We start from the raw sequence: 66881 nt of genomic DNA, 5'->3' as shown, positions 1-66881 counted from the left end.
GATAAGTTCGAATATAGTTAGTCTATCCTATGTATCACTGTGGTTTACCACAAAGCCTTGTCATGTCCATTGTGAGGCAGCAGGTGGGTATGTATTGGCCTTCTTGCCATGAGTTTTATCAATGGATCGAATTACCATTCATTCAAAAAAAATAAGAGAGTTGCAACTTTAGAATAGAGAATTGACGGGTGTAAACTTAAAATTGATTTGTAATAAATTAATAATGTAAGGATTTATTGATTAATCTTACCTTTTATAAATAAAAAAATGAGGAGAAGAAAAAATGATATTTCTTAGATTCAACTCCTTACAATTAAAGCATGTTTGTAAAAATTTTCAATTCAACTGTTCATGTCTTAAAACATAATGTAGAGAAAATTGGCATGGGTATCTTTATTTTTTCTTGAAATAATCAAAATGGGTATCGATCTTTCCGTTCATCATAATTGTAGTAATTTTTGTCAGAATTGTTCATTTCTTTGATGTAATTAGATTGTTAAACAATCTCTTATTAGATTGATTTTTTAAATAGGTAATCTTTAATGAGTAATATACTCTCTTTTTTTTCTGAAAAGGTATTGATTTCATTAGATTCAATAGCCATAAGTAAGGGCTAGAGTCTAACATGCACTTGAGTAGGAAACGGACAAATCTTGAACTCTATCAAGCAAATGCAAATCTCATTACAGATATGTTTTGAGATCGCTATAGCAGCGAGCTTATAGTACAAAGAACAACTCCGTATCTTCTAAGGCAAAATCATCTTCTAGCCTCCCATTAGCCAATCACGCCATTGTGGTATCAACAGAATGTCACTTCCTAGCAAATAAATAGGAGGAACTCTTTGCCTCAAGCCGCTTGAAATCAATCTTATTCCAAACAATTACCAACTCCCGTATCAGTCATGATCTGGAAACAATTGGTCGTGGACCATATATCGACCCAAATACCCAAGAAGGTCCACCTCTCAGACCAAGCTCGCCTTGATCACTAAGTGATCAATAAGGGTGTCAAAACACCCTCCCAACAGGCCCACATGCTAGAGCCAAGAAACCCACATCCAAGCTCAGGCCCAAGCTCAGAACCGGTCAAACTTAACAGAAGCCCTAGGCCACTGCAGCCTTTCCATCACTGTCGCCATCACACTTTCCAATGGCCGACCCTTCCTGAACGGCATCAATCTGTCAACAAAACTGTTGCTCCTCAACCTCGATCTTAATTTGTCCAACTCACCTATCAACTCCGATCAACTCACGCTTGTCGATCGAAACCAAATTTTGGCAGCAAAATTCGCTGCTGCAAAGCAAATCACTGGCCGATCTGCAAGAATTGAAATCCACCAATGCGCTCCAAACGAGGACCTTTCTGCAGTCGACAACAACTAATGGAGGCCGCCTCCACACAGCTAGATCCACAGACTGTCAACGTCACCATCGACACTAAACTAGGCGTGCACTTCCGCCGTCACAACTAGGGTTTGCTCTCACTCTCCCTCTAGGTCTCTATTTAAGAGTACTATACATTATGAACAGTTCAGTTACAAATAATAACGTAAAAATATGAAGAGTATGCTATTGGAACAAACCATTTTTTCGTAAACATGGGTTTGTAACAAGTCAAAATTCTCTCTGCAGTTGAAACCCTAGTCTAGGGTTTCGTGCAAATCGGCAGCGTTTGACCGTGGTCCGTCACTAGTCTAGACCGGACAAGGCTGTTCCTAGGCGCCCCCATCGATGCGTGGAGTGAGATCTAGTTTTTCTAGGTTTATTTGGCTGTCTTCGCCGGCGAAGATAGCGAGTTTGTTTTGGCTGTTGTTCATCGACGACTGTCCTTTGTTCGCTAGCGAGGGTAGAGCACGGCGGTGTGATTGTTTCAGTGGCTGGGCCGTCACTGCAACAACGGGCTGTGCGGCGGCGGAAACTAGCAATAGAGTCATGATCGCTTCTTTGGGTTATGGTCTTGCAGATGGGTTTTGGCTGGTGTTCCTAGTCAGTGATTGGCTACAGAGAGGCGGCATCGACGATTTGATGTGCGGCTGGATGGGTTGGCCGCCGGAAAGCTGGCCGGCGGCGGCTATGGCATGGCAAAGGACAATTAGGGCTTATGGCCAATTTGCTTGGGTTTGGGCCTGGGCTCCAACTTGGGCTACTCGGCTCTATTTCCTGGGCCTTCAAGGAGGGTGTCTTGCCACCCTCATTTATCACTTAATGATGAGGGTAGGCCTAGCCTAAGATGTGACCTACTTGGGGTATATTGAGCTTTTTTACGGTATTTAAAGTTGCAGTCATAATTTAGATCATGGTTCTACAAAATTGGTAATTATCTTGAGTTGGACTGGAGAAAGCAGCTTATAGATGAGGATTTGACTCCTATTTGTTTGCTAGGAAGTAGCTTTCCTTTCGTACCACAATTGCGTGCCTGGCGGATGGAGGGCTAGAAGATGATTATTCCTCAGAAGACACAAAGTTGTTCTTTGTTTATGGGTTTGCTTTAATAGCGGGCTCAAATTGATTTGTAATGAGTTTGCAGTGCTTAGATAGAAGCTTGTCTTTCTGTCTTTTAAGTGTCTATAGATTCTAGCGTTTTAGTTGGTAATCTAATGAAATGAACCTTTACTTTAAAAAAAAAACAAAAAAAAGGTGAAAATATGATAAACACACTAAGAAGTGAATGAGCTCATTCACCCCAAAAGCGACACTATTTATACGTGATGATCGACAGAAAGGATCGATCTTTAAAGACGTTTATGATATATCAAAACTTCGTAAGAGTTATTTCCTTAAACTGTTAAACTAAAGTACTAAACCAAGGAACAAAGGAAGAAGTAAAATATTGCTTCCATATTGTACGTACGAACACTGAATTCCCTGGAAACTTCTCTTACTCTTCCTCATTATTTCATGTGCCTTTAGTGCTCACCTAGCTACGTATGACTTGAATCTAACACAAGTAGACTGAAGGGTAAGCCGCCGCACTGGGATGTTTGGCCGCGCACTTTGCATTGCAATCTTGGTCGCACGCACCCAAATCAGTATCGTCGTTGTTCAAGTGCATACAATGACATGAAAAAATTATCTAATGCACAAATCATGATAATAGATTATTTGAAATGTAAATATTGCACGATAAGCTTGCTGCTATAGACCAAATAATTGAGAGTGATCGACCTGCGTTCAAGATGAGGGCAGCAAGGAGGAATCGCAGAGTGGCAAAATGATCACCCATCTTCTTCATACATAAGATATCAAAATCTTCAATTAACTTAATTATATATCGAGGTCCAGACGTTGGTCCATTGACTTGGTTCATAATTAAGTTAATTAGTTAACTTTGCATGCAGGTATATATGCATGTGTTGGTGAAATGAAGGGTCCGGACTGAATTATCGTTGCTAATTTGCTATATACCATTATTAATTTATTGTGAAAATACAATGACAGAATGTGTTTTCTGGAAAATGGGGATTGCAAGCCACGTATCAATCCTTATTGGGCAGCAGAAACCAAAATTAACAAATAGAACACCAGATTTTGGTTATGCAGTGAAAACCTCAAATATGAGATCAAAAACACTGCGGGACTCTTACTCTTAAGAACCCAAAAATAAGAATTAACTTATGATGAAGGATATGTTTTTTACAAACTTGAATAGCACTAGCACGGCTACAATGATTAGACAAAATCTAATACGAAGTTTGTCTTCCGTCTTGAACTCCTTCTTCTCTTGAACGATCGCCAAATATCACTCTTCTTTCTTCACAGCTTCTCTACTGATCTCAAGAGAATTTATGCATATGAAAAACAAGACCAAGACACTTAAGCATGGAACAAGTGCCTTTGACTCTTATGACAAAATCAATCTCAAGCATGCAAGACCTCCAAACTGATTCTTGCTTTTTGTCCACCTATCACCGTCCCTCTTTTTCAATATATATCAATATATATGAGTAGGTGCCGTCCCCCAACACAAACAAACATATTTCTACCCTAATACCCCTTCTACAAGGAAACTATCTTTTGTTTCAAAGATGACCAATCAAAGACACCAACCCTAAAATATTTAGGAAATCAATTATCCACTTTCACACACAGAAAAATATCTTCAAATAAATAAAAGATATTAAACGCATTAACCCAACGATACCTTCCTAGATTAACACCAAATCTAAGATGTATGCATAGAAATACCTAAGATTCTCTTGGATCAGCTTGTACGATACTTCCCGTTTTGTATGGGAATGTCAATACTTGTACCTACATATTGATTCTTCTTCTTAAAGCCATATAATTGGAACTGAAAGTCGGAACCGGAATAAGTCGCATGATTAGCCCTTTCCTTGATCGAGTCCATTTGACTTGTAAATTCCAACTTTGAACGTGCAAATGATAATTTCCTCCATATTTAGCTGGACCAGCGTAGCGGCTAATATTTATTGCTATGGGGCACATGGTTTAGCATGCAATCCCATGTTTTGCTGACAAGTTCCATTTTGTAGCATGAGAAACAAACCATCCCAATTCAACTGCTACGATCATTGAATTGTAACTTGTTATTAGTTGACTTTGGGTGTAGGAATTTGGTGGATCATATAGCTTGGCATGGTCTTGCTGCGATGATTTAAGAAATAATATTGAAATTGATGTTTCTAAAATTATAATTAAGTTCTATAGCTTTTTACTTTTAAAGGACATATAGAATTGACCAGAGGAAATGATATAAAGAATTCAAAATAAATCTATCAACTTTAAATACGTGAAAAATTCACTATTTCTTACATGATAAAATTTACACGTATATGTAACTAACATTTTTTTTTTTTGACTTTGTTAAGGGGAACCCAAAGGCTTTCTGGGTCCAAGATAAAACTCCTTCGGCGTATGTGAAATGCTCCAACTGTGCATTGCAGCACAGTGTCTAGCCACTTTGACAACTTCGGGATTCAAACCTAGTTGGGGAGTACACCCCACTAAACAATAACAATTAGGCCACTTGCAGTGGTTGTACATGTAACTAACATAGAGTTTCTCTAATTTGCAATTTAATTTCTTGATAATGATTTATGATATGTCTTAACGTCTTGACTCTTCACTCGCTTTCCATGGCAAGCAAGCTGTTGTCAATTTCAGTGCTCAAGGGAGCCCAACAAGATGTCGTGAACCAAAGTTATGTTGCATGCCCGGCCCGCAAATTTCTTACTCATAAATTCATATTAACTTGTCAACTAAGTCAATACATACTCATCAAAACAATAAATCGAAAAAAGGAGAGGTTGGAAGCACCTCTTACCACTGTAGCATTCCTCTTCTTCACACAACATAATAGGGTTGGAGCAAACTTCTCTTGTGTCTGCGACCTCTCCCTCTTGATTTTTTTTTTTTGAAGAGGGGTAGACCATCAAATGTTATTAATGTTGGAATTATTATACTGCGAGAAACACTTAGCGTGTAGACCTTGAGTATAATTACAAACATCTTTAAAGAGAACATAATCAATAATAGAGAGAGTCTCTTTAATCCAAACATCATCAAAATAAGACAGACTAACAAAGTGTGCCAAACGGTTAGCAACACTATTTGTTTCACAATAAATATGTCGAACCTGAATTAAATGCCCTTTTGACTAATCAACTTAATTGAGAAGAAAATATGAATTTACTTAGGTAAATACCTTTTTCTGCTTCCCCTCATTGTGGATTGCTGAAAGCCTGAAACCATGAAGACTTTTCTCTTGAAAATTAAAATGCAGATGTCTTTAAGGTTAAAAAATTGACCAAAAAGACAAGCTATATATTAATTTGTTCTTGATATTGTTACCCAAGATCTTGGTCAATTACCACGAAGAAACTTGAAAGAGCTGGCGAACAAGTTTCGTCTCGTGCCAAAAGGAACGTCAACGTTCTAATCTGAAGCTCTGACTGAAAGCACCGGCAGCAATAGGCAGCTGCATGCCTTTGAATAAATCAGAACAGTCCGGCAGCTGCAGCAGCCATGGGCCAAGACTAAGGTCATGAGTTCTCATGATCAGACTCAATCATAATTCCCAGAAGGAAACTTCGTGGGTTCAGGTCGCAGTTGCTGATCAACAGCTCACCTCTCACGTGAACCAACGTGCCTTTTGGGCTTTGTACAGAACATGGGATCCAATCAAAACCCATTTATCTCTTGCAAATCGCCAAATGACAATAGCTACTATTCAATTAGCTACCTAGTTCCATTTTTAAATTTCATTACTGTGCAAACCAACCCCCTTGACTTTTCGTACTAGAAAATTCTTTCTTTCTTTTTTAAACTCCTGCATTTGTAAACAAGCAAGTAAAAACATGTTTTAAACTCATCCAAGGGTGTTTGCTCTCTCAAAAAAAAAAAAATCCAAGGGTGTTTGTACTATATTTTTTATTGCCACTTAGGTAATTATCAGAAAAAGACAAAATATGAGGCTCATAAAGAAAAGCCAAAATAATTTTCTCAACATAAAAAAAAATTGTCTTAATATCTTGGTAAAAACGTACGATCAACTGCAATGTTACACTCATTCCTATAAATCGTTTAATTAATTTGGTAGTCGATACTTGTTGACACATAAATTTATGATGAATGATATGGTTACTTATTTCTTGTTTGCATGATCAATTCTCTATTAATTTGAAGTCCAGTATGAGAAGTCCAATATAAGTTCTCATGAATTTTTCATTTAATATTATTACCTGCATAGGTACCTTTACAAACTAAAACAAAATTGATCACACTTTTGGCGTATTGACATTTGTATTTGAGTAGCTTTAATTCTGGTCAACAGTCTTCTAATTAAATGAACCTTTTTAATAATTTGTTATTCCCAATATTATTTATCATATCAATATTTTTGTTTGGAAATATTAGAGGAATTTAAAAATAAAAAAATTGGTGGTTTGAGTGTTTGACGAACCAAAAGAGAAGCAGGAAAAAAAAAACAGAGAGAGAGAGACCCAATAAGCTCCTGCCATGTCACGTTTGATTTTTCTTTACGAGTTTCTTGGTAACCTGCTTTTTTTTTTTTGGAAATTTCTTGGTAACCCTGCTTTGCACAACGAATTGACAAGTTGACCACTGCTTGACCTGTACCTCCATACATCTCAAACAAGGGTATTTTGGTAACTTAACAGCCAATGTTCCTCTGAAACCGTATGTATACCGTTTGAAATACAAGCAGGCCCGACACTCATTAGGGCAAACGTTACGCGCCTGCACCGCGTGCCCTCACGCTTTGGGTTTTGTTAATTTCGTGTAGTTTGGCTAATCTTCATTTTCAATTACAGAAGGCAAAACCATATAAAGTAAAAAAGATGAACCGATCTTACATCCTATACCTCTTTTAGTATACCTAACAAAGAAAACCTGATGATGTATTACCTCGAAAAGAAAGTGATGCTTCTATGATGAACTTAACTTATTGCACTTAGAATGTAGACTTTGTCCCATTTGCTCATTGCAATTGCGATTACAATGGCAATATATCTAAAGATTTTCTTTTGTCAAATTAAGGTTAATTCTTGACTCCTTGTTTTCCTGGTACGGAACAAATTGGAGCCTCCCAACTCTAATCACTAAATCTGAAACCCCAACCATCAAAAATCTAGTTCTTCTCTTTTTGTGTGGGTCGGTGTCAAAGTGGACGTAGGGGTCACTATTTGGTCGTTGGCTGGCTTTGGTAGATAATGGGTTTCAACTTTTTTCTCCTTTTCTATGATGTTTGCAAAACTTTTCGGATATGTATTTTTTATTTTTTTAAATAAAAGGCAGATGCGGCTGCCTCAAGTCTCTAATAATGAAACTGTCGAATACAAGGCGGGATATTAAGCCTAAATCCTTGATTACAATAAGTATTAGAGTACGTCCCGAAATAATATCAGGAGTCTCTACCAAATACATGTATTCAAACAAATACCAATTAGCAAAGAGTGCTCTATTGGTTACTCTATTTGCTTTGACATAGCGGTGACATACCGGAAAAATAACTCGATTACCAAAAGCATAGCTTTCCTACTATGTTGCCGCTGGAGACCAAATTAGAATACACTCAGTTTCATCCTACCACTAAGAGGATGCGACCATTTAATAATAGGTCGCCGCCTCGCTAGGCTAGATAAGACACTTAGAGTGCACACACAAGCATTCAGCCCGACTAGCCCTACTAAAACTATGCAGAGACCTATTACACGCCAAAGACGCCACAAAACTGAACAACTAAAGTAAATACAACTAGAAGCATAAATAAAACAGCTAGCCCATGCCAAGCCCAAAAAGAGGGCCCAAACCCAAGCTTCAATCCAAGAGAGAGGAAGCCCACAAGCTGCCAACCACGCACCGCTCCACCATCTTAGCTGGAACGCCTTCATTGACTCACCATAGTCGTCACTATCCCAGATTGCATTCAAGCCATAGAGCAGCACAACCCAACCTAGATCGAAAATGTCCAACCCAACCCAGATCGAGACATTTCGATCATACCCATGTCACGCCGCCCCCAACACGCCACTGCCAGGCCACCTCCTAACTCGCACTGCAAACCGCCAGCCAGGCCATCGAGGAGAGAACAAATTGTAGCCAACCGCTGTGATCTCCCTATCCCTCACCTCCCAGACATCCACCACAATCTCCCCGACCAGAACTTTGATCAAGGAATGGCCTCGTACCAGCCTAACAACGGATACCACAAAAGGCCCATTCGACGACTGCGTAAGGGCATGCCACCAGACAGGAAGGAAAACCTAGTTTTTTTCTCTCTTATGCTCTCGCCCGACGATGAATTAGATTCTTCGGATATGTATTTCATGGACAAGCTATTGGAGAGGTTCTTTGATAGGAGCATTTTAATGCGATGTTTTATAGTTATTTCCTCATATTTTACTTAGTTATTTCCTCAAATAAATCAATTTTAATTTAGTTTCTATTTTCTAGGTACATCGGAGAAAATGACAAGGAAATGAGCTTAAAGACACATGAGAAGGATGCGAGACGTTGGAGATGACAAAGGCAAGGCACAAGGATGCAGAAATGAGCTAAAATGAAGAAATGAAGTTTTCCTGGTCCAACCAGGAAAGTCTGACAAGAAATCCCAGTTGAATTAGGAAAGCAAAAGAAGATTCTGGAAGGTTCAAGAACATTTCATATGAAGAATCCTTGTTTGACTAGGAGTCCTGAAGACATGAGAAGTCCTGATGGGGCTAGGAAACCTAAGAGCACTAGAAGACCATGTGACTTCAAGATGACTCAAAACTCAAGACTATTCTAGAATACTTGGGAATTTTCGGCAAAATGAAGAACCCTAGATATTATAGGGGTCTTGGAGGTAAAAGGAGTAATTTTTAGTGATAAATACATGATTTTCCGTGAAAATAAAAGAAGATTCAAGAAGGTGACGTTTTAAACTTATCCTGGAGAAATTCAAGGGATTACAACAAAGAAAAAGATTGAAAACAGGTCCAGATACATTCCTTGAGCTCTACACTCCATCCTTGGCCAAAATTGAGGAGATAAATCAGAAAATAATCATCTAATTAATTCAAAAATAATCTCCCTAGAATCAAGGTGATAATTTGAAGACTTCTTCTTGGTTGGATGACACATGAAGGATGATGTGGAATTATCTGATTGGCTACTAATGTGTGGATTAATCAGATAAATCCTAGAAAATAAAAAGAAGAATTTTGAAGGCTTGGAGACCAAGTTTCCATTCTCGTATAAATAGGAGCATCATTGGGACGACTTACCATACCACTTCACTGACCACTACACACACCACTTCACCAACCACTTCTCCCATAATTCTAAACACAAAAAATTCTCTCCATTCTCTAGTCTTCAGAAGCTCTGCGTCTCAACCAAGGAAGAGAAGAAGTCATGCAATACATCAAGATCCTAGCCGCCATCCACCCTTGTGTCGTCCTTAGAAGATTGCTTGCTTTCAAGGATCTTCAAGTTCTTCGTCTCAAGGCTTTATCATTCATTTTTCATGGTGTATTTCATACTTTCTTTTGTTTTCCTTTGTTTGATTCGTAGAGTTATGAATTCTAGTTAACATGATGTTAAGGGAAAAGTTTAAAGCCAGCTTATATGTTTTGAAATAAAATTGTGATTTCTATATGTTGATTTGGTGGCCAACTTAGGATATATGCATGTAATTGAAGCTAGATTTCGGTTAACAATTTACCTAATAGTTTTGTAACCCTAAATCATAAGTAGTAAAGGTTTTGGACAAAAGTCGAAATCAATTAAGGAGGATTGCAAATAGATGAACTTTTTCATACTAGGTTGTGCACTTTGGTTGACATCTTTTATTTATTCTTGATGCATTGAATGTGTTCTTGAGTAGCTAGCTTTCTAGACTATGATTGCATGTTTAATATGATTAATTTAGGTGCTTTCACTTAGATTAATTATTCAAGGAAAGTAAAATATGGGAAATCGTTTGTTTTTAACATTTCACATGGTCAACTTCTTTCTCATGACATAGAAAATCAACTATAGAAATTGTAATTGAATTTCATTCATATGATTGTGGTTTTGATCTTTATTCCTTGTGTTTCACCCTATGTATTTTACATTTTAATTTTTGTTTCTTTTAATTTTTTTAATTTAAAAATCCTAAAACCCCATTTTTACATTAACTTGTATATTTCTATTCTTTGTTTTATTTTTGTAAATAATACTTTTTACTTTTATTAATTATTTACTTGTTTATGCAATTACAGGTGTACCCTCAATCCCAGGCTAGAACGATCCCTACTTATTCTATACTGACAACTACATTTTGCAGGGTTAAATTGTGCGCTACTTTTAGCGTGTCATTCTTTAACATTCTTAGATGAACAAAATAGGTTAGGAACATGGTAAAAAAATTTAAGTTCGGCATTAGTATTTTAATTTAATTTGTTTAGTTTTAAGTTTTGAAATGTTGAATTGTTTTCATCTTTGTTAATAATACATTCAAAAATCATGTGATCATAAAAATTATTTTCACAATACTCACGGAATCTCGTGCTTGAAAAAAAAAGGGCTAAATACTGGTTACTATCCTGTGGTTTAGGTCCAAAATCAATTCAGTCTCTGGACTTCTAATTTCATCAAAAACACCTCTGTACTTTCAATTTTGATCTAATAGGTCCAATTCGTTAATATTTTGTTATGGGTTCAAGTTATACTTGGATTATTTGTTGAAAAACTATTTAGGATTAATTTCAGTTTACCTACGTGAACTTTCACTCATTCTTCATATTAGTCCTTGAACTTCCAATTTGATCAAGACTACCCCCGAACTCTCAATTTCCATCACCCGTGTCCAACTCTCCTAAAGCCATCCAAAAATTCGGTTTACTGCTAACGTGGGACGAGTCAGCAAGAAAATTTTAAAGCCGTCAGGCCCACAGAGAGGGCTAAAATAGACAATTTGCATTTTTTTTTAATAACAAATCAACTGCGTCTTTGTTGATCACATTAACCCCAGATCCCTGAGCCTCGATCATTTTGGGAAACAATTTCAAACCTCTCACAGATAGGGATATCGAGAAATCTTTTAACTCCAACAAACAACACAGCTCAATCAATTCATGAGCTTATGACTCGAAACAACAATTCATTCAACTCAGCCATGAGTCCAACTCAGACTCCTGAATCACCTGCAATGCACAAGAACCTGCACATTGTCGCCCTTCTGTTTCCCATGCCTGTTCATCGAAATCTCTCATAGATGAAGGAGCACCACCATGACGCCCTTCTCTTTCCCATGCCTGTTCATCGAATTTGAATCCGCCGATCACAAAATCTCTCTCCAACTTATCGCTTAACCTGGGTGTCTGCGACGGCGATAGCGACACCAATCTTCCTCTTCTCTACTGTGACTATACTGAATCCATACCTCCAGGAATCCTGACCTTCAGTCAATCAAAATGGCTTTGATTGAAACAGTCAACGCAACACTAATACAAGGCAAAGCAAACATCACAAAAACCTCTACCAAAACGGAGACACAGATCCACAGAGAGCACAGATCGAAACCGAAATGTAAAGAATCGAACTTATTTTAATCAGAGGAGAAGGAGCTCAGAGCACCAGACCTCAAAAGCTCCCGAAATTCTGTTCTTCCTCTTCATCTTCGTCGCTGTCTTGTTCCTCCTCTTTGGACTCGAACACCGGACCTCGAGAGCTCGAAGAGGACCAAGCTAAGTTTCTGGTTTCAACTTCAATCTTAGGTTAGGTGGCTCCCCAACTGGGTTGTTCTTTCTCGGGATAAGGAAAAAGTATATCGAGGTGGTTGAAGGGTGCAAAACGGTGAAAGTAGATCAAGTCGTTCGCAGAGGCATATGCGGGGCAGAAGCTGGTGAAATTCTCCTCCGGGTGGCGGTCGTAGAAGGTAGAGGGATGGTGGCGCTACGGTGGGTTTGGCGGTGGTGGGGTCCATGCTGGGATTCATAACCAGCAGTGGGTCTTGTCCTCCTCAGCCACCTGAAGCCTCGAACTCCCGGTTGTCATCGCTGTCGTGAAATCATAAGAATGAGCAGAGCCCAGATGAGATACATATGAGGTAGAATTTGATAACCAAATCAAATTTGAGGCTTTTGTGAAGAAATTAGAAGAACCCAGATGAAATAATTTTGTGCTTGGAGTTTTTGTGTTTTCTTCTTATTGAAATTGCATCGTCTGAGTCTGGGATCGGAGGAGCAACAGAGATAGACAGAGGACCTCTCTAATGCAAACAGAGGCCTTTTTTTTTTTTTTGCGAGGATGTAAACAAAGTGGAAAATTTTGACGAGGGTATTATAGGAATTTAACCATTTGTCTCTTGCCACGTCATCAATTGACGGATAATTTGGATGGAGTGTGAAAGATTGGGCACAGTTGATTAAAATTGAGAGTTTGGGGGTAGTCTTGATCAAATTGGAAGTTCAGGGACTAACAAGAAGAATGGGTGAAAGTTCAGGTAGGTAAACTGAAATTAATCCAACTATTTATTTGGTAAATTTCTAATAGTTGGACTCACTCCTAAATTGACTATGCAGACCATCTAAACACTACATCATAAAACATAGGCCATTTATGAGCAACATCAACAAGTTAAATGACTCAATTGTTGGAAGACTAACAAATTGGACCTATTAAATCAAAATTGAAAGTGCAGAGGTGTTGTTGATGAAATTAGAAGTTCAGGGACTAAATTGATTTTGGACCCAAACTACAAGGTAGTAATCAGTATTTAGCCCCAAAAAAATTATGAAGTAAAAAATCTTAGCACCTCTCTCTCCTCTAGGGTTAATATTTTCTTACTGACACATTTACATACCTAGTATGTATTCTATGGATCTGATGACAACTTTAGCCTCCAAGCTTGCTTTGGGACATTGTGATGTAGTCGATCCCTCTTATTTCAGCGGGATTGACTCCCTAAATATTCGATATGGTATGTCGAGTTCTTCTATTTGAAGGCTTCCAAAAGTCAACGTTTATGGGGAAATATAGGTTGTATTTAGGGTTCTAAGGGTGTAATGATGCAGATTTGGAGGATGAGCGATTTTTTATCTATCATTTTCATGGCTACTTATTATGAGTTTTTGAATCTCTCTTCAATACTCTTATCTTTTTAGGTTTTGGGTGTAGTTGCACAAACTACCTCCTCACTTATGTCTTGAGAAGGAGGGCGAGCATATTGGCGACAATTGGGTAATTTTTCATGTGGACAGAGCAGGTGTACTTTCTATGTCAGATTTTGTTCGTGGTCTGTGTCGATATTGATACAGGTTCCAAGCTATGAAAGAAGCGTACCTTTTAGCTCTCATCAACAATGGCAAAGGAGGTGGTTTTTATTTATGAGAATGTTGTAGGCATCCATGCGCTACTTGTGATTGTTTAGATTTAGAACATGGTATCAAGAGCTTTCTTGAAACTCAACGGGTGAAACCCTAGATCCTATGTGAGTGGACTTTGTTCTTTTGATTTCTTTTCTTTGGGTGGGACTTAATATAGCACAAACTCTTTTGCGGGTTTCTAGGTGTGATTTCTTCTCCTGTTATGTTCAAGAAGCGTCTTGGGGGTAAACCTAGAAGAAAACATAAGCCTAAAGATTTCATACATTTCTGACTCAAGTTTGTATCAAGTGTCAACCTAAGTTTAAAAAAATTAGTTGGAAAGGTTGTTCCTCCCTCATCCGCCCAGTCTAAGATGTAAGAAGCCCAAACATGTACTGCTTCTGAGTTCCTTAATTTAATTGCTAATTGCTTATGATGACTTCTTTCCGGCATACCCTTTGGGGTGGGTCATTATTGTAACTTCATTTAAATCAATATATTTGATGTATTTCGCTAAAAAAATTGAAAAATCTTTGTTTAATAACATGTGTATTAGCAAAAAAAAAAATTGTAAAAATTGATGTCTGATATTTTTGGATTCAAAAGTATGAGAATTTTTTTTGGGGGGGGAACTTTTGTCTCAAAACCCTAAGAGACATAACTAGTCTTCCAACAAGAGTATATGCCCGATCTGACGACATGCTCTTAAGGTGGTAGCGTCAGACAAATTAGGAGGGACCTTGTGTCCGGTGATGATTGATCCAGTCGAATAGCATGTTGCAGGGTGATGGCATTGTTGTCCCGGGCGTTTGGAGGATTTCACGATGATGGGTAGCAGCAGGTTGATGGCCGGGAAGAGGGGTCGGGGGGAAGAGCGGGTGTTTCGAGGTGGTGACCTCGGATTAGAGATCACCTGATAGTGATGGTGGGGCTATGGCATTGCTGAGAACCACTGGTTTCAGATCGGATTGGGTGGACCCGATCTGGTTTGGGTAGTTTGGTTCCGATCTGAGTATGGGCGGCCCAGCTAGTTGGGGAGGTAGGCTACGATGGCACTATTGTCGATGAAGGGACGACATGGGAAATGTTGGTGGGAGGAGGGCGTCATGGCTTTTGCGACCTATTTCTCAGGCTTGGGCTTGATGGGTGTTTAGTCTGGGCATCGGCTCTAAACCCATTTTACTCATAGTTAATCAAACGTGGCTATATGTTGATAATAATTTCCTGGGTAATTATCACAAATGATACCTGAACTTATCATCTATCTTATCGATGGTATCTGAACTTCAATTTTGATCACAACCAGTACCTGAACTTTTCAATTTTATTTCAAATGGTATCTATCACTAACTTCCGTTAATATTCTGTTAAAAACTGACATGTGCCAAACATGTGACTCATTTTTCAAGGATAAATTTGTAGAATTACCCTTTTTTTGTTTTTTTTGGTAATATCACTTATTTTCACTTATATTGTGGCAATATGACTATAAAAAATGAGACAATCAAAAGGAAAAACTTTCAAATTCAATTAAAAATATATATGAATGACAGGAAAAAAAAATTACGAAAGTTTTGATAAGCTTTGGTTTTAAATATTTTATAGTTTGTCAAAAAAAAAAGTTTTATAGTTTTATTTGAAATGTTTTGTCTGTATCTATAAAACAATTAATTTTTGTTGAGATATTGTTTTTAAATTTTACTTTCATAAGAGGGTAGAGATGCATTTTTAATTTTATTTTTAATTGAACTTATATTTTTATAAACATATTAATTGATCAAAATATCTAGTAAACAAAATTATTTTAATGGGTATTTTAGTCAAACTACTCTTGAATATAGGTCATGTGTTTTGCACATGTTAGTTGTTAACGGAATATTAACGGAAGTTAATGATAAGTACCAGTTGAAATGAAGTCGAAAAGTTCTGGTACTGGTTGTGATCAAAATTGAAGTTCAGGTACCATCGATAAGATAGATGATAAGTTCAGGTACCATTTGTGATGATAACCCTAATTTCCTACTGCTGTTTGATAGAGCGACGTGGGCTTGGTTATGGTATGCACACTTAGTGTGCCTTGTCTAGCCTTGTAAGGGGGCAAGTTATTTGTTGTTCAAATAGACGCCTAGTGGCAGGATGAAACAGAGTGTCGCCGGATTTGTTTCTGTGCGACAACACAATGGGAAATCTGTGCTATTTGTAATGATGATTCTTTGGGATAGAGTTATCTTTCCAGTATGTCACTACTTTATCTAAGCAAATGGAGTAGTCCGTTAAACACTCTTTGCTAATTGGTGCTTGTTAGAATTCATAGATTTAGTGGAGACTCCTGATAGTATTTCTGGATATTCTCTTTATGCTGATTGTAATATAAGGTTTAGGCTCTACGTCATCCCTCTTATATTTTGCAGTTTCATTAATCAAGACTTGAGGGCAGCCGTATGCCCCTTTAAAAAAAAAGTATGAGAATTTTAACAATCTTTTGAAACTTATATAATATTAACATAGTTTTGAAAAATACTACAATTTGTGTATTATTTGACTACTTGAGTATTATATATACAATTACTAATGGGCATCTTCAAAAAATAAGTACTAACGGAAGTTGTGGGATGGTCAATTATTGTAGACCCATAATTAGAATAACTAACTCATTCATTAATACGGCGGTAAATGTTGGCCATGAAAGTGACAATGACTACGGTCATAAGTACAGTAGTAACTGTGTGCAATGATTATAAAGTGCGCAATGATTAACCGTCCTAAGTGCGCAATGCAATGATTAACCGTTATAAGAGCAACTCCAACAGCTTCCCTATAATTTTTGTATTATAGAGAAGCAAAAGTCAAACCTTTATCCTATTTTTCTTCTCCAACTCCAACAGATTCCTTAGTTTACAGTAATCTATAAAATCTCCATATTTTTCTTTAAAATTTTGGAGTTTGCTATAAATATAGGGAATTTGGTTTTCTCTCTCCTCACTTTCCCTAAAATAGAGATAGTTATAAAGAATCTGTTGGAGCAAAAGAGGCTCATTTTTCCCTAAAGTAGAGAAAAATCAAAATATAGGGAATCTGTTGGAGTTGCTCTAAGTGCATACAACCATAAAAGCCGTGGTAATGATGACTTGTCGCCCAAGTATGTTATAGCCTATAAAAAGGAGGCTCAACATCCAGGTAATACATCTCATTCCAATTGATTCTATTACACTCAACTAAGAAAGTTACTGAATTAGGCATCAGAGAGTTTTCTGCAGGTACCCCCTTCATCTTCGAGCAGAAGATCAAACTCCAAGTCAACACTTAAATGAAGTTTCTCAATTGTTCCTAGTCAGCTCCCGCTACACCGAATTCATTGGCGAGTCAAAATCCCCTTCGGAATTTTTCATCACCAACAAAAGTTGAATGCGCATAGTACAACATATTTTGGTGAAGAAAATTTTGAGGATAAGATCACTTCTTCTATTATTTGGTCTCCTAAGAAGTGTCTTCTCTTTCATATTAAGACATAGTTGCGAGGTTTAAGTGTGAAGTATGAATTACTTGTTAGTAAACATGTAGTGACAAACACAGACTTAATATTTAGGACAATGATTCCATATGAGTTGAGATCAAGCTAAGGCTGTCTATTGATGTCGCATCGGATTCTGGTCATATCAAATTTCTTTTTCTTCTTGACTAAATTAATCAACGTGTTAGAAAGTCCAAACCTAAACCCAAACCTGTTTGCTAAGTAACAAACCTGACCATGACAAACCTAGTTAATAAAAATTTTCAGTTTAGATGAATCTCATTTGACCCATCTTATAGGAAATAGAGGAGTTGAGTCAACTAATTTAACACATTTTAAGCTTTATGAATGCACCGCATATGATTCCAAAAGAATTATCATTATAGTGTTTTGTGTATGACTTACACACAAAATAGAAAAATACTTGGAATATTGGGTTAAATGAGGTTTTTTGCAAGTCAAAAACTAGATTTTAAACCTCACAAGTTTATCAGTTATGTCTTATCAGGTTGATCTGCGAATAACTCATTTCTTTATCAATTAATCGCACGAGATCAATCCTTCTCATTTCATACGAGCTTCTCCCTATGTTATTAGGCCTTTGTCCGAATTGACAATCCTACGTCACAATATAAGATAAAGAAAGAAAAAGAAAAAAAGAAGGAAAAATTTATTCAAGAAAATGTGAAACATAGACACTCGGTGATTTTGGGTAGGGTTTGGAAAGGCCCACGCGCCAAGAGTGCGGAGAAGGGTAGCACACAACCAACCCCCCCCCCCACGCAAGTTGAAATAAAAAAAAAGTGGTATTTAAAAAAAAATAAAAAAAAGGAGAATAAATCGCCGGCTGTGTTTGTGTTTTGGAAGAAAGGCAAACGACTGTTTTCGACTCTTGGGTGCGTGTGGGAGAGAGAGAGAGAGAGAAGCAGAGAATTTTGGAACCGAGAAAACACTGGGAAAAAGAATCGTCTTAACGAATCACAACAAAAAATAAACACATCCCTATAATCTCTCTTCCTTCCTAATTTCATTTTCCCTCTAATTCAATTCTCTTCTGCTTCTTCTGTTTTGAGTGGTGCTGTTTTTCTTCTTTCCTGCCCTAGATCTTACACAGTGAACCAGAATTCAAAAAACCTTCAGATTTCCGGATCTTCGACTGTGTTTCTCGATTCTCAGATCCTTCAGGTAACTCTTTCACGCGAATGCCGACTCTGTGAACTGAGATTTTAGTTTGGACTTTTAACTGTTTTACTGTTTGCGTTTGAGATTGGGCGGTGTGGAGTTGACTGAAGAGGAAGGGAGTTTGCGTCTCGGTTTTTGATTTTGATTTTTTTTTTTTTTTTTTACCGGGGTAGGATTGAAATCTGGGGGTTGGTTTGACTTTTCTTTACTGTGATTGTTGCTTTCAAATTGAAGAGGGTTTGGTTTTAGTTGTTGGGGCCTTCAAGTCTGAAAATTGAGTCTTGCTTGTCAAATTTCAATTCTTTGTCTAGTTTTCGGGTTTTTCTTGTAGAATGGATTGATTTGTTGCTTTTCTTTTTCTGCGGATTTCTCTTTGTGAGTTGCAAATACACATCTTTACGGCTCTGAGGTTGCCGGAAACAAGTGAGATTTGAACTTGACTTTGCACCATCTGAGCATTGATTTCGTGGAAGGCTAGCATTGATTTCATCGTATGTTGTTTGACTATTATGAATTTGATTTGGTTTTCGGTTTTGCATACTTTTGAATGGTCAGTACAATTTTCTGATGACTTTGCTGGCGGAAATTATTGCCATTCTTGAATCTAATATTCTTCCCAATGACTTCGGACTTTCTATCCTCTTGTAAGCCTTATGCTGTAATTGTACTTGCAGATTAAGGAATATTTGCAACGAGCGATTGAAGGCTCTCTGCTACACTATTGCTAAGTCTGTGTCGAATTGTACAATGGTGGATGGGGACAAGAGACAAGAAATACATCAGTAGGCGATGAAGTTGTGGTGCAGTTATTCTAGATGAAGACGGGTCAGCCGTGGCGAATAGGCATGGGTGACATTCCTATATTTTCTGGGGCTCGCCATCGCTCACCTTTGAAGAGGCCGTTGTGGATCATTGTCTTGGTGTCTTTGGTTAGCATCTTTGTGATCTGTGCTTTTCTCTATCAACCGCAAAGCAACGCCGCTTGTTACATATTTTCTTCAAGAGGTTGTAAGGCTATTTCCGATTGGCTTCCACCTGCTCCAGCAAGGGAATATAATGATGATGAGATTGCAGCCCGGGTAGTGATAAAAGAAATTTTGAGTGCACCTCCTGTTCAATCAAAAAACCCGAAAATAGCATTCATGTTCCTTACACCAAGTGCAGTGCCTTTTGAGAAGCTGTGGGATAAATTTTTCATGTAAGGTTTGATTATTATTGAGTTATGACCAGACAAAGAATGTTTGCTCTTTTTCCTTCCCTTCATATGAACTTTTGCTGCTATTCATGTCCTTTTAAGCATATTCAATCAGTTTCTGATCTCTGTCTGATATGTTTTCTAAACTAGAATGCTATGAATATGTAAAAGTAACCGACTCATGTTCTGGTTATCATATATGCTATGACATGATAGAATCGCTTGGATGCAGTTGGTCCAAGTATCCTGGTACTTGGTATGTTTCTTAGGGCTCTTAAGAGTTGTTAGTCTTCTTGAAAATGCTACTTTACATATTGGGTTCGCTGTTGCTTTTGATATGATTTGTTTCTTTTAAATCTAAGCCGTGTGTTGGCTTGTGGTGCCCTGGTTTTGTGCTGTAAATTGTTTGCATGTAAGAGAAGTTCTACCACCTGTTAGGCTCAACCTGTTTCTGATATATTTTTATATCCATCTGTTCATGTAAAATCAGGGCTTTGCCCATGGTAATTTATGGTAATAAATTCTCCATTATACAATTTATGATCTCTCTTGAATCAGTATCTCAATTTTGATCAAGCCCTTTTAAGTAATTATCTTCCCAGATTCTATGCTTGAGCTTATCCATTTTATTTTGGCAGGGTCATGAGGGAAAGTTCTCTGTTTATGTGCATGCATCTAAAGAAAAGGCAGTTCATTTGAGCCGTTACTTTGCTAATAGAGAGATACGCAGTGATCAGGTAACCGCTTTATTTTCTTACCATTAGTACCATCCTTTACAAAATATTTTGCATACTTGCAATGGCAACTGAACACCAAAAGCCACTCAAGAAATATGTTTAAACAACCAACCCCACCCCTTACATTACAAGAGCACTCCTAATTTCTTAATTGAGGCAGCACATTATGTTATTTAGGTTAGGTGTGAATTATTCTCTGTACATGCAAGGTTTGTGTTTGGTTTATTAGATTAAAGCAAGTGCATCAGACACTCTTTAAGTATCTGACCTATGTGAATCTTGATAAATTTTAAACTGGATACGTGCAATTTTATCATTATTTATCATGCAAAGGGTTAGAGTTATGTTGATTTTAATCCATGCATATACTAAGGCTACAGTGGCAGGTAGAAGAAAAGAAGGATTGCATACTACATTACATATCTTTTAGATCCGTTTCTTTCTGAAAGTCAGATCAAATTTGATACCAACAGAACTATAACTTTAAGTATTAGAAGAATACATATTCCTTGTTGGTCAGGTTAATATAATGTTATTGCTACTCATATCTGCATTTTCTGCTGCATAATTGTAGTCATTGTACAAGTAGTGATGGTGGTTTAGTCATCAATGTCTCGTTTAATTAGTCATCCAGTTAATTAGATTTATGATTGATCATGTTTGCAGGTGATTTGGGGAAAAATTTCCATGGTAGATGCTGAGAGACGATTATTGGCAAATGCTCTTCAAGATCCTGATAACCAGCACTTTGTGCTACTTTCTGAAAGGTGATCAAATTCTAGGTAGCTTTAGTTAATCCTTTTTTCTGTTTAGCTCTTATGGTTCTCCTATTATTAATTTCTTATTAATTCTTTCTGTAATGCAGTTGTGTACCATTGTATACGTTTGACTATATCTATGACTATCTGATGAATACAAATATAAGCTATGTTGACTGGTACGTGAACTCTTCTTGGATGAGCTAATGTTTTTAGTCTAGCTGTGTGGTTAGGTCTCTGTATGAATCCATTTTTATTTGAAATAGAAATTATTTTGAAGAATTAGTACAGTTATGACGGTTGCTCTGTCACAGTATAGTTTAAAATTTGAATAATTCTTGCTAGTTGATTTTGAGACAACTTGTTGCTCGTAGTTAAATTAATTTAGTCTTACCTGTATACTTTGTCATTTGCTTTTCAGCTTTGAGGATCCTGGCCCACATGGAAATGGCAGGTACTCAGAACACATGTTACCTGAAATTGAGAAGAAAGACTTTAGAAAGGGTGCACAGGTATATTTCCATTATGTTGAGGCTACAAATATAGTTCCTAATCTGTAGAAAATTAAGTGTAGTTCTCCATCTCTTGATGACATTGTTTTATTGGTCTATGGTCGTATTAGGACATGTCGACTGTAGTGCAATAGGGCCTTTCTGAAAAATAATTTTGATTCTGTGGTATTCCAAAATGAAGGATATTGGTGTTGGCTAATTAGAAATAGATTGCCTGTGAGGTTGTAGTGTGGTACATAGATCAAAGGTACAATAGGGCCTTTCTGAAAAATAATTTTGATTCTGTGGTATTCCAAAATGAAGGATATTGGTGTTGGCTAATTAGAAATAGATTGCCTGTGAGGTTGTAGTGTGGTACATAGATCAAAGGTACTGTTATCCAGATGTAAGAATTTTGTTTGCCTACTTTTTAGCTAGGTTTGGTGGTGACAAGGGGATCTCTCTCTCTCTCTCTCTTATTATATTAATTTTCTGTATTCTCAATAATTTGCAGTGGTTCTCTGTTAAGCGTCAGCATGCTGTTATAATAATGGCTGATAGTCTTTACTACTCAAAATTCCGGGATTACTGCAAGGTGATGACTAATTTCTTGACCAAATATTAGACCTACTTTACTTCTAGCTTTTGATATTTTTATATTTTCATATTGCCTCTAATATTTAGTTGTATACGTGTAGCATACCTGCATGCATGAGTCTTCCACCAATACTTTTTCTTACTGCGAGAATTGTTAATGATGTCGAGTTGCCCTTTCTTGCAGTATTATACATTTGTTTAATCTTGTGGATATTTAGGGTCCATGTAATCACATTTAAATGTTTTCAGTTATTATCTTTGTCATTTAAAATTGAACACAAGGACCAGGGGATTGGATTATTTATTTTGTTTTTGGCTGAATTTAGCTGCTGCAAAGTTGTTTGTACCCAATTTTGTCAAAACTTTAATATTATGTGCAAGACATATGCCAGTTTCAACACATGGCTTTATTCATCTTCTCATGCTTTGGTCACTAAACAGCTGACATGCAAGTATCTTATAGGCTTGGTTGGTTCTTAAAATAAAAGATTCTATGGTCTCAGGCCATAATAACTGATGTTGATTGTTCTTCGTTACAGCCAGGTTTGGAGGGGCGCAATTGCATTGCTGATGAACATTACTTGCCAACTTTTTTCAATGTGAGGATCTTTGCTCCAACCTTTCATCTTCAATGTTGCCTTGTTTTAGTGTATCTTTCTGATTGAAACTTCTTTGCACCTTTAGATAGTCGATCCTGGTGGAATTGCAAACTGGTCTGTAACACATGTTGATTGGTCTGAAAGAAAGTGGCACCCAAAGTTATACAAGGCTCAGGATATTAGTTACGAACTCCTGAGAAATATTACGGTACAATTCTTCCGTGTGTGTGTAGTTAGTTTGCTTATGTAATGCTAAGCTATATGCACATTGATTGCCAGTTTGTTACAGTTTATCCTTGGTTCTTCCGGTCACCTACTAGACCTACCATGTTGCATGGCACTGCAGCCAATAGTGTCATCTGTTCAATTTCATGCACTCCCAAAGCAAAAAAGAAAAGAAAAAAGAAAGTTATAGAATATCCTAGTGGTGCATGTTTTATGTTTTTAAAATTTAGTTTCCCTTTAGATGATGATGTCACCTGATCTCATTGGTGGCTTGCTATGACTGAGTGGATATGTCAAATAAATTCTCTCTTGTAGTTACTTTGGTTGCTTGCATCCCAATCTCTAGTCTATCGCTACTTCTGCTTATATATTATAAAGAAATACCTCCGGGTACCCTTTTTTCTGTAATTTTTCTTGTTTTCTGATGAAGAGTTTGGTTGTCTGCAGTCGATTGATGTGAGTGTCCATGTAACCAGTGATGAAAAGGTATGGATCTAGAAGATTCCAAATGCATCTGTGTGGAAGTGGATAGCTTGGTATAACTGGTATAACTTAATCTCATTTTATTTTGTTCTGCAGAGGGTAGTGCAAAGATGGCCTTGCTTATGGAATGGTATACAACGACCGTGTTACTTGTTCGCAAGGAAATTCCATCCAGAGAGTCTCAATAACTTGTTGCACCTTTTTGCCAATTATACAACAATTTGAGCCAGATTTTTTGACTCCCTATTCTTTGGTTGGATGGTTTCGACCCTTTCACTTCATCTTGTTCCAGTATAGCTGACGAAGTTGTAAATTGCCAATTATTGAGGCTCGATTGTTCCCCATCCACAGTTCTTGAGTGCAAGGGAGGCTGGCAGAGCAGTTGGGGTGACCAGAGTTGAGCTGGAAGCTAAAAAGATAGTGTTGCTTCCACAGGGATGATATGGGTATATGGTTTCTCTTTGAACCCTTCATTTTGTCCTGTCAGTGTTATATTTCTAGTACAGAAATTCTTTGGGGAACCCTTTTGCTGCACTTTGTGGTTTATCCTGTACAAGATGAAGTCTGAACTTTGAAGTGGCAAATACAAAATACAATAGTGATGTGAATTTCAAGCTTTAACAAATATTTTGTGCTTTTTTTTCTGTGCCTATATAGAATTTTGGAGCAATATAGTGATCGAGGTGGTTAATGCTTATTATTTAGAATAAATATGCTCTAAAAGCTCTTGCCAATATCTCCTAGATTTGACATCAACTTTGCCTGAATATAATTACCTGGATTAAAGGAATACAACTGATTTGCCTTGTCATATGAATGGCCTCCTGGAATACCTTTGTTTATGACCTTACTGCCCTTTCCCTTTTAATTACTATGACTCAAAATGTCATTTTCCCATGGTTTGTTTCTGAAGTATTTGGTTGGGGAGCTTGACAGTTTATTGGAGTTGAAAAAACAAAAAGAAATGGTCCAAATTTTTTGTAACCAAAAGAAAAAACAAAGCAAACTGCAATTTTGGAAGCCAATGGAGACGAAGAAGGTTTTGGGTCAGGATCCAATATTCCAAGGGGAGCTTGGTGCCTTGTGCATGGAAATATGAGGAATGGGATACTGAGAAGTCGACTCTTATTTCAATTTAATTTCAAGGTAGAAATATCACTTTGGTCATCGAACTATGTTTCGTTTGATACTTTGGTCATCCAACTTTCAAAAACTTCACTTTGGTCACTCAACTATATCACCATATATCACTTTGGTAACTTCCGTCTGTTTTCTCCGTTTTCTCTGTTAACTTAAAGGGTATTTAGGAGATGAAAAATTTTGCCTGCCATTTTTATAACTTGATCCAATTTTTCCCGTCTAAACATAAAACTTCATCTATGTCAGTAAAACGAGATGCATCATTTGCGTTGGCCCGGCCAGTTCGATAATCATTTGCTTGTATGAGAATGCAAATCTTGGTGATGACATTGAAGAGGATAAAATGATGCTCACAAATAGGATAAGAAGTTGGTGTTGAGAGGAATTGCTGATTTCACTTTCAGTTGAGTCTCAACTTGAAATCAAATGATTTGTTTTTGCTGGAAGAAGTAAAGAGTGCCATATACATGAATTCAATTAGATGAGATTCTTCATCACATGACTGAGATCTGCAAAGTCCCCCAAGTTTAGTAACTCTTCTCTTCGTCTCCCTTCCAATTTTTTGCTTCCATAGAGTGTTCTTCCCGAATCCAAGTCCAAAATGAGCCTTCAAAATTCTAAATAGATTCAAAAGGTGAAGAACCCATATTATGGGTAAAAAATTCGACAAACTCAAAATCACACTACCACCAAACCCATATCCGTCATCAATATTCAATCCCCATCACCAACCACCAAATAAGTAACCCAACATTCCAGTCAAACTCCCCAAATTTCAATGTCCAAATGCTCCAGACCTTTTAATCATGAACAAAGAACCCATAAACCATGAAGGAAACAAGAAACCATGGACCTTCTCTCTACTAGTTCTTCCTCGTCTCTGCTTCTTTCTCTTTGTGGCTTGAAATCTGATAAACATGGAGACCGAGAGAGAGAGTCTCTGAGACGGGGAGAGAGAGAGAGAGAGAGAGAGAGAGAGAGAGTAAAGTAAAGTATACGTTTGACCTGCAATCTCTAACTCTCAATTCTTTTTTAACTGGATTGACAAATATAGCCTTGTTTATTAAGCGTATGAGGTTCAATTGTCATATTTAAAAAGAGAAAACAGACGGAAGTGACCAAAGTGATATAGGGTGATATAGTTGAGTGACCAAAGTGAAGTTTTTGAAAGTTGGATGACCAAAGTGTTGAACGAAACATAATTCGATGACCAAAGTGATATTTCTGCCTAATTTCAAAGTCGTAGATGGGTTCATTTTTATAATTTTTTTATTATCTTTGATCAAAGGATGATACGCATAAAAACCTTATTAGCGCTGCTGCCCTCCACCCAAAACCAAATCTCCCTCAATTCTATCTTGCTAGTCTGGCAGCCCTCCGCACCGACGCGGATGTTGAACCTTGTTTGTGGAGATGTATCCATCGAGATTCATCGAAGCGATGAAGGTTTTGAGTCTTGTAGGTGTGATGTAGGTGCTGTTGGACAGGCTGTCTAAATGGGTTTGAGTGGTGGAGGTGAGATGTTGGGACCAATATTTCTTGTCAAGGATCTTTGGTTGTTTGCGGCAATTCCGGCTGGGTTCGTGGTGGATGGCCCGAGTGGTGCTGGTAGTTCTGGAATCCCAATATGCTCGTGTCGTCATCTGGATTTCAAGGTGTTTCTACCTTGCGTCAATTGTGGGCAAGCTAGCGATGGCGGGTCGGGTGGAAGATGGTGGCTGTTGGTGGTGGCAACAATAATGGTTCATGCTCTTTGCTGTCCTCACTTTGGGCTTGGTGAAATTAAGCCTCTCTTTGGGCTTGAGCAAATTGGGTATGTTTTTTTATTTTAGGCTTGCATTATTGTAATACCCTGTAAATTTGTTATTAATTTCTAATAGTTTTCGGGAATTAATAAAGTGTTCGTTAGTATGACTTCGTGGTTTGAGGGTGGAGTAAAATTATTTTCAGGCGAATAATTATTCGAAAGGCACATTTTAGGGGGGTTACGAAGTTGACTTTTTATACGTAAGCATTTTGTGGAAACTTCCTTCACCAAAGTTGTAGAGCACGTCGATACGAGTTCGTAGACATGTGGAACGCTAAAATCGGAGTTTGTATGAAGAAGTTATGAAGGATTGAAAACTTGGGAATTTTCTATAAATATGAGAAAAATCCGGATTATTTCATAAATCCCAAATTTTCCCTTTTTTATGTTTTCCTCCCCAGAACTCTCTCTGTTCTCTCTCCTCCGCACGACCCGACCGGAGGCGATACCCGGTTCCCGACCCGACTCGATCTTCTCCGTCAAACGCTCACCGGCGACTCCACCACAGGTGTTGGACTCAGACTAGCGTCGCCGTTCACTGTATGTGCTCGCCGTTGACAACAATAGCCGGAAGTAGTGGATCGGAGCGCCCAAAATTGGAGCTTTCAGGATCCGACCGGTTCTTCCATATTCTGGCGTCATCTGGGCCGATCTATCTCGGCTTTGGAATCTACTCTTCCTCCTGATCATCCTCATATAAGCCTTGCATCACCATTTGGGGTGTAGAGAGCTAGATCAAGGTTTGACTTTTTTTAACTATCCATAACGAGTCTTGAATCTGATCAGAGGGCCGAGATTAATCCAACTTCCAAGTTTGATCTAGGACGATCTATACCGAATCTTGCTTAGCTCCAGGTATGAAAGTTGATCACCTCTTTATTTTGAACAAGTTTGTGGCTGATGACGTTTGCATCGGAGGTGGTTGACCCATCGTTGACCGCCGCCGTTAGCATCCGCTGACCCGCCGCTTGTGGCAGCTCGTCTGGCCTTATTTTTGTATTCCATTTTCATATTATTCATGTACGCATCGATATGGTCGTTTTGTTATATTATAAGGTCATTTTGGAGAAAGTCTATGCATGCTATGGTTTCGGTTTTATGCGTTATCTTCGGTTTGCAATCCGCGAGGATCCTAATGTAGGATCTTTGTATAATTTTGATAGGATGATCCCAAGGGCGATCCGTGAGAATCTGACAGTTGGATCGTCGTTTAAGTGTGTTATGAATCAATTGCTAAGTTAGGATCGTATTTGATTAGGTGATTGACGGTTTTGTTTGGGCGGACGGTTGCGATTGTGATTTTGAGCTTTATAGACGCAGCTGGATTAGAGATGAGTAAATCTCACGTGGTTCATTTACGAACCGAGTTATTTAATTGTCGGAATTGATTGATAATTGTGAAATCGTTTTTCATAAATAAATATTTGTTTTAAAATTATATGAACTTGATCGTCAACGGTTCATAGGTAAGTAAAATGAGTTTTAATTATAAAAAAAAGAAGTGAATTTCTTGGTTTTTAGTGCGTGCGAACTATAGTTGGTATTAGTAGGCATTCCTGAGTGGATTACTACGTATATATATTTACGTGAAATATATATATCCGGATGGTGTGACATTGTGATATGTAGACTTTTGATGATTTCATTTATGTTATTGAATTGAACATTTACTTGTTAATTGTGTTGGTGTTTTGTGGTGTGAAAACAATATTTCGAAATTGATTTCTTATTGTTTTGAAATGGGAGTTGAGCTTTGAAAACAATAATTATTGCAGTCAATTATATTGTTTTGGAAAATGTTGAGGTGGTGTAACATTTTGAGTCTTGTGTGACTTTTTAAATGCTTTGGTCTTTGTACCGAGGGTCATAGTAGTGACTGAGGGTGGTTATCGGAATCACGCCCTTGGCCAGGGTATGGTTACGACTCAATTGGAGCTCTAGTCTATCCACCATTGTATGTCATGATGGGTAACAAGCAGGTTACTTGCAACTCATGAGTACGTGTTTTTAAAAGAGAATTTGGGGTGTATTCTTCTTTTAATTGACCAAGGAGGGATTTGAATTTCATATTAAAATGGGGAGTTGAAAATAATATGATGTTGTCACTTTAGTGATGTATGTTACCATTATGAGGTAAGGTTGTCGAGTTTTGAAAACGAGTTATTGTGGGATTCATTTATTTGGAATTGAAGGGTAATTTCTTGGTTTTGGCGGAAGTTGTTTGATTTCTTTAATTATTTTCCTTTTTCATTCTATTATTGATTTTTAAGTAATCTCCTGAACTAAACCATATGTAGGGATTACTAAGGTTTCTTTGTTTGTTTTTATGTAATCTCCTGAACTAAACTACATGCAGGGATTACTATGGTTTGAATTGTTTGTTTTAATGTAATTTCCTGAACTAAGTGATATGAACTATATGTAGGAGTTACTATGATTTTTAGTGATTGTTTTAAGGTGATCCACTGAACTAAGTTTTTACGCATGGATTACTTATCTTGCTTAATTTTTACTGTGAGTACAGTTGTGGGTTGTGATCTGTAGTGAGTGGGATATGAGTTGTGAGGTCATGATTTTGGAAAATGCTTTATGTTGAGAGGAAATGAGTCTGATCTCGTTGAGACAAATGAAGGATGATCTGGTAGATTGTTGTGTTTAAAATGTTCTTGGAGTTTAATTGAAAAATTGATGTGGTGCGAAATTAGATGCATGAGTCGAGAGTCAAAGCATGTGAGTTTTAGTTTTGAGTTATCTTACGTGAGCATGATATTGTAGGATATGAACTTGATGTTTTTGTTGTGATAATTGCATGGCGATTTTGTTAGGTTGAGATCTCCTAAACTAAACTATATGCAGGGATTACTAATGTTTACCTAATATGATTGTGTTTTTGGTTGTGTTTTGTGGAGTTAAATGTTGTTGCTTTAATTTATCTCACGAGTTGAGAAATTATAAGCATGAGTGATGTGAGTCATTTTAATTGAGTTTACTCATACGAGCTTAAAAAGCTTACCGGGTTTGTTGTTTGCAATCCCGCTGCACTATTCCATGGTGTAGCGGTTATTCCTGCAGGTGAGGACCACCAGGGCTGAGTACGAGGGCGTGGTTGCAGCAGTGTAGGTTCAGAACCTATTTTTGTTAGTGTACTGCTGTTTTTGGTATGCTCCTAGCGAGCGTTTACATTTGTATATCAGTTCTCTCGAGTTTTGTAAACACTTGTTGATGTGATATTCAACTTAAATGATCGAGTCTTTATTGACGTTTTGATGTTGCTTAGATTAAATGGAAAAAAAAATTTCTTTGCAATTTCGAGAAGTTAGTCAAGTTATCGCGTTTCGAATTCGAATATCTTTATTTGAATTTCGGGGCGTGACAATTATGTTTGTAACTTAGTTTACTCTCAATAAATTCTCTAAGTTTTTAGGGAGTTGAGCACCTTTTGGTGTTTTTAGCGAATCCTCTAGAGCAGTACTGAAGAAGGAGACCCGCTATTTCAATGTATTTGATGTCTAATGAGTGGCCTACTTCTATGTACCACTGTGGGTACTGATATATCTTCTTGTCCTTGTTTGTCTCGAAGACAGTGAAAATGTGTGTAATGGTTATTCTGGTTTGAGATGAATATATTGCCGCCCGTTGTGGGTTTGATTAAAAAAGAAGAAGGATGATACGCATAATGAAAAATAAAGATGAAACAAGCAAATATTTGTTTTAAGCACTTAATGAAAGATGATACCTTGTCAAGGTACCCTCCTCTAGCAAACAGATTACTCTTGGATATTTATTCTTGAACATGGTAGCCGAGAAGTTCTTGTAGTCTCCTTGTATTTCCTGTACGTGGTCTCTTGTCAAGGTACCACATAGGCTTTGAAGTTCTCATCTTTGAGGTTCCAACACCACCAGGATCACACTTCAACTCGTTCAGACGCTGCCGCAATAAAATCCAAAATTTTCGAGAGCTTTTCCTGACAGGGATTTTTGGAAGGGAAGAATAAAATTATATTAAATGAGTTCGTATAATTATTCGAATTTCACAGTTTAGGGGGTTGTGTGATGTTTGAATTTTTATACGTTGGGATTCTCGGAAAACTTCCTTCACTAAAGTTGTAGAGCGCGTCGATACGAGTTCGTGGACATGCGGAACGCGTCAATCAGAGTTCGTATGAGAAAGTTATGGCTAGCGGAAGAAGTTTCCGTTTTAGTATAAATAGAGAAAAATCAGAAATTTTTTCATAATTCCATATTTCCTTTTCCGGAAACCCTCTCCTCTCTCTGTTTTCTCTCTCGGTCAATACCTTCAGTATCAAAGATTTCATACTGACCCGACCCGGACCAGGCCAACCCGACCCGGCTTTTCCGGCGATCTCCGGCGACCTCAAGCGGTGAAACCTGCACAGAACGACTCGTCTCCTCCTTCTGGTCGTCTCTGTGGCATCCTCTTGTGGCGATAACCACCGTGCACGGCGCAGCAAGGCGGTGCAGCTTGGTGTTTTCGGACCCGATTGGAAAACACAGTTCCGGCGACGTCAAGGCTTCAGGCTTCCATCTTTGGGTTCGTGGGAGGCTCCTTGATCGATCTATGGTGTTTGTTTCGATCGATTTACGTGGAAAACGGTTCAACTCGGATTAAGCAAAAATCCAAAGCTTGTGAGGTAGTTTTCGACCCTTTATGCTTGTTTTCTGACTTCGAGCTAGTTATGAGAATTCACAAGCATGCTTAGATGAAGCTTTTTGATGTTGGGAGTTTTGTGAAATATTGAGTTTTGGCCGGCGGCAGTGCACCACCGTCTGTGGCGGCTTTCTGGTGGCTTTCCGGTCATGTATGGAACTGTTTTTGATATTATATATGTTCTACTCGTTGATACGAGCGTTTCGATATATAATATGCGAATTTTGGAGTTCGAATGGATTTGTTATGATTTTTGCAGTTTCGTACCGATCGATTTATTTGATCCGTGAGGATTCAAGCGTCCGATCGACTTGTGGTTTAGTCACATCGATCGTGGACGTATTCCGGAGACTTTGGGAGGTCTCAGATGTGGTTTTACCTCGATTGGCGCCACTTTGGGGATTTTAGTTCAAAACAGGGGTTTCGGACTTAAATCAAATGTGAATCATTACGAAGTGGAAACCGTATGTGATTAGGTACTTGATGAAATATTTGGACGGTTATTTTGTGGTTTGACTACTTATTCTGCATTGAAGTCGCAACAGGAGTTTTGAGGTGAGTAATCTCACAAGGTTCTTTATGAACAGAATTACCATTATCGTTTTGGCGTTAATTAATTAACTGCAAACTATAGTTGGTATTAGTAGGCATTCCTGAGCGAATGACTACGTATATATATATTTACATGAAATATATATATATATCCTTGTGGATGATTGTGATGAATAATAATATGCATGATGGTGTTCATATTATTGTTGAATGTGACTTTTCAGGAAACAATATTGTGGAAAAAGATGTTTTCTATTGTTTGAAAAGTATTGAGCTTGATGTTACATTTTTGAGTCAAGCGTGACTCATTTTAAAAGTATTGGTCTTTGTACCAAGAGTCACAGATGGTGAGCAGAGATTAGGAAAGCCGAGGCTAGATGTTTGTAACGTTTTTAGGTCGGGGGCGACTTACTTAACGTTTGACTTTAAGACCAAATAGGGTCTAAGAAGATTACATGTCACAGATGGTGACAGGCTGCAGACGGTGACCTTGATGTTTGATTTCATGACCAGATGGGGTATGAAGATCATGTGCCACAGATGGTGACAGGTTGCAGATGGCGACCTTGATGTTGATTTCATGATCAGACGGGGTCTGAAATCATATGTCACAGATGGTGACCAAGGCAGGAAATAGGTAATCACGTCCTTGGTAGGACGAGTGATTTCGATTTCAATAGAGCTCTAGTCTGTCTGCCACGATAGCTTATGGGAGTAACGGTCGAGGTTGCTGGAGACTCATAGGTATGTAGTTTAGATGAGAGTTCCGATGGTATTCTTCTTTAATCACTACAACAAATTTGGGTATTAGTGACCACTACATTGGTCATTAAAACTAGCAAATTTGGTCACTGTGGGTCCCTCACTGATTCTATTTAGTGACCAACAATTGTAAGTTGGTCACTAATTCGAAATGTTTTCAATGACCACAATTTTTGGTCACTAATTCAAAATGTCTTTAGTGAACATGATCATATGGTCACAAATGATAATGACATTAGTGACCTACAAGTTCATCACTAAATTGTGATACCAATGGTCACTAAATTGAATAATTTTAGTAACCATATTACTGATAATTTGGTAACTAAATTGGCAATTATTCTAGGTTGTTAAGTTTGATGTTAATAGCTAACAAACTTGATCACTAAGTGTGTCGCTACATTTTCAAAATGAAGACAATGTACATTTTTTCATGCAACAACCCGCTAAAAGTAGCATTCAATATGTAGTCCAACACTAGAAAGTGAAATGTAATCTAAAACCAGTTATCAATATCTCCATCTTGAAATACTACATTCGCAAATCTAAAATATAGAGATGTTAATATCCATTCTTGATAACAATTTCAAAATAGACAGAAATACATTCAAGTCTTTCTAGAAGTTCAATGAGCCTTCAATGAGGGTTTGCAAGATGTACGTACTTTTTGAAGCTTAGACCAAATCTGCAATATAACAAAACATTTATAGCAAGTTACAACCTTCATCCTAATGTAGTAAGAGTTGCATCTAAAAAGGTCTAGTATTCACTACATACACTATAATAATGTTTCCATAATATAATATAATTCCAAAAGCCCAATGAGTCGTGTATGCATACCTTCATGTATACAACGATAACCAGTAGCTGAAGCCTATGATAAAGTACTGATGTATGTCCATCTACCAAATCAACTAAGTTACCATACTGGAAACTACAATCCCGCCTGCAATGGAAAGACACAATCATAAATCATATTCAACAAAAACAGTATGGCATTAGATAAACAGAGAACACACAACTCAATTGAGTAATTGAAAGACTATACAAAAAGATTTTGGGACTAAAGGAAGACAGGGAAGACGGTGTCTTCGTGTTGTACAAAAACCACATACTTGGGCAATATCCTGGGAGGTGGATCAGAAACTCAGTGAGAATAATCTTCTGGTATCTCTATTCAACACAAACAGTATGGCATTAGATAAACAGAGAAAACTCAATTGAGGAATTGAAAGACTGTACAAAAAGATTTTGGGACACAGGGAAGACGGTGGATCAGAAACACATAGTGAGAATAATCTTCCAGTATCTATATTCAACACAAACACCTGCATTACCACAGAAAATATCAGATTTGAGGATCAGTATGACTCACAACCTATAGGTGATATACAAGGACAGATAATATCAAATCAAGGATGCAAGCAGAAGATGACTGACAAATTAAAATATCTAAAATTACATATAACAGATCACCTGCCACCTTCAAAAGAGGTACTACTACATTAGTAATATAATAACACTTGCACATTGCCCATAGGAATGTATATTGCAAAACACTAGCTTTTCCAACAAAACAAAAAATGAAACAGTAAAAGAAAAATACCAGCAAATGTTGTAGGTCGTCTGTGACATCCAAAGCTCCAGCACAATCTGCAGAGGCAATAAGCTGTATGACAGAAAAAAGTATATCAATTTATATCAACAAAGTGGTTGCCTATAGTCATAAGATGTAACTGTACAAATTACAATGCAGCCAGGTTAATCAAAAACATTTTTTATATAATCATATTTCTAGTTCTATTAAGAATATTACAACAGAAGATAGAGAATGGGATACAACTTTACGTACTTGTACAAAAACAAGAAAAGAGAAGACATGCCAGGAAAAAAAAAAAATCTTAACATTAATAAATCTTACAGACTTTCCTAGATTGAGTCCTAGTAAGATTTATTCAAAATACCAGTAATCACATATCATTGTGTCAATCGGCTATTACTGATATGTGCCAACTAGCAAGAAGTCTTATACTAGGAGCTAATTTTGCATGAAGTGAGTGACCGAGACCAAAGCTACAGAAGTTGAACTATGAGGTTGCATGAAGTCTTATATACCTAAACATTACCAACTGCAAATTGCCATTTTATAGTGCAACTGCCATCTATATATCTGAAGCATCAGGTTCTACCTGTTCTGGCCCTAGAATCGTAAACAGCTACTACAACTCTAGAATTCTACACTACACAGCTAACAATTGTCGTAAACATACAAGAATCGATATGCATTACTAAATCGAAGAGATAAAGTTCTACACTAAACAGCTAACAATTGTCATAAAGTCGTAAACATACAAGAATCGATATGCATTACTAAACTGAAGAGATAAAGTGCAATGGAATACCAGTTTGAGAACCGAAAGAGCTTGATTGACATAGAGAATCAGCCTCAGCTTCTGTTGAAGAGCCAACAAATTACTCCTGGTAACATTGAGCTCCTGAATCTGCCTCGCAGAGTCCACCAAATCCACATCCAACAGAAAAATGGTCTCCTTAAGCTCCTGAATCCGATTGCATACCTCAACGATCTTCACATTCAAACCCTCCAACTGGCTCTGAGCCTCAAAGGAGGAGTTTGATCAGACCGAAACCTCCTTCACCAGGTGAAGCTCCACCTGTGAGAGTACAAGAAATTGAAGTACTCAGTCTTTATAGTATCAGGCTAAAACACAGCTAGCACAATTTAATTAATTCAAAAAGGTAAATAAAAATTCCAGTCAACTATTTTCATAACATGTTGCAGTATACATGTCACAGAACTTATTCAGAAGCTCTATGAATAAAGTCACAGTTTCAGGTAATGAGAATGCTTGCAAATAACATGGAAAAAAAAAAACCAACTTAGATTACCATATGGTCTTTGCAAGCACACTAGACAAATGAACTAACAGTTGTTTCTGGAAGATTCCATTAATCTGTTTTCAAGAGCCAAAAGCAGTTTGCTTGTTCGGTTGAGATCCCTCAGATAGTTTGTTGAGTTATATGTTTGTGCATCCAACATTCTTCTTAGTATGTTCTCTGTCGGGACCTCCTTTTCATTTCTTTGGCACACAACCTGACTCATGAGAGGAAGTAGAATAGCAGACTATTCTATGCATAAAGATGAGGTCAACACCATATGATCCAGCTCTATGCTGTCATAGTTGTCACCAATACCAATAAGTATCAAAAAGCTCCTTGAGGTCATTTGCATTAAGCAAGGGCCTTGCCCAAATAACAAGGCTTTGTTGAGGATAATTCAAAGATGGACGACCAGTTATAAGCTCCAAAAGTAGGGCCCCAAAAGAATACACATCAAATTTTTCCATGTATAAAATATTCAGGAGTAAACTAACCAAATGTACCCTAAAATTAAAAACATTGTGATGAATCATTGTTTCGGTAGCCACTTTTGCTAAAATCACATATATGAGGCACAAAATCCTGTGTCAGTAGAATATTATCAGCCTTGACATCTCTATGGATGATCCCCTCTGACAACTATCATGAAGATACAGCAAACCATCTACCGCCCCAAAAACAATTTTACACCTTTTATTCCAATTAAGAATATCATTATTTGGACCATGCAGGAGAGAACCTAAACTCCCAAGTTGAGGTAACTGAAAACAAGGTGCATTCCTTATTCAACACAACAGCCAATTAACTTGGCAGTATTAGGATGGTCTACATGAGCTATAATGCCAAGTTCAGATAGAAAGCCTGCAGTTTTCTCATCTCTTGTCTTGAAGTCAACAGCTTTACTGCTACTAGTTGCCTATCCTTGAAAGAACCCTTACGAATTTCGCATAATGCCACCAGTTCCAAATGTATTGTCATTCTAGAAATCATTGGTGGCGGTTTGGAGTGTAGAGAAGGAAAAAGTCACCAATGGAGACTTGAAGTTGTAGATATTAGTCCAAGTACTGACTTGGGCTTTCAAGTTATATTGTTAAGCTAGTATCCATTATTGGAACAAAGTTGAGTGACTAATATAAGATAGCGTAAACACAGAAGATAGCTGATGACTTTCCTACTGCAACCTATTTGAACACGAAATCACAAAACCAAATCTCAACATGTGACAAGAATGAATTTAAATACCCAAGGCTCCTACAAAGGAGGTGGATATAGCACTTGCGAGGTGCTCGCAAGCTCGCAGCTAAATTTATTTGTTCAGCCTATCCTTTCCCAGGGAAAGGATGATAAGGCACTAAAAACTTAGGTATTGCAGGCCTACATGAGGTAAAAGAAGCAATCTTTACCAAGGTTTATGATCGAAAGTTTCCACCTTTCAACAGTCTAAGCAAGGCAAACTTGAGAAAAGCCAGATAGGAAGCAAACTCATAAGAGGTCCTAATTCCAGTGCACATCTAAATACATACATACATAGAGCTCTTAATTTATGAAACTCAAATTCGTTGATTGGAATTAGAATCAGCTCTTACCTTGTCTTTTTGTTGTCTGTGCACTGCTCCGACAGTGATATCTTCGGCCCTATTTTCTAGCTCTGGATGTCCCCAACAACACAGTTCTGGGTCTTCTGGGTCCAAGTAATGCGAGAGCTTCTCCTGGAGGACGAGGTTCTCGGTGACGCCGGAGAAGGGGTAGGCGGAGCGGAAGGTAGCGCCGTCTTCCAACGCGAAGTCCTCTTTGAAATAGAGGGCGGGGACTTCCTGGAGACAAGGGATGAGAGCTTCGCCCTGCCCGCCGATGGAGTCGAAGTCGAGGCTCTCTATGGGCAACAAAAATCAATGAAGCACCCATAATTTCAAAATCTCAAAAAATCCCCACTACAAAATTAAATCTCAAAGCTTACTTACCAGAAACAAACCTGTAATCCAGGATATCGAAACCGAATCGTAATTTGCTCGGGCTCGAAGCCCATAACACGACCGTTAACTTTGGAATCGTTCTTCAGCAAATTGAGGTAGAATGACACCGTTACGTGCTCGAATGGGTCGTCCAAGATGATCGAAATTCAGGACTCGACCCACCATGACTTATGAACAGAACAATGGAGTGAGGGAGAAAGACGAAGAAGATAAGAGGGCCTGTGAGCTAGAGATTTTATGTTTTGGGTCTGTGAGTTCAAAATAGCGCTTTAGAATACCCCGATTTTTTCATTTTGAAAAGCGTGTTTTAAGAGCCCGCCTACTTCAAGATTTAAGAGAAAAAATCCCTCCAACTGAAAAGTTTTGGTCACTAAAGGGAAACCACCCTTTAATCAGTTCAAAACGTTAGTGACCCAAAATAAATGGTCACTAGTACTAAAATTTTTGGTCATTAAAGTTTGAACAATGGGTGGGTAAATGAATTTAGTTGGTCCTAAAAGTGTTAGTGACCAGCCAATAGTATTGGTCATTAATTCAATGGTATTTGTGACCATTATTGAAGTGGTCACTGACATTTGGTCACTAATACCCTATTTTGTTGTAGTGAATTGTCTAGATGAGACTTGAATTGCTACTTGATGGTTAAGTTAGCAAATAGAATGTTGTCATAGCGGTGACTCATGTTGTCCTTTCGGTGGAAAAGAGATGGAATGTTAGAAGGAATCATGGTTGCATGTGTTCCTTAAGTAGATTGGTGTGAGTTGTTGATTGATGTTCATGAGTTACTCATACGGGCTTGCAAAAGCTTACCGGGTTTGTTGTTTGGCAACCCCGGTGCACCATTCAAACGGTGTAGGGGTTAATCCTGCAGGTCAGGGAAATCGTGGCTGAAGCTGAGGTAGCTTGTTGGCAACAGAACGGGTAGGAAGCAAATTTTGTTGGCTTTGCCAGCATATGACTTCAGCTATGTAGTAAGCTCTGAGGAGCATTTACGTTTTATTTTGTGATGACAATTTAATTCGTAATTTTGTGTAATATATAACTCTGTGGAGCGAGTGTATATTAACTTGGATGGTTCAGTGCATCAGTAAGTACTTGTTTTGAGAGAAAGATGTTCCAGGTATTTGTATTGATGACTGTACGTTCACGCATATATAATTATGGGATTATATATCGATTTTCATGTGTGTAAAATTAGGGGCGTGACATTGAGGACTCATTTTACCACTTTAAGGACTTATTTTACCACTTGAGGACTTATGTGGTAACTAAGAAAATTTACCATTTTAAGGACTCATGTTACCATTTTGTGGACTAATATTACTATTTTGAGGACTCATTTGACCACTTTAAGGAAAATGTATGTATGTCATACGTTAACACATTCTAGAATTTCCCCATAATCACAACACATTTTGTTTCTACCTCACAACATGTTGGAATTTAGTTAGAATATTTCAAAATACCTGCTATTTTTGAAACCTCCTTTGAACCCTTATTTGCAGATAGTAATAGCCATTAATTCTTTTTGTGTCATTAACTCTCTTTGATTGTGATTGATATAAAGATTTCATCAGTTTGGATTATTCATATAACATTCATTTGGTCAAATTAACTCTGCAATTATATTGGTTCATTTCTTATTTGATACCTTCCATTTTGATTCTTCCTTATCAATGTCATTATATTCATTTCTATTACATAAGTTACAAAGCTTAATTGCTATTAGAAAATTATTATTGCATTAATCATTTTTGTCCTATATAATCTCTAGCTTTCCAGATAAAAAAATACAACAGAAATTCAATCTTCTTTGTTTCCTTTCCGAGCTCAAAGTATTCATGTGTTTCCTTTAATTTATCTATTCCACCAAAAGAAAGTTTCAAGCTGTTCGATACGATCCAAGTATTGTGAGTGTACACCTACAAGGATCGAGGTTGTTGTACCCTGGAGGGTAGGGCGCTACAAACCTGCTACACCGAGACATTGTCTCTGAGGGGCGAAATCTACTCTTAAGGGTAGTGTTTACACACCTCAACCTTAAATTCTTTTCGAGTAATGTGTCATTTGAAAGTCTATCCAAGAGATAAGTTCTATAATCCTTGTTATTTAATTTATTATGAGAATAATATTATGATTATTATTTGTTACTAATATATTGTATTTTTGAGATCTTGTAAGAGTTGAAATCTGGTGACGGAAGTGGCATCCATCGACTAAATTTTTCAACAATCTTAAGAGTAGATATTGTTGGTGGATGTTTCCTTGTGAAAAGCTTGGACATAAAGATAAGTCTAGTATTCATTTAGTTGTTGCGAGTATAACTCTTTCTCATTAAACATGTTGCCTTTCTACTCCGAAATTTGAAAAGAATATACTGTGAGTTGTTTTGAGAATGGAGTCTATACTATATCTTGAGATACATCTATGAATGAGTTTGTTCTTCTAGATTTAGAATTGTTAGTATGGCAGTTAGCTTCCTGCAGATTGCAAAATGTCCGTTGCATTTTAATCATGCATTAAGCTTCAATTTTATTTTATTTTGGCTTATGATTATAAGGTGTCTACTTAGCCTTTCAATTAAGATCTCAATATGCCCAGATTGTTATTAATCTATTGCATTCATTCCTTTCCTTGAGGTCTTAATGGTTATCCGTTAAAAAATAGTTTTGCAGTCATACATTATTGTTTTGCTCCAATAAGATTTTCTTGTAATACTATTTATTTTGCACGGTTACAGTTACATACATGATTTTATTATAATTTATTGCCTTTTAATATATGTTACGATAGTAAAGTGTATATATTTTAATTACTAATGGGATTTCAGTTGCATTTGAATGTTGATAATGTGCATTTTTTGGTTAGTAATGCATGGAGCATGCGCTACCATTAATTTTAGTTTAATTTGCATTCACTTCATTATTCAATGTATTGTGTTTGTAACTTAAAAACTAACTGTTTTTGCACTTTTACTTTTCTATATTAATAGCTATATATAATTTTCGTAATCATTTTACTATTTTCATACTATTTATTGTGCATCATTGCTATTAACCTTATGGTTTAGCATATTTTCTATGCATTAAAATATTCTTTACCGTTATAACTCGAAAAGTTATTCCTTGGTGTTACCTTCGGAATATGTCCCTTCAAAAGTTTAAATGTTGCCTTATGTGTTCTCATGAATAATGCATTGAGAAATTATTTGTCAATTTTACATTGACCGTTGCCTATAGTAATTTGATGCCTCGGAATATAAATGTCCCTACGGTTGATGTCTTTGAAAAGAAAAAAATAATAATGGTTCCTTAAAGTTTGGTTACAAGTAATAAGGGTTGCCACATTTGCATCTTAAATGATGAATCGGACCCTATCCTATGGATTAGATATAATGGTTGCCTCGATACTTTAATGGTAATGAACATGGTTGCCATGAGAATTTGGTTACCAAGAAAATAGTTTCCTGATTATATATTATCAGGCGTTCCGAATATATTGCAGAGACAACAAGTCTCTAAACATAGTTTCCTAGCCATGAAGGTGTACGTCAGTATTATTACCACAATATATTATATATATATATATATATTTTTTTTTTTTTTTTAAAAACCCACCCCATTCCCACCCTTAATGGGGCTCGAACTCTTGACCTCTTATATATGAGACCAAAGCATTACCACCCCACCAAACACACACACCCCACAATATATTATATATTGTTACTTACTATAGTATTTGCTCGGATGATTAGCTTAGTATGTTGCCTTTTGAATTTTTGTTGCCTTTCGGTCAATGTTGCCTCAAAACAAATAAATATATGTACTTTTTATTTGTTGACACCTCAATATTATCTCTTACATTGATACATTGAAAAACTATCTCGTTGATTGCAGCCTTCGGTTCATACTTTGAGAAATGGACATTCAATGTACCTCCATGATCAAATTTAATTTGATCAAGAATTAAAAGACATTTGATGGCCACAAATGTGGGGGTGACTAAAATATCCCAAGTCACAAAATCGGATAAATAATGTTGCCTATTAAATTCCCAAGTGCTTGACATGCAAGATTCATTGCCTCTAAATATATATGGCTTGATATTATCTTGCTTATATTTATGAACCCAAGGCTAATTTAGACAGACTCAAAATTGTGGGGGTCAAGGAAAAACAAGGACAAATAGGCTCTTATATTTAAATGAGAGTGGATAACTAAAAATCCAATGAAGATTACTTATTGTCTTTGTAAGTCAGAGTTGATTTTGGCCAATACTCTGACAAAACCACTAGACTAAAGGCCAAAAGCTAGTGGTCAATACATTGAGGGAGATGGGGCTTATACTTATAGACAAAGATCAAGAGTGATGGTGACCCAACCTATGTGATTGGAGATCCCATGAAGTAGGTTCATATGGGTAAGAACAAGTCACTTGTTGGTGAGTGATGCACTACTAAATAAAACTATTGATGGTCCCTCCCTATGGTGTAAATAAATAGTGCTTGAACTGCAATGTGTAAGGTTGAACAAATGTTCTTAATGAGTTCCATAGCCCAAACATTTGGGTGGTGTGTTTGGTTGTAGTATACACTTGATGGATTTACCTATATGGATGTGGAAGTGGGGCCGCTTCCTATGAGAGCAAGGCATACTCTCTAAAGCATTCATGAATATCCAGGTAGGGCGCATGGCCTATTCGCGCCACCCTGCTTCGAATAGCTTGATTCGAGAGTTAATATGGATGGTTAGTTGTTAGATTCACAATTTGAAATTTTGGTTCATAGAAAATTTTATTTTCACCAAGGTTTCGTGGGTCACGACTAATTTGTCCTATGGCTGGTTCATAGTCCAAAAGACACCAGTTCTGATGCATTGATCCTCACTTTGTTTTGGTATTCCTTATCTTTCACTTTCCTTGAAATTTTGGTATTTTGAAATAGTGGGGGATTGTTGGAATTTAGTTAGAATATTTCAAAATACCTATTATTTTTGAAACCTCATTTGAACCGTTATTTGCAGATAGTAATAGCCATTAATTCTTTTTGTGTCATTAACTCTCTTTGATTGTGATTGATATAAAGATTTCATCATTTTTGATTATTCATATACCATTCATTTGGTCAAATTAACTCTGCAATTTATTGGTTCATTCCTTATTTGATACCTTCCGTTTTGATTCTTCGTAATCAATGTCATTATATTTATTTCTGTTACGTAAGTTACAAAGCTTAGTTGCTATTAGCAAATTATTATTCCATTAATCATTTTTGTCCTATATAATCTCTAGCTTTCCAAATAAAAAAATACAACAAAAATTCAATCTCCTTTGTTTCCTTTCCGAGCTCAAAGTATTCATATGTTTTCTTTAATTTATCTATTCCACCAAAAGAAAGTTTCAAGCTGTTCGATAAGATCCAAGTATTGTGAGTATACACCTACAAGGATCGAGGTTGTTGTACCTTGGAGGGTAGGGCGCCACAAACCTGCTACACCGAGACATTGTCTCCAAGGGGCGAAATCTACTCTTAAGGGCAGTGTTTACACACTTCAACCTTTAATTCTTTTCGAGTAATGTGTCATTCGAAAGTCTATCCAAGAGATAAGTTCTATAATCCTTGTTATTTAATTTATTATGAGAATAATATTATGACTATTATTTGTTACTAATATATTGTATTTTTGAGATCTTGTAGGTGGTGAAATCTGGTGACGGAAGTAGCACCCATCGACTAAATTTTCCAACAAAACATTTGCACCAAGATATATATTTCCCACACACACAATCATCCTCTTAGAAATGCCACTAATACCAACTATAGTTCACAATTTAAATAGGGGGCTGAAATTTGCACTCCTACGTTTACATTCTGCACTCCCCTTGTGCTCATTTTACCAAAACACCCCTCTAGTTATTTGTCCCACCCTCTCTCTTCCAAGACCAACCAGCTGAAACTTCTCTCTCTCTCTCTCTCTCTCTCAAAGACTGGTAGCTAGCCATAGCAGATTGCAAGTATGAGATTTTCGTTTTGCAGATGAGGAAATTTGTGATTAGTTCAACCTAGAAACACATATTAATAGCTAGTTTTTGCTCAGATTCAATTAAAAATTAGCATCTCAATAATTCTCTAATATTTTTGACCTTCAGATGCACATGGCTTCTTGGTTCTCTCTCTCTCTCTCTCTCTCTCATTCAATACCAATACTACAACTGAAGCTAATCTTTTGACTATTGATGATATTCTTGGCAGATCTGCATTCATAGCCTTTTTGGCCATTCTCAACCTCTCTTCTTCTTCATTTCTTCAAAAGGATCTGCTTTGATTCCTTCACCAAGAAAATGGTTGCTTTGAAGGAAATGGCTGCTTTAAATTTGCAGTTATTTGCTTTCATAATTCTAAGGCTTGATTAAGCCCTTTTCATGAAACTTGTCATCATTTCACCATATTCGTGTTTCCGCCTCGACTTTCATGATTTGAAACAACTTAAGACTCTATGTTGCTCTCAGCAGGATTTAGTCAATCGTGGAACTCAAAAGAGTTCAACTATTCAACCTCTTCCTTCTCTCTTATCTAATGGATCTCTGTATATTAAATCACTTCTAGTCCAGGTGAAGCAAAACTTTTCAATTTTAGTTTTTCAGAAATTCTGATCTCATGGTATGTGTAGTCAACATTCTCTTATTCTTTTGCCAATTCTAAATTCCAGTGATTAATCTTTGTTCAATTATGTGCTGGTAAGAACATACAATCGCTAATTCCAGTTGTAATATAAACAAATCAGTATATTGGTTTACATAAACTTATTGAATCACTTTCCTTAGCCCAGGTTCACCAAAGCAAAGAAGGGGATGATCAAAACACAGACACACACACATAGAGAGAGAGAGAGAGAGAGAGAGAGAGAGAGAGAGAGAGAGAGAGAGAGAGAGAGAGAGAGAGAGAGAGAGAGAGAGAGAGATTAGAGATGAAATATTAAAAAAAAAAAAATCAAATGGGAGTGTGGAATGTAATAAGGGAAGTGCAAATTTCACTCCCATTTAAATAAACCAAAAAGCCTTTCAAGTCAAAATTCAGTTATCACCCATGAACCGTAGCCAATCAAGTTCATAATTTCAAAGCAAATATTTATTTTTGATAATTAATTTCACAATCTAATAATTAATTCTAATAGACGATAAAGTGAACTCCGTTCACACAAAAGAATGTCGTGAAATTTACTCATTTCTAAATCTGGCTGTGTCTTCACACATAGAATGAGATAAAAGTACAAAGCCACAAAACCCGCTCAACACAACTTGTTCAAACACCTAAATGCCTAATCAAATCAAGGTCACAATTTAGTACACAATGAAGTACAAAAGAAACGTTTAAAGCTCAAAAAGTACAGTTCTACTAAACACTAAAGACTAGGTCAATTGAGACAAAACTTCATCCGAAACACTGTAAGGTCTCTGAACACGTACTTCTAAGATCATTTTGACAAAATAGAAGGAAAATCCAACGGTCGGATCCTTATGAATTGAAAAACGAACAAACCGAAGCTACATTTAACCTAACATGTTCAAATGATTGAATTCTGAAAAAACAAATATATCTACATGCTTGTATCGATGAGTAGAGGATAACAGAGCAACTAGTAACTCTAAAAGATGCCAGACGCGCCGCCTGCGCCGCCTAATGAACTTCAAAACCAGCAATATCCAATCGGTCAAAATGAAGAGGACAACAAGAGGAGCATCTTTTATACCTAGAAAGCTGACGGTGAGTGAATCTTCCAATCAAAAATCCGAGCTCCACAAGTCGATTTGATCTTCAAGGCTAGTATGGATGGAAAGAGGAAGAGAAGAGCTTCAAAACAAGTAGGTTTCAATCCCTATCCTCGCCGGAAACTGGAGATCAAAATCAGCCACCCATCGTCGAGATTTTGGGCCTTCGATTCATTGAGTGCTGTGCAAATTGAAGGAAGTAAGTGGTTAGGGGAAGAAGACAACGAGACACGTCAGTCTGGGTCGGTGGTGTCGTTGTAATATGTCGGAAAAGCAAATGGGTCAGGGTCGAGTCGACGAATAGACGGATTGGGTCGGGGATTGAGAGAGAATAGTTCTAGAGCTTTCCAAAATTTTTGGAATTTTTATTCTTGAAAATGGAAACTTGGATTTTTCTGAAATCTTATTCTATTTATAGGAAATTTCCAAAACTAGTAAAACCTATACTAATTATAACTTTTTCATACGATCTCAAAAAATGGCGTGCCACATGTCCACGAACTCATATTGAAGTGCTCTATGACATTCATAAAGAAAGTTTTCCAAGAAACTCAACGAATAAAAAGTCAACCCTTGACTCTTCAAAAATGAAACGTTTCGAGTAAATATTCGTCCGAAATAATTTCACTTCACCAACAAATCAAGAAAAGAACACAAGGAACAAGAAATCGAACAAAGGAACACTTTATGAATTTCAGAAATTCGCAAGAAATTTATAACGTAATTCCAAGGTATTACACCTGATTATCATTAATTGCAATAATTAACCAATTATAGTTAACATGATATCCTAGGCCTTGACAAACTTGTCACGCCCCTGATTTTTAACACAATAAAAATCGATATACAATCCCATAATTATACATGTGTGATCATTCAATCATCAATACAAAATACCTGGAAACATCTTCCCTTTAAACCAAGTACATATTGATGCCCTGAACCCACAATTCCAATATTGACCCGCTCCACAGAGTCACATATTACACAACTTACGAATTAAATTGTCATTACAAAATAAAACGTAAATGCTCCTCAGAGCTTACTACATAGCGGAAGTCATATAATGGCAAAGCCAACAAAATTTTCTTCTTACCCGTTCTGCTGCCAACAAGCTACCTTAGCTTCAGCTACGATTACCCTGACCTGCAGGATTAACCCCTATACCATTGAATAGTGCACCGGGTTGCCACACAACAAACCTGGTAAGCTTATGAAAGCTCGTATGAGTAACTCATGAACATCAATCAATAACTCACACAAATCAGCTTAAGAAAACCATGCAACCATGATTCCTTCAAACATTCCATATCCATTCCATCGAAAGGAGAACATAAGTCACCGCTGTGACAATGTTCTATTTGCTAACTTAACCATCAAGAAGCAATTCACGTCTCATCTAGACAATAAAAGAAGAATGCTCTCAGAACTCTCCTTTAAACTACATACTTGTGAGTCTCTAGCAACTTCGACCGTTACCCCCATAAGCTATAATGGCAGACAAACTAGAGCTCTAACTGAAATCGTAACCACTCGTCCGGACAAGGACGTGATTACCTATTTCCTGCCTTGGTCACCATCTGCGACCTGTCATCATTTGTGACATATGATTTCAGACCCCGTCTGGTCTTAAAATCAAACATTAAGGTCACCATCTGCAACCTGTCACCCTTTGTGACATATGATCTTCAGACCCCGTCTGGTCTCAAAGTCAAACGTTAAGTAAGTCACATCTGACCTAAAAACGTTACAAACATCTAGTTTCGGCTTTCCCCATCCCTGCTCACCATCTGTGGCTCTTGGTACAAGGACTAATACATTTAAAATGAGTCACGCTCGACTCAAAATGTAACATCAAACTCAATACTTTTCAAACAATAGAAAACATCTTTTTCCACAATATTGTTTCCTGAAAAGTCACCTTCAACAATAATATGAACACCATCATGCATATTATTCCATCACACATCACTCACAAGATTATATATATTTCATGTAAATATATATACGTAGTCATTCACTCAGGAATGCCTACTAATACAAACTACAGTTTGCAGTTAAACAATTAACGCCAAAACAATAATGGTAACTCCGTTCGTAAATGAATGTTGTGAGATTACTCACCTTGAAACTCCCGCTGTGTCTTCAATAAAGCACAAAGCAGCCAATCCACAAAATAACCGTCCAAAATACTTCGTCTGACAGGACCCGCCCCGGATTTCACCCTGAAATCCGAGGTAGCCCTGCGGGGCCCACCTTAGAGATAACTCTACCGAGAATTGGCCGAATCACCCCTAAAGTGGACTACCCAAAACATTAACTCACAATATATCAGAGCCAAACAAAGAAGTGCGGAAGCTATTCATCAACTATGCCTCAAACCACGTACGCCCGACCTCAACTAATAACGCTTGCACACTGGGCATTAGAAACCGAAAGACCCAGGGGAAAGTAGACGAAAAACGTTAGCGTGAGTGGACAAAATAAACAATTTAAAAGAAAAGGATTTCATACTATCCCACATTTATTCATTTAAAAACTCGATGCATGCACAAATGGTAAAACACATTTAGCTTTAAATCCAAGGATTTCAAAACGGTAAACCGACTAGCCTCGCTAGTCACAACATTTGAAAAATACATCGTAAAACTGAAATCTCGTTTCTCAAGAAGATAAGACCAGCCCCGTTGGCTATAGTGAAAATCGGACTAGCCCCGCTAGTCAAGCAACGATAAGATATGGGGAAGAAGTATCACCATACGAAAGAAGGGAGCCTCCCAGGCTCGGGTCGGAGTGTCCCACACTCTGGAGCATCCCATGCTCTGCTCTTACTCACCCACGGACACATAGTAAGTAGGGAGGAGTACTAATAGGCTAGCTAGCAATAAAATATGGCGACCCAGGTATGGCGGGTAAAAACCATTCAAAATCCAGTAAATCTATAAGGCTTCCCCGTAAGTCCCGCGAATAAAGAAAACACGGGTACGATTCCCAACCGTACCTGGAAATTCTCGTAGTAAGTCACAAAAAACAACAGCGTGTTCCACACGCTAAAAGAATAATTAAATCAATCGTTTCCTTAAAAAAAAATTCCATTTAAAATCCGAAAACAATTCATTCCCGAAATCACTTTATAATATTTCATAAATCTCAAAACCCAATCAAATCCGAAATCACTTTATAATCCGAAAACCAAAATCCCTGTTGATAGCAAATCATACTTATTTCGAAATTCGCAATATCCTTTTAAAACTTAGAGCCAAAATCATTCTGAAATTATAACCGAGATAAATCAATTTATATTCTCAAATAATAAACGTAATAATTAATTACGAAAATAATATTGCATGCATCACTTAAAATCAAAAGTCCACTCACAGTACTATTGGGCGACCACGCAAACGAGTTCCTTCATCTAGCCGTAGCTCGCGACATTGCCCTGTACACAATTATATTTCCGTAAACGGCAATCCGATAAAATAAATACGAACCTAAACGAAACCTCGAAAATCCCTATCTCCATTACTTCTCAAATTCAACCCAAATCACACCCACAACACCAAATCCTCAATTTACATATTCCACAACGAAAACGAGGGAAATCCGACGGCCGGATTTCCAACAATTCCATCACAAAACTTCAAACTTCGGAAATTCACAAATAATTCCAAACTCCTCCATAATTCACCAAACTTCACATACAAGCTCTACAACATATATACAATTTAATGGGCTAAAAACAAAAATTAAAACACTGCCCTACACATCTTCACGCGCCACCAACAGTGGCAGCGCGCTGGCGGCCACCACCTCCGATGGCCACCAAATTTTGGCAGCACCACCTACACAATAGACCAAACATTTTTCATAACTACAACAAGTTCCAATTTTACCTTGAAGGGCTCCAAATTGGCCGGTGAAATTTTTCCAGAAAAACCCAAGAACCCAAGAATTTGAAATCGTCGATTCGACCTCCACACTGCAAATCGTGGCTCAAGGATAGGGGTGAAATGATCCTTGGCAAAAACCGAACCTTCGACGCCAGTTTGGTGGCCGGAGACGGCCGGAATCACCGGAAATCGACAAAACTCCCAAACTGCTACAGTGAACTTCACGGCTCAATTCCGAGCTCCACCGGCCGAGCCACCGCAAAACACCACCACAGGCATGACAAGGATGAAGAGGCGAGCTTGCCGGTGCCCGGATTCCATAGTGGGGTGGCCGGAGGAGGAAGAAATAGGAGGAAGAAGAAATCGGGCCGAAGAGGAGAAAGGATCGGGGGAGAGGAGAGAGAAAAGCCGGTAGGTTTCCAAAAATGGAAACTCACCACAGTAACTTGGCTATTTATAGAAACTTACCACATGAACAGTAACTTTAGTATTTCGCTTATAACTTTTACATATGAACTCCGATTTTTACGTACCACATATGCACGCGCTCGGTTTAACGTCCTCTACAACTTTCATGAAGAACATTTTCTCAAACTTTAACCCGAACAAAAAGTCAACTTTTAGGGCCACTAAAAGTACTTAAACGACAGTAAAAGTGAAAGTAAAGGTCGTTTACCGTCCAAATGACTAGTAAACCGGTAAATTCAGGTTCGGGATGTTACATCGTCAAGTACCTAACACTACGGTTTCAACTTAGTAACGATTTATGTTTGATTTAAGTCCGAAACCCCTGTTTTGAACTAAAATCCCCAAAGTGGCGCCAATCGAGGCAAAATCACATCTGAGACCTCCCAAAGTCTCCAGAATACTTACATGATCGATATGTCCAAACCACAAGTTGATCGAAAGCTTGAATCCTCACGGATCGAATAAATCGACCGGTATGAAACCGTAAAAATCATAACAATTTCATACGAACTCTAAAAATTGCATATTATATATCGAAACGCTCGTATCGACGAGTAGAAGATATATAATACCAGAAACAGTCCCTTACATGGCCGGAACGCAGCCACAGGTGGTGGCTCACCGCTGCCGGCCAAAACTCAATATTTCACAAAACTTACAACATCAAAGATGTTCATCACAGCATGCTTAACCATTTTCATAACTAGCACGAAGTCAGAAATTAAGCATAAAGGGTCGAAAACTACCTCGCAAGCCATGAATTACTGTTCAATCCGTGTTGAACCAAGTTTCACGTGAATCGATCCAAACAACCACCACAGATCGATCCAAGAGGCTGCTGCGAGCTCCCCAAGCTTGGTTTGAAGCCTCATCGACGTCGGAGATCGGAGAACCGATTGGGTCTTGCTGCGAATCGCCGCCTTGTTGCGCTGTCACCACTGCGAATCGCCGCTAGAGGATGCCAGAGGGAGGAGCGGACGGCAACGACAAACCGATCTAGAAAGTTTCTTCGTTGGAAACCGTCGGGTCGGCCGTGTTCGGGTCGGGTCAGACAAAAAACTCAGATATTGAAGGCATCGACTGAGAGAGAAGAGAGAGAGAAAAGAAATTTCCAGAAAAGGAAATGGAATTTATGAAATAATTTCTGATTTTCTCTATTTATACTAAAACTGAAACTTATTCCGAAAGCCATAACTTCCTCATACGAACTCCGATTGATGCGTTCCACATGTCCACGAACTCGTATCGACGTGCTCTACAACTTTCGTGAAGGAAGTTTTCCGAGAATCCTAACGTATAAAAATTCAAACTTCACATGACCCCCTAAACTGTGAAATTCGAATAATTATACGTACGAAAACCATTCCACCTCACATACAACTTACGAATAAAGCACAATAACCAATATTCATACAACTGGTCCATTATTAATTACCAAAATTAAATAACAGAAATTCAGGTCATCACAAAACTAGACAGTGAACTACACCAATGGAGACATGGAGTATCTTATGACAATAAAGCATAGATTTTGGTATTTAAACCAAATATTCTTCCCATCCGCTAGTAGATGACGAGACTGACAGGACCCGCCCCGGATTTCACCCTGAAATCCGAAGAGGCCCTGCGGGGCCCACTTTAGAAGAAATTCTACCAAAAATTTGACAGAACTTCCCCTAAAAATGGACAACCCAAAACCTGTAGAAAAACATCTACACTTCTAAATCATCCATCCTTATTCTCCTGGAGCCACCCTGCTCCCTATATCACAACATCTCACATCTCTCATTTCATAAACAATTCTGAATTTAAGAATATTAATCTCATAGGTTATCAGAGCAATCTAATGTACAGGCGTACAAGAGAATAGAAAACAAGATAAATGACCGATGCTTTTATAATGCGGAAGCTATGACAACTATGCCTCAACCCCACGTATGCTCGACCTCAAGCTAAACTGGCCTGCAAACTGGGCATTTAAAACCGAAGGGCCCAGGGGAAAACATTTAAAATCCGTTAGAGTGAGTGGACGAAAAATAAGTACTTTCAAATGTATAAGTAAAACTTAATGCTTTCCCAAGTTATTCTCTAAAATCTCGCATGCAGACAATCTTGAAAACACTCTTAATCATCCTCTTTACTGAAATCTCAATCACGTAACAAGAACATCTTGAAACCTCTTAAAATCTCATCCTTAATCCTTATAAAAACATCTTTTTCATGAGGCTCGTTTGATGACTAGAAAAGACTGCTGTCTAGTCATCTCATGCCATCTAGGAGGGACTGCCACCCAGATGACGCATCGGAAGGGACTGCCAACCGGAATAGGAGGCGGTGGATAGATGGGACTGCCAACTAGCCACATGTAGTAGACGGGACTGCCGACTAACCACAGGTAGTAGACGGAACTGTCGACTAACTGCCTCATGTCGTCTGGAAGGGACTGCCAACCAGGTGACACATCAGATGGGACTGCCAACCAGACTATTACCTAGAAGGGACTGCCAACTAGGTAAGATACGCATGCACCAAAACTGGCCTCCTTAATAAACTGAATAGCCTCCTCAAGAAACTGAAAATAACCTCAAAATCTCAATAAATCCTCGAAAGCATAAAATCGAATACTCTGTAAATCAATAAATGCTTTCGGAAAGAAAACTCAATCTAACTTCAAAGCTGATAAGTACAGAGCTCAAAGCTCAATAAATCTCGGTAAATCAATCATGCTCAAATATTCGATGAAACATTCGTACTCGTGAATCCTCATAAAAACCGATATTCGAAATCCAAAATTCTCATAATATTTTCTGAATCAGTCACTTCCCGAAAATCATTCCTCAACTCAATAACTCATGAATGACTATCTCAAAAATCTACTAAAAGCCCTCGGGAAGGAATTTCAATACTAATCTCGTAATTCATAAATAAATCTCGATAAACTAAATCTCATAAAACTATAAAACTCAATAATTCAAATTATAAATTAAATCTCAATCGGAAAATGCTAATATACTGCATGCACAATTAATTTAAAATAAATGTCCACTCACAGTACTATTTAGGCGACCATGCATACGAGTTCCTTCGTCGAGCAATAGCTCGGTACGTCGCCCTGTATACAATTATAATTCATGAATAACAATCCGGAATTTAAATACGATTCCCACATCAAATCCTCATAAATTAACATTTCTATTTCTTCTCTGATTTAATCCAAACTTCACCATTAACACCAATTCCTCGATTTACAAATTCCACAACGAAAACGAGGGAAATCCGACAGCCGGATTTCCCACAATGTAATCACAAAACTCAAAACTTCATAAAATCACAAACAATTCCAAATGCCTCCAAAAATCACCAAACTTCACATACAAGCTCTACAACATTTCTACAATTTAATGGGCTAAAAACTGAAATTAAAACACTGCCCTACACGCCTCCATGCGCCACCAACAGTGGCAGCGCGTGGGCCGCACGCGCCGGCGGCCACCACCTCCGATGGCCACCCAATTTTGGCAGCACCACCTACTCAACAGACCCAACATTTTTCACAACTACAACAAGTTCCAATTTTACCTTGAAGGGCTCCAATTTGGCCGGTGAAATTTTTCCAGAAAAACCAAGAACCCTAGAAATTGCAAATCGTTAATTCGACCTCCACACTGTAAATTGAAATGAAAGACCTTAGGGGAAATGATCATTGAAAAAAACCGAACCTTCGACGCCGGTTTGGTGGCCGGAGACGGCCGGGATCGCCGGAAATCAATGAAAATCCCGTTCTGCTACAGTAAACTTCACAGCTCCAAATCGAGCTCTTCCGGCCAAATTGCTGCAAAACACCACCACAGACGTGACCAGGGTGAGGAGGCGAGCCAGCTGATGTGTAGATTCCATCGTGGGGTGGCCGGAGGAGGAAGAATTGGGCCGAAGAGGAAGAAAAAGGTCAGGGGAGAGGAGAGAGAAAAGGCCGGTAGGTTTCCAAAAATGGAAACTTACCACAGTAACTTTGCTATTTATAGAAACTTACCACATGAACAGTAACTTTAGTATTTCGCTTATAACTTTCGCATACGAACTCCGATTTTTACGTACCACATATGCACGCGCTCGGTTTAACGTCCTCTACAACTTCCACAAAGGAAATTTCCTCAAATTTTGACCCGAACAAAAAGTACTTTTAGGGCCCCCTAAAAGCATTGAAACGACAGTAAAAGTGAAAGTAAAAGTTGTTTACCGTCCAAATGACTAGTAAACCGGTGAATTCGGGTTCGGGACGTCACAGAGACCAAATCGACAAAGAGGTGTCAAACAGGTCGACCAGTTTTAAGTGGGCAAATTCATGCTTCATGTCGTGCTCGGACTGGCCCATTTATTATTATGCTCGTGCTCGGGTCGACCCATTTACTCAAATGTTAGGCCTAGCCTTGCCAACGGCCCAAGCCTATATCGTGTTGGGTTGTGCTTGTGTTGAAATAAAAAAAAATTTCAACACGAGCACGATTTTAAAAAATTTATTATTTATTTTATTTTGTTTGTAATCAAAAGCTTATTTTATCTAATAACTTATCCAATAATTACTTTTCCTAATTTAGGAGTTATTATTTTTTCTAAGGTTAGTTTCCTAACTGTTATTTATATGCTTATAGAAAAGAAAAGATACTTCTCATAGTTCTTTTGCTTTTAAATGTTTCACATAATTGAGTTTTGGTATAATATTTTTTTCTTCTTCCTATAGTTTTCTTATTGTGATATAAATGTTATTTAACAAATATATTTTTAAATATTAAGAAAAACTTATATTAAAATAAGGATATAGTATTTTATTTTATTATTTTGAAATCATTAATGATATGGCATAGGTGAACTCGAAAAAAAGATATTGTATTCAAATCTCATTATAAAAGTTTTTCATATATTTGAAAATAATACAAAATTTTATATTCTTAATGGATTGGCCCGCAATAAGTCGTTCTAGAGACAAACTGGCCCATGGGTCAAGATACCTCGGCCCGACTCACCTGCATCAATTAGTTTTGTTGGCCCAACCCACCCTTAATCGTGCTTGGGCCATCCTGAGCCACTACAAAACTGTTTGGGCTCGTGCCGTACCAATAATGCAATGAGCAATGCTGGCATCACATCCATGTGCTTGTGATGATTTTGAGACTTGGAAACCTTCAGGAATTGGTACCATTGGCCCTTACCATCACCAAATATTAAAAAGGGTCCTTGACCCAAAGCACCAAAATAAGAAAAAATTATCCCACTTACCCCAGCAACAGTTTTTTGTTCCCACTTACACAATATGACCATTTTGCCCTCAACACAATTATGGAATTATAGCTGCTGCCACTCTCTCTCTCTCTCTCTCTCTCTCTCTCTCTCTCTCTCTCTCTCTCTCTCTCTCTCTCTCTCTCTCTCTCTCTCTCTCTCTCTCTCTCCCCGTCGCGCCACTCTTAGTCAACGACGTTCTCACTGGCGACGAAGTTACCGATAGCGATGGCGACCGGAGCCTCCAAATCTAGATCGAGACTCCTCGCCGGCAACATCAATTTTCTTCTGCAACCCGACTCTCTCCAGACGCCGTCTCTCTCTCTCTCTCTCTCTCTCATCCTTCTCAACCCGACGCCTCCGATTCCAATTGACAAGGCCCAGTCTTGATTTCAGACTCGAAGACGATTTTGGTGACTGGTAACAGAGGAAGATGATCCACGTCTCTGGAAGACGATTTTGGTGACCGGATGCCGATGCTCGAGAGCTGTGTCCCCGATTCGTTGTCAGGGTCAACGTCATCATTTGGGATTGGAGAGCCCGGACGTCTTCGACGCTCAACTCAGCTCTCCGGTGCTCCACTCAAGCCGGTGGCAGTGGAGAATGATAATCCGGGTGCCCAAATCATTTTTTGTAGTGGGGCACAAGTCCCAGAATGAGAGAAAAAAGAAAAAAAGAAAACACCTCTATTGGGGTAATAGAGGTCTGTTAAAGGTTTATTGCCTCCTAATAGACGGCTATTGGGGGGCAATAGACGTTTTGAATTGATGTAATCTCGTTTTTTTTTTTTTTTTTTTTTTTTTTTTTCTGTAATCAAAGTTTTATTTGTCTAAATTTAGGGAGATTAGTTCTCATTCTAGCAACTGAAAGTCCTATTGGGGGGCAATAGACGTCTATTGGGGAGCAATACATGGCTGATAGTTGTCTATTGGGGGGCAATACACGGCTGATAGTCGTCTATTGGGGGAAAATAAACTTTCCGGTGAGATTTTCAGTAAATTCCGGTGGGCGGCAGCCGGTGATAGGAATCTGGCAGCCAGTGATCAGAACCCTGCGAAAGTTGACCGGATTCCGGCGGCCGGTGATCGGGCTCCGGGAAAGTCTCCCATGGTTTCTCTCTCTTCCTTTTTTTTTCTCTCTCTAAGTAACAAAGGGGTGAGGGTAAAATGGTATTAAAAAATTAAAAAACAAAAAAAAATCTTAATGGAGTATTAGGGAAGACCTCCTTAGAGTGTTTTGGGTAAGAGAGAATTAAAAAAACTTAATGGGGTAAGTGAGAAAAAAATCTCTAAAAATGGTGTAAATGGACAAAAACCCTATTAAAAAAGGCTCCCCGGCAATGAGCCATTCTTGCAACTAATAAACCAAAGTGGCCCAAGAACCACGCCATAACCACCTGGATCCCATACTCGAAAACTTGAACACCGACATAATCAATCGGAGCACCAATAACTAGCCACTGGAGTAAGACTAGTAGGGGTGCATCTTGATCTATTGGGGTCCAGTTTAGTAGTAAAGATGCGCTACAATATATATGAATCTACAAGAGATCTAGATCTGAAGGTGCAACCCTTACCCACGACCACTTTGGATCTCATACCCCTATAATCCAGACCACCACAAGGCACATGAATTACCAAGAGATGAACCCAAGACATAACGCACAGTCAAAATAGAGTGAATTGAAGCTAACTATCTTTGAACGACAAACCCACCAAAAGCTTGAAAGAGATTGACGGACATAGCCGTTCTTGTGAACAAAGGATGCCAGAGCTATCATAGATATGAAATAGTATCGGCGAAAGCCAATGATGCTAGGGTTTGGATAGTGAAGAGCGCAAAGAGAGAAGAATACTGCCCTCATTTTCTTTGTATTTTTTTTTTATGCTCAATGAAGTTTCTGGACAAGGATTTAATGCATTTGCTCATCTTGTAGAGCTTGATATTACGATCATATTGGTATTTTTAGGTTTTCAAAGATTTGTTCATTTGAGCATTGATAGGAACTACAAAGTTTCAGATTTTCAGGTTTTGATCATTGTTGTTTTTGGTCAGGTTGCTAGATTTATTGACTCGATGAAACCCTTGAAGTTTAAGGGTTGGCTTAAAAAAAAAAATTTGGGATATTCGATGAATTTTCGTTAATCTATTTCGGATTTTGTTTTAGTTTTGAATTTAGTTTTTAGGTCATCTACTTAATTGTTTATAGAAAGTTTTTATTGGGACCTCCAAATCTGCTCACTTGACCTCACTCTATTATGAATTATTAAATGACATATATAACCTACTATAAAATGACTATTAGGGACAATAATTATACCAAAAAAATAGTTATATTTATTTTCTCTAGACTTTCCAATTCAATAATATTAGATTGCATTCTTTATTATTTTCCCTATCTATTTTCATTTTCCAATTTCACTACATACTCATTAAAACATTCATATATATATATATATATATATATATATATTAAGAAATAAAACTATGATTAAGATAAAAATGTATGATATGCATATTGAGCGCATATTTTTTTGAACCAATCAATAATTTCATTCAATCTCAAGCCAGAATGACACGGATACATACCTTCCCTTGCCACTCCTTGGACAAGTTTAGGACGTGGTATGCTAGCACCACCCATTAGACAATCAATGCGCACTTATTTAAAAGCGAGCCTAAGAACTATGCAAATAAAACACAGCAATTAGGCAAAGTTTAGAAAGAAAAAACTTAAAAACTTAAATGAGGCCCAAGAGGGTAGCCTCAAGGAAGGTCAACTCCAAGCCCAACAAAATTGGCTTGACCCAGGCCCAGTCGACATCTCTTCTACCCTGCAATTGAACGAAGCCGCAGCTCTACAGCTGGCACGCCTCCATGCCGCGCACCACGACTCTTGCCACCTTGATTCCTACCGCCACGACCGTCGTTGTCATCAGAATTACACGACCCGACCCATGGCGCCATGGATTCATGAAAGCAAAAAGCTGAGCAGCCCGACCGCAAACGTATCTGAGATCACACACAGGAATCCACCACCAAACCACCTTGCCAAGATTTGGAGCCAAACCTCCCAAGAAGAACAGTCCCCGAGAAAATAGTCCTCGTCCGGCAGCCGACCACACACGTCAGAGAGGCCAGAGGCCAGCCCAGACGGCTGCCGCCACCGGACGAGGTTAATCTCACCGAATCAGAAGAGTCGGCCTTTAGATGCCGCCAAGGCTTAGGGTTTTCTACGAGAGAGAAAAACTTTTCAATTTAATATTTTGTACTTGATCCATATTGAGCGCATATTGGTCAGGGAGAACAAAATAAATTGTATTATGCCCTAAATCGAAATCTATCAATTATATTTGTAAAAAGAAGAAGAAAAAAAAAGAGCTAGCAAATAGAAATAAATAAATATTTAAATAGTTAATCATGAGGTACAAAAAATAGAGAGACATTAAGAAAAAATGATTAATTTTTTTTTTTGCACAGCTGAAAAAGAAAAGTAAATAAAAAAAAATCACATAATAGTTCATGTTATTTTATTTTTATTAATTTTTAAAACTCAATACCTTGTGTTTAATTTTTTTTATTAGATAAGAGATTTATGTTGTCTGATTAAGGAATGGAGATGTAATTATGATTTATAGAGTAATTAAATCATTGAATTGACTAAGTTTTTTATTATAAAGATCTTAGTTTGTTTGTAAATTAATTATATGAGTGAGGTTATCTGAGGAACTTTAGTGAGGTTTAATGAGTAAATTTAATATTTGAAAATTTGATAAGAGGTGTAAAAAGCATAGAGGTCAAGTGAGTAAATTTGGAGGTTCTGATAGAAAAACTCTTGTTTATTATTGTTGTTTTGTACAGGACGACGAGTAGAGCCCTCGCTTGAGTGGACTTAGCCATATTTCAATGAGTGGACTTTATTTTTTGAATTAAATTGCATGCTGTTTTAGGGAAATGGTAATTGAGAGGAATTTGATGTGCATGTACTTTCATTGATAATAGGGGCCTCTTTATATAGAGGATTACAATGCATAGAATCCGAATCATACAAGGAAAGTAATCGTACATTGAATAGGAATCTAGATCCTTCTAATGTAACCCTATTACCACTAGGTCAAGTAACCTAGAGTTTGGGCCAAACACAGAATAGAAATTTCCTTGAACACATACAATTTTATTTTTCCAAAATAATTAATTTTCTCGCATTAAATTTTATATTTAGTTTTTAAATACACATTAAATTATATGTTGAAATAAGTGAACTATGGTTTTCAGTCTTGAACTTAAACGTTGATTTTCTCATACATGAAGTTGGTTTTTAGATATTATATTCATTTAAATGGATCGAATTTATGATCAAATTGTAAAATGCATTAATTAAAGGGTGATTCTAGTCGTACCTCCAAATTTTCTATTTGGACCTCTCAACTGTTTTGAAAATTTTGAAATCCTCTTTTACCCCTTAATAAATTTTTTTTTCCAAATACTTACAATCCTCACTCAACTACCCAATGAATCTACCTTTCCCTTCTACCGCTCCAACTTTCTCGGCCTTAGCATTGGTGTCAACAACACTAATGAAAAATGTTTCTCCACATTAGAATTGTACTGTTCTTCCCAACTTTATTTACTCTCATCTGTACCAAAAAAAAAAGGGCCGGTTTACAAACCAAAAATCCATTGAAATAAGAGCAACGTACGTGCTCAGACTTTAAAACATGAGGCAAACAACTAGTCTGCCAAGGTTAGGTATAAACAGTAGTAATTTTTGGAACGTTGCAGTGGTAATGCGAGGTTTTGGCGATATCAGAACTTCATGCCTAAGAGAAAAGGAAGAGAGTAAGAAAGAGAGAAAGAGGCTAAAGATGAAAATTTAATGGCAAAAAATTTGATAGGAGATCAAAATAGAAAATTTGGAGGTTTGAATAGGCCCACCCTTAATTAAAGGCAACAAGCCCAACATAATACACACAGCCCAAAAGGGCAAACAACGTAAGCCTAAAACAAGAACCAGATCCCACAAAGGGGAGACAAAGCCCAGCCCAAAAACTGCAATCTTCATCTTCCTCAGCTGGATCAGAGAACCACCAACAGAGGGGGGTGAAGGTGTTTCGTTGACGCCAATCGATGGATTTTCGGATGCCATATCCATTTCTATTTCCCTGGTCCGAAAAGGTTTGGGTTCCCATGAAGGAAATCCCAGCCTCATGCCTATCACGGGGCTTGAACCATGTGGTTGCTTGTGACAACTGCTGAATAGATTGGTAAACTAGACAACCACCTAAGGAAAGGAAGGGAGGAACAAGCAATCGGTTATCCACTAGGAAGCTTCAACGGTGGGGTGGAGGAGGGCGTTGGGATGGAGGAGGGTCTCAGATCTGGTGATTAGGATGAGAGAGCAAGGTTTTGATTGGGTGAACTAAAACTAAACACAAAAGGAAACACGACTGGGACATGTGCCCGGACAGGGAAACCCCCACCCTTACAAAGTTTCAATCTAGATCTCGTCGGTGCGGATCTAGATCTAAGCACAGAGGGAAGGGGGGGGGGGGACAAAGGGTTATTGTTTGGGGTTTTCTGCTTTCTAGAGACATGCGAGACCTTCTTTCTCTAAAAAAGGGAGTTAAAGATTCCCCCTTAAATTATTATTGGGTCCTTGAGGATTATTTCTATTTTCAGGGAACAGTGATACTTCAGATTATTGATTAGTTGATGTATAATTTTGGGGAAGAAGTTATTTACAGTTGACTTTCGTAGTTTTTTAAATCACCATATTGTTTGTTTTGAGAGGTCATTTGGTAATATGGCATGCATGTGTCACCTCTGTTTCCGCCTGTGTGGGAAAGTGATCTGATTGCCAAGGTGACAAGATCAACAAAGCCCAGCATCTGCTCCATTTGGGTGGCAAGATGATACGGGAGATATGAGACATAAATTTTAGCCTGTGTGGCTGTGTGTGTTATTTTTCTTTCCCGCTATTCCATTTGTTAACCATAGAGGTGTAAGATGTGTGTGTGTGTGTGTGTGTGTGTTTTTTTTTTTTTTTTTGAAATATGGGCTGGTGCGGCTGCCCTAAGCCTTGATAAATGAAACTTTTGAATACAATTTTTTTTTTTTTGGGGGAAAGGGGACCATAATGCCTAAACCCCAGTTTACAATACATCCGAAGAGGACAACCCGAATAATAACAAGATTATCCACTATTACAATGTATTCTAATATGCACCAGCAAAGAGTATCAAATCTGAAGGAATTGTGTCCTAAAACAATCATTTTGATGTACTTATTATTGTAATTATTATTAATCAAAAGGGCAAGTTTATTGTTCATTGCTTATATTTAATATTTGATTGAACAAGGTCCAAGGAATATGAGTTAAAGAGAAAGTAATCTAAAGAGTTAGATGTGTGAGACCTTTACTCTTTCACACTCTTATCCTAAAAAGTTCCTAGTCATAGGATTATCACTTGGACATTGATAATCCGGAAAGACTAGTACATACTACGTATGCTCAATATGGAGGATGATATGTCTCTTGTCATTTGTGTAGAGACACTAATACAAGTATGTGGGTGCTCTTAACTTAAAGAGTACACTGAACGAGATCATTAGAGTTCTTGTATGGAGTCTTACTTACATGTCAAACTTGAACTCTAAATTGCAATAATACAAATTAGTCCTTTGACCTGAGACACCATAGTTGTCTTATGAGTGAATGGATTATCTCTTGATGATGCAATAATATTGTGTCCCTTAATGGATATAATAGATGCATTCATTGGTATAATCAATTCGGTCATGGAGACATGTGAGTGTACAATAAGGAATCTCTATCCTTAAGTAAATAAGGTGTATGTTCAAAGATGTGATTCAATGAGTCTTTGGCCAAAGCATTGAATGAGATTAAAAAGGAGTTTCTAATCACATTCTAAGAATCACATAAGAATGAAAATCACATTAGGGGATTGACATATCAATTCCATACCCCGATGATGTGATTTAGAACATAGTGTTAGAGAAGAACCATATTGTATTGTAATTCCAATTGAATAGGTTCTTTGTCATTCTACATTAACTAGGGTAGTCATGATATGTTGCAAGACGTCACTCATGACTTGTGAAGTCCCGAGGATTAATAAACATTTATAATCCTAATAACAAGGGAGAATCAAAAATGGAGTTTTGATTCGTAAACAAAATAGAATGGTTTCTATAAACTTCACTGCCTTGTTAATTAGAACCTAAGAGATTGCACACCATATAAGTGGATCCTTGAGATTGTATATGAAGAAGATTAAACAAGAGTTGGTTATGACCAAATAATTAATTAGACTTATTATTTGGACATAATTAGGATTTTCGGGTAAAACCGAACCTATTGGGCCTAAACGATTGTCGGGTTTTTGGTGTTGAGTTGGGCTTCACTAAGTGAGATTTAAATGAAAGCCCAAGACACATTTTTAGTGCCCAATAACATGTATGGACCAGCCAACATATTGGCTTTATGAAAGTCAATATTTTTCTTTTAGTAATTGGAGTTATTTCCTATTATATAAAAGTGAAAGCATGGACATAATAATAAGTGTGTGTCTCCACACTATTATTTTCAGATTTAAGAGAGAGAGAGAGTTCTCCCTTGGTCCATTACAAAATTAAAGGAAAGAAGAACACTTGCATAATTTCTTCTTTTCTTTCATCTTTCTTCATCTCTTGATTCACTTGGTGAAGATCCTTAGAGGCCATATCCTTTTGTGGCTTTACTTGTTACATCAAAGAGAAGATTACAAGCACAAGAAGGAGTTCTTAATCCAAGGTGCTTCAAGGTGGAGGAGACACACACAAGGAGAGATCAAGGAGGAACTTTGGTGGTTCACTTGGATCGGATTAAAATCACACTCCAAGGGTGAGTAGAACATAAACTACTTCTTTGTTCTTCCTTACTATGCATGCTATGTTTATATACATATCACAATAAGCCAAGATCATGGGTTAAAGGAATGGATTTTATGTTTAGTTAGTAGTTTAATGGTTAAACTAGTTCCGCACTAATTAAAAAGTTTTGAAATCCATCCATTCCTTCAATTGGTATCAAAGCCATTGGCTTAATTTTGGTATGTTATAAACATGGCTAAGTATGTTGGTTGATGTGATTTTCTTAAGCCTAGAGTAATATATAATTTAGATCATAAAATTTGCATTATCATAAAAGTTATGAAGCATATGATGTAAGATAGATTTTTTGATAGCTAGAAAAAGTTTCTGGAAATTACATGTAGGAAGTGGTTTAAGTTTTATGAAACTCTGATGCATATGAGATATGTATTAAGGGATTCTATATGTTTCTTAATTAAGGTGTTAATCTTAGAAACATATTAGATTATATATGCTTTAGGGTATGCTTGATTTTTGGCTTCAAAGATGAAGTAAACAAATGTTCAATGGAAGAACACAAAGCTGGAATTTTATTTCCAGCTTTGGAACATGTCTAAACTAGTTATGAACTAGCTAATTTTTCATGGTGTTTGCTTTCATTTTTGATCCATAAATTCATGAATTGAAATTTACCTAATAGTTAATGATGACATAAAATCATTTCCATGTTTACCTCACCAAATAGTTGGTAGAGTTAGTCATCTTCATTATTAATTTCTCTAAATTACTCACCAAAAGTTGGAATGAGATAAAAGACATGTCTCCCTAAATTAGTCACCAAAAGTTAGAATGAGGTAAAAGACATGTCTCCCTAAATCACTCACCAAAAGTTGGTGATGCATGATGTAAGACATCATCCCCTAAATCACTCAACTAATTTACTGGCATTAAATTAAAGTAATTTAGTGGTTAACTTATTTTGATTGAGTTAATTATGCTTGTTTAATTAACCTTATTAATCTTGGTTAATTAAAGGATGATTATGGACTATGGCATAATATAATTGAGCATGAGATTGGCCGACTATTCATTTTGAATGAATGTGGTTATGTAATTAAAGTAGTTAATTCATTTGGGTTATGTAATTAATTTAATTAAATCATTTGGTTGTGTAACTAAGTAGCTTATTTAATTTATTCAAGTTGATTAAATTTAAATGGGAGCTTGTATGCCCCTTATCCACTCTTGTAATCGAAGATGGAGGCACATGAGGATGATCCAAAGAAGAAATTTGAAGTCATTTAGCCTTGAAAGAAGTTCAAGTGCAAAGTGTATTAGCTTAGCTTAGTTATTTAATTTTCGTAATCGTTACGCGTAATTAAAATCAACCACCCAAACATGACCTTGATCCAACATATTGGCTCATGTTGGATCAAACAACAAGTCCATAATCATCCTATGTGACTTACTATAATTGCATGTTCATTGCACTTGATCAAGTAATTTTATACTTCCCATGATTCCATTTGAAAAATGTTTTTGATGAGATCAAATTGTTTTCTGAAAACAATTAGTGGGAGTATTTTATTATAGATCAAGTATAATGAATGTGTGATTGCATTAGGATCAAAGCAAAGGCAATGTGATTGTTATTAATGAGATTATTAAAGATGAGACCTTAAAATTCCCTCAAAGTGATATTAAGTTGAAAAGCGAAGAAGGTATTATGAATACTTTTTTGTGGCCTTCCATCATTGTAGTCTCCTATTAGATGTTCTTGCATGTGAATATCATTCCGAACGGAGGTATTTCTTGCTAAGAGCTTTGAAGAGAGGTTATTCGACATTTGATGTTGTAAGGTAGGGGACAAATCTTGGTCAATATTCTATTATGATGAGATTTAATTTTTGATCTCTATACTTACATGAGATGATGGGTATAGCTTAACTAGAGTAATTTATCAATATCCTATTATGGTGGGACTTACTTACTTTAGAGGCCAAAGTTATGGATATTCACATTTGATGTGATTGGATAAGAGTATCCTCTCATGGAAATTAAGTTGACCTATAGTTCTATTATGATGCGGTTGGCTTAATGAAAATGAGTCTTCCATACTCACTAAGAGTTTTAATTTATACTCTCGAATTCCTTGAGGGATTAGTAATTTGTTAAAATAGTGAGAGGGTGCCATTTGATTCTTAAGACCCGAGTCACTTGGTTTTAAAATCAATCTCATTTATTTTATTTTATGTTATGTAGATTGCAATATGTCAGGACATCCTATCACCAAAATTCTCAATGAAAATCGTCTTGTGGGCCCAAACTTCAATGACTGGCTCCGCAATTTGAAAATTGTATTGACATTCGATAAGATCGCTTATGTCTTACAAAATGCACCCCTTCACACTCCTTTGGCTCGAGATGCAACCGATGAGCAACTTGTTGCTTATCAAAAACATAAGGATGATGACACTCAAGCTAAATGTGTTATGCCTGCATCCATGAACTCACAACTTCAGAAGCAACATGAGAATATGGATAGCGCCAGTTCTATATTACTCCATCTCACTGAATTGTTTGGTGAAAGAAATAGAAATGTGCGCTTCACAGTAGTCAATGGGCTTGTCAAGACAAAACATGTGAGGGGTGCACCTGTGCATCAACTGGTCTAAAAATGATAGGCCTTATTGAGCAAATTCAAGACCTTGGATTTGCACTTGATGCGGAGCTAGCTCAAGAACTTCTTCTAACCTCCCTAAATGATTCATTTTCTCAGTTCATAATGAACTATAATATGCAACAAATGGATCATACTCTTTCTGATCTTCTCAATATGCTGGTAACAGCTGAGAAGCAAATCAAGAAAGAGAGTGGGAGTGTGGCCATTGTCGCTTCTTCTTCATCCAGTAAGTCCAAAGGTAAGGGCAAAGGGAAGAAGAAACAAGTGATAAAGCCTAAGTGAGCAGTCCAAAAGAAGAAGAAGAAGGAACAAAAGGAACCAAAAGGTATTTGTTTCTTTTACAACAAAGATGGGCACTGGAAGAGGAATTGCAAAGCTTATCTTGCATCCTTGAAGAACAAGTCTTCAACAGAAGGTATGATCAATGTGATTGAATCAATATTTACAGTTAATAATATTTCCACTTGGATAATTGATTCAGGTGCATCTCACCATGTTTGCACTTCGTTGCAGGACCTAGTAGGAGTAAGAAAGCTTAAAGCTGGAGAAATCACCCTACGTGTAGGAAATGGCATAAGAGTTGATGCCAAAGCCGTGGGGACTTATATTTTGAAGTTACCATAAGGAGATACATTGGAGTTAAATAATTGTCTTTATCTTCCTATATGTATAAAGAACCTTATCTCCATCTCCATGCTTTTGAAGGATGGTTATAGAGTAGTTTTTGATAAACTAAGTGGTTTTGTATCTATTAATGAACGCGTGATATGTCATGCTAATATTATTGATGGTCTCTTTCATCTAGCTTTAGATGGTAGTATTAACTGTATGAAGGAATATGCTTTGGGATCTAAGAGATCTCGAGAAACGGTTAACCCCATTAAGATGTGGTACCTTAAACTTGGTCATATTAGCCAAGATAGAATTCACAAATTATCCAAAAATGGATATTTAGAGTGGTTAGGATCTGATCCTATGCCTACTTGTGAGTCTTGTCTAAAAGGCAAAATGACCAAGTCCCATTTTGGTGGACAAAGAACAAGAGTTAATGAACTCCTAGGCCTAATACATACAGATGTTTGTGGTCCTATGTCCACTATTAGTAGAGGTGGATTCTCATACTTCATAACCTTTACCGATGACTACTCTCGATTTGGTTATATATACCTTATGAAGCACAAATCTGAAGCCTTTGAAATGTTCAAACAATTTAAAAATGAAGTTGAGAAACAAACCGACAAGAGTATTAAGGCTCTAAGATCCGATCGAGGAGGTGAATACTTAAGCAATGAGTTTATTGATTATCTCAAACAAGAAGGCATTGTTTCTTCATTAGCTCTTCCTGGAACACCACAATTCAATGGTGTCTCTGAAAGGAGAAATCGAACTTTGTTAGACATGGTTCGTTCCATGATGAGCTATACTGATTTACCCATATCCTTTTGGGGATATACACTTCAAACAACAATTTATTTGTTGAATAGAGTGCCTTCCAAGTCCGTCCCTCTTACACCATATGAGATGTGGCATGG

The 66881-nt window shown here is 37.4% G+C and overlaps 1 protein-coding gene across 1 annotated transcript; it reads left to right on the top strand.

Moving 5' to 3' along the window:
* The first annotated feature begins 18178 nt into the window (after positions 1-18178).
* On the top strand, positions 18179-24264 carry LOC112197603 (glycosyltransferase BC10). The gene is made up of 11 exons (XM_024338340.2): positions 18179-18512; positions 19184-19706; positions 20341-20441; positions 21108-21208; positions 21307-21378; positions 21621-21711; positions 22205-22285; positions 22827-22886; positions 22972-23094; positions 23559-23597; positions 23691-24264. Exons 2-11 carry the CDS (start codon positions 19325-19327, stop codon positions 23817-23819), a joined length of 1179 nt encoding a protein of 392 aa, XP_024194108.1. The 5' UTR covers positions 18179-18512; positions 19184-19324; the 3' UTR covers positions 23820-24264.
* The last annotated feature ends 42617 nt before the right edge of the window (positions 24265-66881 follow it).

Source organism: Rosa chinensis, chromosome 4, assembly GCF_002994745.2.
Source record: "Rosa chinensis cultivar Old Blush chromosome 4, RchiOBHm-V2, whole genome shotgun sequence".
Classification (NCBI taxonomy): Eukaryota; Viridiplantae; Streptophyta; class Magnoliopsida; order Rosales; family Rosaceae; genus Rosa; species Rosa chinensis.
The sequence above is the reverse complement of the archived record's forward strand: the minus strand, read 5'-3'. Positions and strand labels throughout refer to the sequence as shown.

What these genes read in the sequence shown, in the direction of transcription:
- LOC112197603 (XM_024338340.2), top strand. Translation starts at nt 19,325, where the DNA reads ATGAAGACGGGTCAGCCGTGGCGAATAGGCATGGGTGACATTCCTATA. An exon ending in GAGAGATACGCAGTGATCAG is followed by an intron (nt 20,442 to 21,107) that starts GTAACCGCTTTA and finishes TCATGTTTGCAG; the next exon opens with GTGATTTGGGGAAAAATTTC. An exon ending in ATGTAACCAGTGATGAAAAG is followed by an intron (nt 23,598 to 23,690) that starts GTATGGATCTAG and finishes TTTGTTCTGCAG; the next exon opens with AGGGTAGTGCAAAGATGGCC.